Here is a 72,089-nt window from a genome sequence, read left to right as displayed (position 1 = left end):
ACAAATATTTTTCTATTAGCACTTACAAGTGTATTCTTCTTCTGATGAGTTTGCCGAATTCTGTTAGTTGTTTCCAAATCCTTATCTATCTAAAATATTTTCTTGAATTTATTTTTCTATAAATAGTCTTTTGGTTTGCTTCCGGTAGACTTGCCCATAGGTCATTGGGTTTAACTTCCTTTCATTCAAGGCAAATACCATTGGCTCATCTCTCCCATCCACTTACTTTCTTTTGATAAAATGTTTAAGAGAGGTATAGGACAAATGGACTAACATTCATTAAGAGGTTTCTTTGAATTTAGCATTTTCCCCCAGAGGGTACTACATATTTGTCCCAATAGCAGTAAGAATGTGTTTATCAAAGCTTGGTTTCTAAACAAGAAGTATTAGCAATTACCTGGGACCTTTCTAGAAATCTAAAGCATTGATCACTGCCACAGACCTACTGAATCAGAAATTATGTAGCTAATTCAGCCCGGTACTCTTTTGTTTTCTTTTGTAGGCCATCCATATTAATTCTAGTCAGCCTCAGAATTCGCTAATTATTACTTTATAAAGAACAGAAGAGAAATAAGTAGCTTGCTTGAGGTCTAAACCATTATAAAGTAATATGTATCCTTCCTTTTTATGGGAACAAAAATCTGAACTGTATGCAAAGCAGGGTCAGGTTGTGCTGATACAGGAAAATAATCTTGAAAAGTGTGTAATATAAGACTCTGGAGAAAAACTATAGCAAAATATCCATGCTTTACAAGCTTGGAAAACAGACCACCCAGATAGGCTACAGACATAGTCAATATATAAATTGGGCCTAAAATTGGCCCTGATTGTACTATTCTTTTCAGGTATATAAAGATGTCAGCAATCTAGAGAATAGACCAAGTGCAGATGTGGGTCTGTTATTCATAAGTACAGAATGATAATATCAGAAAACCCGTGACCAGAGATGGGAGAAGACAAATGCATTTCATCTATAAATAATTTTAGCTCATCTTAGTCAGGGATGACAATTAGTCACTGAAATGTTTTGCTTTTTGCTGTTTATTTCTCAGAAAAGAGAAAATAATTACATGTTTTGTGGTTTAGAATAAAGGTTGGATGTCAGGAATAGACAGGAAGCAAAGGGCAAAAGGTCTTCATCTTGGCACAGGAAAGACTTCGGCATGAGTCATTATTAGTTACAAGAAAATTAATGCTGTGAGATGCAGCTCTTTCTAGATCATTTTGTGTGCTCATACATCGATCTACATAGAGAAAAATTTGACCACTGGGAATAAAATTGAAGAATGCAACCTTAGAAATAGGGGCCACCATGTGTGCCCTTAAAATGGAGAGGTTTTTATGTGTGGACATATGTTTAAAAAAAAAAAAACACAATTTTATGACATTGACATTTTATGAGGGGCCTGAATGGAAGGGGAATTCCTGAGGACAGCTCCAGAAAAAGGGTGTATTTCCTGTTAAGCCATATAACAGGCAAGAAGAAATGTCATAGGTTTAAGTGCAAGTTCTGTGTGTGACGCAGTGTGTTATCATCAAACCTCAGTATGCATCAGAATCTCCTGGGAGGTTTGCTGAGCACAGTCTAGGGAACCACATCCAAGAGTTTCCAGTTCAGATCTGGTGGGCATACCCTGAGACATGGCTTTTTTAACTTGTTCTCTGGTCATGCTTTTGGATCCAGAATACAAAGAAAAGTTAAGAATTGGGAAGCAGAAAACCTATGCTCTTGCATAGCAGTTCTGTGGGGGGCGGGGTATGCATGTATCCATGTGTGCATGTATGCATGCACATATGTATGTACTTCTATGTTTGTGGGTGTTAATGCATACTAGTATTCATGTTCATATGTACATATAAACAAGGAAGCTAGAGAGCAACATCAGAGTATCTTTCTAAACTACTCTCCAAGTTATTTTATTTTTATTTTGAGGTACTATGTCACCCTAGCTAGTCTGGAACAATACCAGGATGACCTAAAATTCAGAGATCATCCTGGCTCTGCCTCATAAGTAATGGGATTAAAGGAAGGTAGGTACTACTATGCCCAACTGTCTCCTTATTTTTAGGATAAGGCTTCTCATTGAACCTGGAGCTCCCTGACTGGTTAGGTTGACTTGCCAGGAACCCTAGAAATTCACCTGTGTCTGCCTCATCAGCACTGTAATGACAGGTGCCCAATGGCATGTCTGCTTTTGTCACGGGTGCTAGAATCAGAACTCAGGGGGCAGGTCAGTCCTAGCTAGTCATGTGAGAACTCAGATCTCCACATTTACATAGAAAGTTTCTGTTTCAGCTGAGTCATCCCGAAAGACTCCCTGGCCAAATCTTAGCAGCCGGCTGCTGGGTGTCCTTGCAAGAATCATTCAACCTTCCTGATTTCTGAGGGGGTTTTGTTTGTTTTGTTTTTATTTGTTTTGCTTTGTTTTGGATTTTTATTCTGTACATGTATGGTCACACACCAGCTGAAGCACTCATGTAGAATTATTGGAGGATCAAATGAACTGATGCAGGAGAATGTTTCTAAATGTTACATAATAACATTTTTTCCTTTTTCTACATTTAAAAAGTACATAAAATATATTTATTTACAATTTATCCCCAAATGATTATACCTTCCTTTCTTAGGGTTAATGTATAGATAAACAGTCTATCATGATAAGAGACTGGAAATTCTGGAAGAAAATATCTGTGGTATACTTTGTAGCAACTTCTTTATCTTTCTAATAGAACATTAATTTTACCTAATAATATAGTTTCTTTTTTTGCTCAAGGAAAAATTAGTTCTTCCTATTAGTCATGTGTCTAAAGCATGATTGGTCCAAGACCATTATTATAATCTTAGCTTTTTCTCATATGAATAAGGTTAAGAGAGTCAAAACTCATGTAGTAAACTAAACTAATATTAATGGTTAGTCTTGCTTAAAACTTAATTTTCTCTCTCATATTGACCTGTGGGTATGTTTCTGGGGCAATTTTCTGTTTCCTAATTTATGACCAATGACCCAACCCACTGTAGGCTATAGCGTATATGAGCGGGTGGGGTTCGTGGATTTCAAAGGTTTCTTTCTGTGAGCCTGAAAGCAAGCCAGCAAGCAAAATTCTTCTGTGGTTTCTGCTTTAAGACTCTGCCTTTGCTTCCCTTGATGGTTGACCTGAAATAAGTCCTTACCTCTCCACAGTTTTGGGTGATATTTATCACAGCAATAAAAAATGGAGCCAGGACAACTACTAAGTTGCTACAAGGACATAAGGATGAAGAAGAATTACCGAGTCTTCAACTAGTGATGCAAGTGGATTATGAAAGAGTGGATTTTGAAAATCTCAGTGCAGGGTTTGGTGTGAATAAACTGATTCTGAGATGCTGACATATTGTCCTGTGGAGAAGAGTATGAAAGACAAGATATTTTTGTTGCTTATATTGAGTGTAGATAGAGTTCTCCAGAGCAGATCAGAACAGGGCATGAAATTAGGAATTACTCAAAGATGATCAGGAAAGCCACTGAGTCACTGACTTCAAGAGGAAGTTGACAGTGTGAAAGGTAACTGCTGAAGAGAAAATGTTCCCAAAGAAAGGAATGATGAACAGTGGGAATGAAAGACTTACCAGTAACCACCAAATCTGATCATCACATACTGCATACTTGTATAAAATGTTATATCCTAGTTCACAAACATGAAAAATTATCCTTTTCTCCCAAACTTCATTTGACCATGGTCTTTATCACATCCATAGAAACCCCAAGACAGTTGATAAATATAAAAAGTGTAAATTTTAAGAGATTAAACATGTAGTTCTTCATTACTATTCAGTGTCCTTGTTAGATTCTTCTTCATTTTATTACTTCTTTAATATTGATTATAGAATCTAGGGTCCCCTACATGCTAGAAAAGTGGACTTTGCTGAATAATATCCAGCTCTTTCCTTTTAATTATATTTACATTTTATTTAGAACATAGTCTCACTAATTTGCCCGAATTGAATTAGAACCCTCTCTGTATTCCTGGAAGATCTCAGACTGAGGATCCTTTTTCCTCAGCCTCTGAGCAGCTGGAGATACATGGTGGTGCCCCAGCCATGGTTAAAATTTTTATAATGTGAAGGTCTTATTGGGCTTTCTAAAGATGTTATTTCTAAGTCAGGGGAATTCAAAGATAAGGATTAGAACATATTCTCAAACCTTTCTTTCAGAATCCAGTTGTCCATATTTGTAGTTCAATTAACCCATGTATAAGTGCGGTCTTTACATTTGTGAATGAATTGTAAGAACAAGTATTACTGTCCTGAATATATATATATATATATATATATATATATATATATATATATATATCAAAGTCAAGATAATGTTGCTTGAGCTTTCATTCCTTCCTATTTACACTAGGAAGAGAGACACCCTACAGGTATAATTCTGATATTTCCATAAACTGTGTAGTAGTATGTATTATTTTACATAGAAGGCAATATAGTCTAACCTGAGTATTTTTATTATTACATTTCAACCATTTAAGAGTGATCATTGGGTTATTTATTTATTTATTTTATTATTTTGTTTGAGACACTATCTCACTGGCTGTGCTGGAAATCACTATACAGGCCAGGTTGGCCTTGAACTCCCAGAAATAGATCTGCTTCTGCTACCTGAGTGCTGAAATTAAAGTCATGCAAACTTCCTAAAATATATAACTATATAAAGGTGATCTAAATAAAAACACCAAATAACAAAGAAGCTAGAGCCCAAACTAAACCTCTCTTATCAACAAATAAAGCCTCCAATATGAGGAATAGTTTACATCTAATTGATTTGTTAGTCAAATGGGTGTCATAAGCCAAAGGCTATTATTGCCAAGTCTGTATTGCTGAAGACATCACCTACATAACTTACTGATCACCAAGAAGTAAAGCTGGTGGGTACCAAGAGCCTTCACCACTACAAGCTAGTAATCTTGACACTACCATAGGAGAAACATAAACACCAACCCAGTCACAAACCCTTCAGTCTACAATAATATCCTGTCTGCAAAATATGGTAGTTCAAAGGTGACACAAAGCTTGTCAAAGTAAACAAAGTATGATTTGACTTAAGGGCCACTCCTCAAAATGGAGCTCATACCAACTACTGCTTGGGTGACCAAGAACCTGAGACTATATAGCTCAGGGTTCCAGGGAAAACAAAAAATAAATATCATTCCACTAAAGGAACATAGCAATAAAATGATTGCTAGTGACATTCTGCTACTCACAGATCTGTGCTTGGCTTAGCCATTAGCAAAGAACCTCTCTCCTGTAGCAGTTGCAGATAAATAAAAAGACTGAAAGCCTAATAAGATACAGAAATGTCAGGAGCCAAAAAGTAGAAGCTAAAAACTAGCAAGTGATCTTCCTGAGATGAGTCTGTCTTAGATTAAAATCTATAATAGATTTGCTCCAGTAGGCAAGGCTCATGAGAAATTCATTTTAGGAAAGATTCCTACTATTAATATGCTTTCCCTGTTATCATTAAGCATATACAATAATCAATAGGTATTATCCCAGTCTTTTGAAACCTCTGCAGAACTATGACAATGTACTATTTTGTGTGCTATATAGACAAACAGATAATAATTCTATAGAGTTCCTGATTTGGTTCAAATAATTTTAGAAAGAAAGTTTTTAGAGATGGTCTTAGTTGCTATAAAAATGAAATAAAGCTAAAATAAATAATAGAATGTGTCAGCTCCCCAGAATAGTAAGTAAAGGCTGTATAATAAGACATACAGTGAGCTTTCATAATCACACTAAAAAGAGAAATAGACCTGGGGCAATTTTGTGTTCAAGTAAAAACATTTAGGTTCAAGAATAAAATTACAAGTGTGTACTATGTTAAGGGATGGTCATGGAAAAACTATTACTTTGAACTTTTAATGATTATATTATAAGGAAACACTGCTTTGAACTTAATATCAACATCTTTCTGTAACCCCTATTTTATATAACATTTTATCTCTGAGGTAATTTCTGAAGAATTTTTGTCTAAAAAGGTATAAAAAGACCAGAAAAAAAGAAATGAGGTTGTTGGTTGAATAGTGTGGCTTAGGGACCTTTGACCCATCCAACCACCCACTTACCCAAATTTATATGTCTGTTTTCTATATTTTTGTGTGTAGGTATATGTGTATGTATGTAAGCATGTATGAAAACATGTGAAGTTGATTGTAACAGTTGGGCCCAGACAGAGTGTGAGTGTATAAATGTTTGAATGTATATGTCTGAGCATATTTACCTAAAAAACATCTTAATTATTTTCATTTTCTTCTCTGGCTCACAAAAGTGCTATCCAGCTTAACCGGAGAAGCTTCTGGCTGACTCACCACAGAAAGGAGAACTAGCAATACATCTTTTTATTTAATTCCTTGATGTTTTCTGATGAGGTGCTAAACAGTTTCTTTCTCGGAAGAACTCACAGAAGCACAGTGACTTAGACCTAAGATAGGCAAATGTTTTATTATTATACAGCAACCCTAATAACTTGTAAGACCAAGTCTTAAGCCACTGAAATTATTCTCCCTCTGCTACCTCAAAGGAACTAAACAAGAAAGGAGAACCCCCGAGACTGGCCACCAGCACAGAAAGACCTTAGAACACTCATCCCTCAACAGAATGTCTCTATCAGATGTTTTCCCTCAGGCCTCAGAGAAACTCAGAAAAGGGAGCAGAAATACTGTAAGAGCCAGAAGCAAGTAAGGACCAGAAGGGAACATGGCATTGTAAGTACAGTAGGATCAACACACACAGAAACTCAGAGAGGCTGAGACAATATATACATAGGGCCTACATGGGTCCGCACCAGATGGGATGCCAGAGCTGAATGAAATGGATGCATGCTCCCATCCCTAACCCAAAAGCTAACTCTAGTTGAGAACCACTTACAATTTAAAATGCAGTTTTCTCAAAAGTAGTCTTACCGGGGAGACAAAGTACTCTTAAGAGTAGGACACATGCCTGTAGGAGGTGGCCAACAGAAACCAATGAGTACACATGGAGGGACCCATGGCTCCAGCCACATATGTTGCAAAGGATAGCATTGAATGGTATCAATGAGAAAGAGGCCCCTGGTTTGTTTCCCCAGTGTGGCGGAATGCCATGTTGTTGAGGTAGGAGGTGGTGCATCCTCATAGAAGGAGGGAAGAGAGGGGAACCTAGGAAGGAGGTAACACTTAAAATGTAAATACATAAAATATCCAATATAAAAATAATTTAAAAAGAAAATGAACTCAACAGCAACTTTGGAGGTTCCTAGTCTCATAATTTCATATCTCTGTCTCTCTGTCTCTCTCTCCATCCCTCTTTATACATCTCTGTCTCTTTTTCTGTGTTTAATTTTTGTTTATTTTATATTTTACCCTAGAGGTCCTTTGCATATATGTCATTACTTCCAATTCTATGTGCCAACAAGTTTGTCTCCGCATGTATTTTCTGTGCCTATTCTTGGGCTGTCTGCCTTCTGTTTGTTTGTTCTATTCTATTCTGCTGTGTTTATTTTGTTTTATCTTATTATTTTTATTTTATTGTTAGCCCTTGGATGCCAGTTTATTTTCTAACAAGGGACAGAGTGAGGGTGGATCTGGAGGGAAGACAAGGTGAGAAGGAGCTGGAGAGAGTAGAGGAAGGGGAAAACATATAAATATATTGTATGAAGAAAAATCTCTTTTATAAGACAGGGTGTCTCTGTATACTGGCTATCTGAAACTCACGCTGTAGAGCAGGCTGACCTAGAACTCCTAGAGACCTACCTGCCTTGACTCCTGACAGGAGGCAGCCATTTGTGGACTTCTTCAACCTTATTCTTAGGCTAATCGTATATAAATATATATATATATATCCTCCTCAGTCCTGGGTCTGTTTTAGGGAATCCTGACTAGCACATGAGTCTTGTAATATTCTGAGTTATCTTTCTGAGTTTTATGAGCTTGTGTCCTTCCTCTCAGAGGTAATGTTGCAATTCAAAGAAAGCAACTACATAAAAGTATGTTTTAGTCATTTAATAAATTCCCTTGAAACATCTGACTAATTAGTTTTATGATTGATAATAAAAACCAAATTAGATTCCTGACATCATAGACTGAAATACACAGAATAAATTCCACGTGGGTTGAATATCAAATGGAAAGTGAAGCTGAAATGCCAAAGGAAATATGATAACTCTAAGCACAGAGACGCAGAAACACAGAAATTCAGATGAATTTAACTTCGAAATCAAATTGAACTCTCAGTTGAAAGGGGAACCGCTTCTGGAAGAAAAATGCTCACCACACATGATAAGGTGCTGATATAAATAACTATTGGGAAGCCTAAGCAAACTCTAAGCATGAATAAATGAGAAAGTTCCTCGAGTGAACCATCAAATAAGAGTTAATTTGCATGGACCTTTGGGTGCCTGGAGGGGTATTAGCATAGATGTACCTGTTATGCAACAAGGAAAGAGTTCCAAATCAGAGGATGCATTTCCCTTCTGGCTTTGAGATCCTCCCTTGTTCTACATTCTTGTCCTGTTGTTCTTTTTTCATTATCCTGATTTTTTTTACCATCCACACAGGTTTTTATAGTTACTCTGTGTATATTTCTTTTCTGTGTCTTTCTGGGTTGCTGTAACAAAATAACATGTCAAATAGCTATACATTCCTCATAGCTCTAATGGTCAGAGGTCCAAGGTCTGCGGTGAGGTCCTGGTGTGGGTTCCCTTCTAGGCTATATACTGCCATCTGCTCACTTGCATGTCCACAGTATATAGCATATCAGGATTTCCCTGAGCACCTATTAGATAATGTGCTACATTATACCCCAAAATTTATACCTTCAGTCTCCTCACATTTGGGATCTCAGTACACAAATTTGGGATGGACAAAGTATCTTATTTTGTATACTTTAAGTGTCTTTAAAAACTTCATAACACTATACTTTTTTTTTACTAAATAATGTCTTTGAGGGTTTTTTTTAAACATTAATAGTTACAGCTTTAGGTTGTTATCTTTTAATGTGTGAGTTTATGAAGGTGTGATTAAGTATCCATCAATTCCTGTCTTGATAGACATTTAGCTCATATTTTATGCGATAAACACATATTACTTTACACACTCTCAAGTTGTTGAGATTATTGTGTGTTGAGAACATTTCAGGGATGAGATTTCCTAAAACATATGGCTCTAATGTCTTATAAGGATTATTAGTAAAGCTACTCAAATGCAAATGAATATGAAGCCTTATACTGTGATGACTACATACCCTATATAAAGGCCTGTTTGTTTTCAACATGTATGCAATTCACCATTAACTGACTCACAGCTACTTCTTTCTCTCTGAACCTGAACATGACAGTACTGCTCATTCCTCTGTGTTGGAGGCCGAACACATAGCGAATGGCCAACAAGCATTCCCTGAATAAAATGATGTGTTGATCTTTGACTTTGCAGGAACATGTTCATGTCAAACTAAGGACATTTCAGACAGAACCTGGAGTGTTATAATGAGGATTTTGGAGAGAATGCAGATGTTAAATTGCCATTGTTCTAGAAAATCTGAGATGCTGTAACAGTAGATTTACAATGGACTTGTGCCTGCCTTGTTGGGGTCCTTTTACCCAATGCCTAGATTTCAGATAAACATTGAGGCTTGTAATGAAGTGTCAATAGTAATACATAATTGTCTAAATCATAGCCTCTGCTTAAGGAATGTGTATGTTTGTATACATGTGGTGTGTGTGTGTGTGTGTGTGTGTGTGTGTGTGTGTGTGTTTTACAATTAGATGCTATGTAATTGTATTATTGTTTTAAAATGTGATATTCTTAAGATATTGGCTTATAATTTTGGTCCATTATTTATTTTTAAGTTAGGATACAAAGTAATTTATCTCATTATTGCATTTAGTACAAAATTAGTTTTTACTTGTCCTGTGTAATGTTTTGTTTTCACTGTCAACTTGAGCCAATGTCTAATGACCTACAAAGAGAGTGTCGATGGAGTACCCAGAGCAGTTCGTTCTATAGGCATGTCTGGAAGGAAGTCTTGATTCCTTGACTATTGTGAGACCAAATACTATTTCTTCTTCCCTCTCATGTTCTCCACTTCATTGGTTATTTTTCTTGATTTTGCTTTTACTTAGCTACATTTTTGAGTCACAATCTCTTTGTAGGTAATGTATGCTTTCCTGACTCATAAGTATCTGAACTATTGTTTTCAGTTGAGAAAATTAAGACAAAAAGTAATCTATGGTTTGCTTAAGTGTCTTCCAAAAGGTCATGTGTTAAAGATTTGACACCCAGTCTGTAGTACTGTTATGAGATAGTGAAATCTTTGGGAGGTAAGATCTGGTGAAAATATATTCCATGCTAACATTGCATGGCATGGTAGGAGTATAAATCATTACTCTCATACTTCCTCACTTTCATGAAACCATTTCTCCTCCTTCCCAGTCTCCCATCATGATGCACCAATCTCAACACAGGCTACAAATTCAAACAGGAAAACACACACACACACACACACACACACACACACAAGATGGTGAACTCAAATAATTCTCTCTTCCATTAAAGTTGTTTATCTGAGCTATGCCATTACAGTGATGGGAACTGACCATCACAGTACTTCTGAGAAGAACTGGAGCGATACTCCGTGAAGAGTTGTGGCAGATCTGTTTGTGAGATACCATTACGGTTTGCCACTCTGTTTTCACTGCTGCATTTGTCCAGAAATATTTTAGAGTGTGGATAATGTGAACGATGAAATGTGCTGAAACTGCTGACTGTGCTTGGTAGTTCCAAGCTCTGGAGTCCAGGTGGCGAGTGTTTCTAAAGTGATGAGTAATTATGGTTCTGATAAGGGGCAACCAAGGTTTGAGATTTAGTTCTATGACTCATAGCATGTTATGCAACTGCTCTGGAATTCCGTTTCCTTGTTAGCTGGTGATTTTCAAAGAACCTGGTATGGGAAAGATGATGATACAGTGACCATCCAGAGAAAATGCACAGTCAGCACCAACATGATAACAAACCTGATAATGATGGTTTGATTGGTGAAAGTATCTTGCAGTATCTTTTCTGTAAATTAAAGTGGGATCTTTTGAAAGACATGTTCATTACTACTTGATTAAAAACCTGTAGTAGGACACTTTATTACCTGTACTGCTTTACAGTAAATTAAGCATCCTGGAGATTTCCTTCGGAGGGTCGAGGGTGGAGAGTCAACCTGGGGTTTCTCTGTGTAGACATAGCTGCCCTGGAATTGGTTTGCAGAATAGGCTGGCCTCAAACTCAGAGATTCACTTGCTTCTGCCTTCAGAGTGCAGAGATTGAAGGTATGCACCAGTTAGTTCCAGGACATCTTTAAGGACTTGTCAAGAGTGAAAATGCCAACATACAGCAGTTCTTGTCCACTGAATGCACAAACCTCCTATAGACTGTTTTCCTCTCTAATTTTTTTTATTTTTGCTATAGTTCTTGGAGTTAGACGTTAATTTCATCTGTCACATTTGCTTGTTTGATCTGATGATTGAGGTTTTGGGGTTTATCTATTATACTTCAATTTTGAACTTTTTAAATAACTGAGTTCTCATAATAAAGCTTTCACTCAGCCTGACTCCTGGGGGAAATATGTACAAAATCATTGCTAAATCATTACTGACTCCTTTCTCGCCTGCCATACTAAAAATCTAAATCTTCCATAACACTTCATGTTTTCAAAATAGTTTAGCACTGTTTTAATTTCTGTTATGCTTGTGAAATGTGAAAGCCACAAATAGCTCAAAAGTAGGTTTAGAATGGATCAGTAAACATTTTGAGTCTTCAAAAAAAACCATAAAGATCAATGTTGAAAATTAGAAGCAGCAGGTGAAATCGAATGCAAGTAAATATACTACTAATGTGATTGAAGGTGTATGTCGCTCAGTTTGTGAACAAAGCCCTGGCTTTGATGCCCAGCAGAAGATATGCCAGGCATGGTGGCATATGTCTGTTATTTCAGCATTTGGGAAGTGAAGCAGGAAAATCAGAAGTTCATGGGTATCTGTGGCTATTTAGTGAGTTAAAACCCAGCCTATATTATATGATACACAACCTTAGGAAAAGAAAAAAGAGAAGAGAAAAGAAAACCCAGTTGGCAAAAAGAAAGCTTTTCTTGCATCAGAAAAGAAGGAAAGCTACATACAAATGTCACTGGTTAATATATTTTTAATTTATTCTTTCTATTCTTAAAAATTTCTTCTCATTTTCTGAGTATGCATATGCCTTCATATACGAATGCATATCACATACATTCCTAGTGCCCTCAGAGGCCAGAAAGGACATTCAGTTCCCCTGGAACTGGAGTTATAGACCGCTTTGAGCCATCATTTGGGTGCTGAATATCTAATTCTAGTCTTTTGCAAAAAGAGGAATTAGTCTCGGCTGCTAAACCATCTCTCTAGCTGCTAGATTAAAGTTGTATTCGACAAAACGCATTGTGCTGCATATAACACGCACAGAACTGCAGCTTGCACAGCTCCATTGATTTTGACAAATCCTCACACCTTGCATAATATGCAAATTGCCTACACAGATGTGTGTCTCTCCCCCCCACTGTTCTCCACTGTCGTGAACTCAGGGTGGCAGCTGAGTTTGGTTCACATACATGTTTGTGTCCCCAAAACTCTGATGGGGAGTTACTCAACACATGGCTAATGGAATAAAAAATAAGCAATCCTTCACTAAATGTATTGAGTGATTACCCCGCTATACAGCTTGCTGGGGAAAGAGGATAAGGTTATCATCTTTGCATCCTCAGCTCCAGTCAGGTTTACTAGCTGTCAGTCAGTCAAGCAGGTTTACTGCTGCCGTTCCAAGCTCTTCAGGCAGTTGTGATCAGGTGAAAGATGTGAATCCTGGCGCAGGCACACACAGAACATCAAAAGCTGGTTCAATTCTCAGAAGCAGAGGGGTAGCAAGAATGTAATCAATACCTGTCAAGGGACCCACTAGCCAGTGTGTGGGCCTTGTGATGCTGGAGACTTGTCCTGCATTATTCAACAGGTTTTAGTATGAGCAGCCTCACACAGGCAAGGCATTAATTTAAAATAACTGTGTCTTTCTGACTAGAGGCCACACTGCTGTCACGAGTGAGTATATTACATAGTTTATTGTTTTGGTAAAATACCAAGGAAAAGAAAACAATGAGAACAAAATGGAAAGGTGTAATTTTTTATGAGAATAAGTTAGCCATATGAATGTTCCGTAGTGCCCTGATGAATGTAAGAATGAGCTGGTGTACATTCATCTATTTAATTATTCAAGTTTCATTTTTGGACATTTCTGGTCCTAAGCCTATACTGGACATTTGTCCTTAAAATGCAAACTCAGTCTCTTTTCCCACTGGAACCATTCTGGCTGACACAATCAGAGTATCTCTTCAGATACACGACATCCAGCATGCAGTGGAGAGTAGAGCAAGGGCCAGAGGGTAGGAAAGAGATGTGTTCAAATCAATTCACATTGGCCAGGACATGGCTACCCAATTGCACTCAACTAACAGTCGTGCTAGAACACATTAAAGGCCGCCTTTGTTTATGTTGTTGCATTTACTGTTCTTGTAATTTTTTTTCCATGCCGTAGATTTTTATAGGCCCAAGTGAGGGTGACTGGACACCACATCCTAGCACCTCCCTCACAGAGCTTGTCAAAGGTTTGCTGACCTGACAGCATGCACAGGATGATATTTCTCTTCAGATGGAGGAGTGTGAGCATTGTCTGTCCCTGGCCAGTGCAGTACTCTAGAGCAGATTACATGTCTGTCTGTAGTATCTCCTCTTGAAGGGCTCCTAATTACGATGCACTGGGTGTCGCCATCAAAATTGGGGGATCATCTGAACTGAGTCCAGCAGGGTAATTCTAAACACATATATTTTTAAACTATAAAAAACGAACTGTGTAAACTTGGTGGGATTTCCGTGCTGTAACTTTAAATGTCTTTTCTGTGAGAGATTGGAACAACCTTCTCTTCCTTGTCTTCATAATTATCATCAAGAAGTTTATGATTTATAACCACACTTCTCTCAGGCTGGGGCACATATGGTCTTCCGCAGGCGAGCCCTTGTTCTTTCTAGTTACAAAGGATCTGAATGTGTCTCCCACAGAGAACATCAAGTCCACTGGATGAACAGTGGGGGTTGCTTCATCTTTCTTGTGCACTAAGGTGTGCTTTTCATTTTTTCATAGCTATGGCTCAACGGATAGACATTTTTATAACTGGATATATACAGGAGTAAACAGGTATAGCATCCAATATAATTATGCAGTGACCTGGGCAATGCTTTGAAGAACATCTTTTTAGAATTGTTTTCTACCTTAAAGTAAATAGTCTTTCATGTTTCTTCTATTTTGGCAGTGCCATACATATCAAGAATGGTTAACTGAGCTCCCCGAGATTAAACCACTATCCACAGAGTACACATGAATGGACCCATGGCTCCAGCTGCACATGTAGCAGAGAATGGCCTTGTTGGGCACCAATAGGAGAAGCCCTTGGTCCTCCCAATGCTTGATGCTGCAGTATAGGGGAATGTCAGGGCAGGGAGGTTGGAAGGAGTAGGTGGGTGGGTGAACACCCTCATAAAAGCAGGGGAAGGGGGTGGGATAGGGGATTTGGAGGGGAATCTGGGAAAAGGGATAACATCCAAAGTGTAAATAAAATGTATCCAATTAAAAACAATCAAACAAAAAATAGTTGGTCTTTTTTAAATTTTTATTTAATCCTTTTTTTTACACTCCACATTTTATCCCCCACTCCCTCATCTACCCTCTGACTGTTCCCATCTCATACCTCCTACACATCCTTCTGTCTCCATGAGGATGTCCCCACGTCCTCACCAACACTCCACCAGACCTCTTCACTACCTGGGGCCTCCAGTAGTAAGGGTTAGGTGCATTTTCTCTGTCTAAATTCAGACCCGAGAGTTCTCTGCTGTATGTGTGTTGGTGGCATCATATCAGCTGGTGTATGCTACCTGGTTGGTGGCCCAGTGTCTGAGAGATCTCAAGGATTCAGGTTAATTGACACAGTTGGTCCTCCTACAGGGTCTCCCTCCTCCTTAGCTTCTTCCAGCTTTTCCCTAATTCAGCCACAGGGGTCAGCAGCTTCTGTCCATTGTTTGGGTGTGAATATCTGCACCTGACTCTTTCAGCTGCTTGTTAGGTCTTTCAGAGGGCAGTCGTGGTAGGTACTTTTTGTGAGCACTCCATAGTCTCAATAATGGAGTGAGGTCTTGGGGCCTCCTCTTGAGCTGGATTCTACTTTGGGCCTGTTGCTGGACCTCCTTTTCCTCAGGTTCTTCTCCATTTTTGTCTCTACTGTTCTTTCAGACAGGAACAATTATGATTCAGAGTTTGACAGTAGGAAGGATACCCCCATCTCTCACTCGATACCCTAACTTTCTGCTGGAGGTGGGTTCTACAAATTCCCTCTCCCCGCTGTAGGGCATTTCATCTAAGGTCCTTACCTTTGAGTCCTGAGAGTCTCTCACCTCTCAGGTTTCTGTTACATTCTGGAGGGTCCCACCCCATCCTACCTCCGGAGGTTGCCTGTTTCTATTCTTTCTGCTGGCCCTCAGAGCTTTAGTCCCCCACACACACCCACCCAATACCAGATCACGTTTCCCTCTTCCCTTCCACTTCCTCTTTCCCACCCAGGTCCCTCCCTCCCTTCCCCCTTGTGGTTGCTTTCTTCTCCCTCCCAGATAAGATTGAAGCATTCACACTTGGGCCCTTGGCCTTGTTGATTTTTTTTTTTTTTTTTTTTTTTTTTTGAGTTCTGTGGACCGTATCCTGACTACACTGTACTTTTGTTTTGGCTAATATCCACTTATTAGTGAGTACATACCATGCATGCCCTGTTGTGTCTGAGTTACTTCACTCAGGATGATATTTTCTCTTCCATATGTGTGCAAAAATCAGGATTGTTGGTCTTATCAAAATAAATTGATCAAACTGTAAGGGAAACAGACCATGCATCTGGGCAGGATTTCTGTGAGTACCAAGGAAACAAATGAGCAATAAACAAACTCAAGTATTTCCTAGCATTTATACACCCTGGGGCCTCCATCACCTGATATGTGAGAACAATGTCAACTGCATCTGAGACAAGCTTTCCTCTCAGCATTAATGTTAATATCCTCAACTAGATTCCACCAACACATGTAGTTCTAGATCTCATTTATTGACGTGCCGTTGGTGCATGGCACATTCATAATTATTAAGTGAGTAAGTTGGAAACTTTCCAGGAAGAGAAGTGAAGACTCGAAATGGACAGCAAAAGACATATGGCAGCGAAACTGACTTTCTCCTAGAAATATTCTAAGTTTTTCCTGTTTAAAATAAGAATGAAGGACATATTTTTCTCGAAAATAGATTCTTCTCTCATACAATAAATCTCAACCACAGTTTCCTGTCCCCCTCTCCTTCTAGCTCTCCCACATTTCTACTGTTTCATAGATCCACTCTTACTCCATTTCTTATCAGAAAACAGCAGGCTACCAAGACAAGACAGTAAAACAGGACTAAACTAGGTATAATAAGACCTCATATCAAGGATAAACACAGTAACCCAATAGGGGAAAAAGAGTCTTAAGAGCACGCAAAAACAGTCAAAGAAACAATCTCTCTCACTGGTAGGGATCCCACAGAAACACCAAGCTATACAACCATAACGTGTACTCAGAGGACCTAGTGCAGTCCCAGGCATGCCCAGTGTTTGCCATTTCAGGTGCTCTAAGCCCTTAGAGTCCCTGCTTAGTTGATTTGCAAGTCGTTTTCTTGCTGGGAAAGACCATTTTTTCCCTTTTGATTGGCTATTTTATTTATTTATATTGCAAATGCTAACCCCCTTCCCAGTTTCCCCTCCACAAGTGCCCTATCTCCTCCTCCCTCCCTTGCTTCTATGAGGGTGGTTCCCCAAATGCCTATCCACTCCTGCCTCCTATCCTATTCCCCTCCCTCTCCTGTTCCCCTATCCTGGGTCATCAAACCCCCACAGGACCAAGAGCTCCCTTCCCAGTGATGCCAGATAAGGCCATCCTCTGCTACATATCCAGATGGAGCCATGGGTCCCTCCTCCATAGGTGTACTCTTTTAGAGCTTTCGAAGCTTCTTAGGAAGAACAACAGTATTGAACAGCCAGATCCCCCCAAAGCTCCCAGGGACTAAACCACCACAGACCATTTATTTCTTAAAACGTTGCCTCCCATTGGATGTATAGCAACCATCAGTCCCTAATAACTAAAACACAAACCATTAAACAAAACTTTATTTTATATATTAAAGGAAAGAGAACATCCTATAATCAAATGTTTTCTCTTTTAGCAATGGTCAGGGCAACCTCAGAAGAACCAACTAAATTTACTTTTTCCTCAGGAGGTTTGTTTGTTTTTGTTTGTTTGTTTGTTTGTTTGTTTTTTATAAGCCAAGCTGTGTTTTTCTTACAATTTTATGAACATCAGAATTAACATAGAAAGAGCCAATTCTTCAAATCTGAATTTTCTTTCCAAGAGTCAAAAGTATTATTCCACTTCAAATTTGAAACAGAAATAAGATACCATGAAACATATTGACTATTTTACTTGAAAAGAGTGAAAGATTCTTATTTTTATTTTGTTCTCTGAAATTTAGTATTGAAATCAATAATCTTATTTTAGTGGACACTTTTATAGTTTTGTGTCAGTCTGAAACTACAGACTAACATTGCTAAGTGCTTTGGTCCCTCTTGCGTTGGATATGTTTTTACCCATCTATTTAAAAAGTTTTTTTAAAAGCATTTACTACTTGTAACAGTGCATCAGGATTGTAACGACACATTGTGGCATTAATAAATTTGTATCAGGGGGCAAAAATCTCAACTTTAATCTTTTACATTGTTGTTGTTCAGGTGTGTGCATGTGTGTGTGTTTGTGTGTGCATGTATGTGCACATGTGTGAATATACACATGTGTACCATATGTGTGCAGGTGCTCTAGGAGGCCAGAAGGGTGGACAGATCCCTGAAACAGGAGTTGCAGTCAGTTGTCAGTTGCCTGCACTGGAAAACAAGGTGGGTAGTGAGTTCCCTTAATCACTGAGTCATCTCTTTGGCCCCTCATCCTTAATTTTGTTAATAACAGTTAATCAAAAAATTTTAGAAATTACTAATTGGAGTAGAACGTAAATGACCAAACATTCCACCTAATTTATGAATAGTTTAAATGAGGAAAATGTTACCTTTCAGAAATACTAAGTGATCTGTGTCTTCACTGATTTTTTTCTATCAGTATCGTTGTGACATAAGACGATTTCTAGGAAATTGGCTGTGATTTGAGCCACACAAAAACAATGACATACAAATTTCAAAATCTCTTCCTAAGGAAGAATTAGCAAGATCATAATGTCTGGGACTTGTTAAATCTACCTAATTAAAATAATTTTTATCAAAAGCAGAGGAACTTCTTGAGGCAAAATTAAAGCTCTTCTCTTTATATATGACGTTTATCAACAAACTCAAAGGCTGCCACTAATTAGCACATACAGTATGTCAGCTAAGAATTCGATTAACTACCACTGAAAGATACTTCCTACAGAGGGTGTGGAACTAAACTCAGCACAGCTAGCCTTCCTTTCCCCATCATACAAACACATGTTCCAGAACTTCATGTGCATTCCTAAGCCATGGGTGAGCAATGGCCATGTTTATTCTACTACACATATGAGACAGTCATCTGTAGAAAACATCCCCAGGTTCCCTCAGCCTCCAGCTATTTGTCTATCTCTTCTTTCTTTCTTCTCTCTCTTGCTTGTGCTCCTCTTGGTTTTTCTAAATAGCCTTTCCGATTAGCCAATGGTCGTAATACTTTTAGGAAATTACAGTTGACAACCTTTATCCTTGCTGTGTGCTTTTAATAAGTAAGGCCCTTATCTGTGAGGGATATCTCATTTCGGTGGACTCCGGATATCTATTATCAGAGTTTTTAACGTAAGAAAAACTAAAAACGACTGAGATAGACTGACATCAACTATGTTCATATAAAATTCATTTAAAATTTACTAAAGCCATTTATACAAATTCAAAAATAATTTTATTATATTTTACACATACTTATACTTAAAATAAAAATGCAAACAGTCTCAAAGATTGAAGAGCAGAGTCCCGTCTGTTCATCTCCAACTCCTTTCTATGAAGTGACTGTTGCATATTTTCCCACACCATTGATAAGGGCACCAGTGATTCATTGCTGGTCAAAGAGTCCTGAAGTTTTTGTCCCCAAGACTTTCTTCTAAGCTATTGACATCTATTCTTAACGTCTTGAAACTGGTACTTTATTTTACAGAAAAATCAATGAAAAGTTTTTTAGACAATAACTAAGATTTATGATGCTTTCACAAATGATGATTAGAATTCTTTCTCGGCTGTTTCTTTGACTGAGTTCCCGAGGGATACCAGTTATATGACAAGATTACAGCATCTGCAGAAAGTGGCAAATGACTGTTGCCCCTCCACGAATGAACCCCAAACACCTTTGATCCCTCTACTGTCATAGGTATGACATGTGAAAAGAGGGGATTTCAGGAGGATGCAGAGGGGAAGATAAGTGCTGGGAAGTCATCTTTCTTGATAGAAGTAGCAAGTTCCCAGACCTCCTTCACACGATACCAGTTAATATTTACTTTAATATTAGAAAGGTATACTGTTTTAATATAAAGGTATAGTAATTAAATAAATTGCTTCAAAGACAAACATCTAGTTAAGGGCTGGCTAGGGCTTCAGCTCTATTCTCAAAGTCTAATTTTATCCCATGGGTGTGTGTTTATAAACATTTAAGCAGTGTGTGTGTGTGTGTGTGTGTGTGTGTGTGTGTGTGTGTGTGTGTGTATGTACTGGGAAAGGAGGCCACTTGATTACACTTTCTTTGTTGGCAGTTTTCCTTGAATGTCAAACAGACATTTTATGAACAAATGTCAGATTTAAATACCCATGAATTATAGCCATAGAACAGGAGGAAAAAAAAAAAAAAAACAACATCTATTTGAGGAGGAACAAAGCTGCATCAGCTTGTTTGACTGTGAAGGCTTCTAAAGACATGTTTTCTGAATCATGCCACATGTTACAGAAAACCATTTTATTTTTTCATTATAAATTCTGAAAAAGTAAAAAAGAAATACACATACACCTGTTCTAATAATAAAGACATAACTTGAACAGACATATTTTATCACTTCAATTTTAGCAAAATTAGTATAGTATCCTGTCCATACACTTTTGTCTCATCAAAATAAAAACTCAGCATTATCAGTATCCTCTTTAGAGTTTTGGCTTATTAATGTTGATTATCTCCTAGTCTTCCAACCAAAGTAGTTATCAAAATGTAAGCTGATTTATCTGTGGAAGTCTCTTTCTTTTTAGAAGATCCATATTTTTACAACATGTTCTTATGTGCTTTTCAAGACATCAATGTTCTCTCAGGAATAATTTGGCACAAATGAAATTAATACAACTCAGCTGTTAAAAATGATGACTTCATCAATTTTGTAGGCAAATAGATGGGACTAGAAAATATCCTGAGTGAGGTAACACAGACCCCCTCCCAGGAAAAAAAACACACATGGTAGGTATTCACTGATAGATAAGTGGATATTAGCCCAAAACTTATAATACCCATGATACAACTCACAGACCATATAAAGCTTTACTAGATGGAAGGCCAAAGTGCACATGCTTCATTAAATAACACTTAGAAGTAGGAACAAAATAATCACAGGAGGCAGAGAGAGGGACCTAGAAGGGAGTGAGGAGGCAGAGGGGAAGGAGGGCCAGGATCAGGTATGGGAAGATACAGGAGAAAGGTCCAGAGCATCAGGAGAATGAATAGAAATATGTAGCAATGGGGGTGGGGAATGGAGGGACTCAATACAAAGTTCCTGTGCCAGGGAAGTGAGAGGTTCCCAGGACTCACCAAGGAAAACATCAGCCGAAATTCCCAACAGAGGGAAGATAGACACCGAAGAGGCCACCTCTAGGAGATAGGCACCACAAGTTGAGGGATGGGGCACCCATCCATCTCAAAAATCTTTAACCCAGAATTGTTCCTGTCTAAAGGAAATACAAGGACAAAAAATGGAGCAGAGATAAAAGGAAAGGCCAGAGACCACCTCACCATGGGATTCATCCCATCCACAGACACCAACCCTTGACACGATTGCTGATGCCAAGAAGCGCTCCTAGACAGGAGTCTGGTATTGCTGTCCTCTGAGAGGCTCTGTCAGCATCTAAGACAGATGCAGGTACTCACAACCAACTCTTAGACTGAGCCCAGGGACCACAATGGAGGAGTTAGAGGAAGAACAGAAGGAGCTGAAGGGGTTTGCAACCCCATAGGAAGAACAATATCAACCAACCAGACTTCCCCAGAGCTTCCAGGGACTAAACCACCAACCAAAGAGTACACATGGATGGGTCCCTTGCTCCAGGTACATATATAGCAGAAGACTGCCTTATATGGCACTAATGGGAGGAGAGGCCCTTGGTCCTGTGGAGGCTTGTTGTTTCAGCATAGGGGGATGCAAGAGGAGTGAGGCAGGAGTGGGTGGGTTAGTGGGGGAGCACCCTCTTAGAGGCAAAGAGAGATGGGGGAGGGAATGGGATGGGGATAGGAGAGTGGGAAGGGTGACAACAGTAAATATAAATAAATAAAATAACCAATTGAGCGTTTGCAAAGGAGGGGAAGTGCTATTGGACATCCACCTGAAGGCCACTGGGTGTTCTTGGGTATAAAAATCCAAAGAAAAGAGGAGCGCCATGTTCAGGGAGAGACACTGACTCAAAAGGAATCGCAATTTATAAAGACAGGGGATATTTGTTGGTAGAGGACACTTGGCATTCCACCCTGGCTACTGCGCATGCCCCAAGCACATGTATCAGCACACATGCACTCACAGATATATTACCACACATATAAAGACGTAATTAAGTAGATCATTTAAAACTCAAACAAAGAGTTGAGTTACAGGCTGTCAGCTCATTCCTGAATGTCTTCTAAGAGACGCCCCATTCTCATATAGCTAATATAGCCCCGTTTCTCTACCCCAGGGTGGTCTCCATCGCATTTTGTATTTTTTATTTTAGCCCCTGGGTTCTATGATGTACCTATAGAAGTACAGAGTTGCAGCTTGTGAAAGATAGACATGCATGTTCCGAGAGCTGAAAGGGACAATTATTTACAGATAATTGTTGCGAATCAATCTGCTGTGGTTCTTAGAGCATTTCTATGTATCTGCTGAGCCAAGGCAGCTGCCCTGTCTTGCAGACTGAATGTTAAGTGCATTGTGGATGACTTTGGAGGTTTGAATAAAACTGGCCTTCATAGGCTCATTGGGAGTGGCACAGTTAGGTGTGGCCTTGCAGGAAGAAGTGTGTTACTACTGGGAGTGGGCTTTAGGTTTCAAATACTCAAGCCCGGCCAGGTGTGACCCACTTCCTGCTACCTGCCAACCCAAATGTAGAACTCTCAGCTACCTCTCCTGCATCGTGTCTGCCTGTACACTGCCATGCTTCCTGCCCTGCTAACAATGGACTAAACCTTTGAAACGTTAAGCCAGCCCAATTAAAATGTTTTCCCTTTTACCTGTTGTCCTGGTCATGGTATCTCTTCACAATGATGAAACCCTAAGACAATGGCCCTCAAAGAAGTAATTACTTTTCTCACGAGGAAGGTCCGTATTCACTAGCCAGTCCAATGTAGATAGTATTTCTGGACTGAGTAAAGAACAGGTAGCTTTTCCAACCCTGTCCCCCTCTCTATCTCCTTCCCTCTCTCTGTCCCTCTGTCTCTCACCCCACCACCCCCTCTCTCAGACTTATTTAGTGTTGGGGGGGGCCTTTGGCTGCACATCTATGTACCATGTGTGTCAGTGGAGCCCTGAAGGTGTTACATTCCAGAGAACTGGAGTCCTCGATATTTCTTAGCCATTGTATGTTCGATTTAGAAATGGGACCTGGGTTTCCTACGAGAGCACCTCTTAGGTGCTGAGCTGAGCCATCTCTTTACTCCCAAGTGTTCGGCTTATAATGCATCCAGTCGCATGTAATGTGCTTTGTGCCTCTCCATTTTCATCTCTCTGCAGTCAGGGTTCTCAGCATTCCTGATGCACATGACCCTCTCACACAATCTCTCATGTTGTGGTGATCCCAACCATAAAATTATTATTACTACTTCCTAAGTGTAATTTTACTACTGATAATCATAATGTAAATGTGTGTCATGGTGGTCTTAGGTGGCTCCTGTGACAGGGTCATTTGACACCCAAAGGAGTTGCAACCCACAGGTTGAGAACCACTTCTCTGGGTCCTCAAGGGCCAGTCAGTTCCTTGGGTGCTGCAGGTGCTGTCAATAGAGACATTTCTTTTCACCCGGACTCAGGATTCTCCTGCTTTCTACAGCATCCAAAAAAAAAGTGTAGCAATTTTCACATTGCAAGGCCCTTCACATTTTGACAGTACCTGTGTTGCTCCTGAGTGGTGAGGCATTGGCAGGGAGGGTGCCTTCGAATTTTCAACTTCCCCTCTTTAGCCATTCCTGCCCCCAATGTCCTCTCCTATAAATGCTTTTCTAGGCCAGCTGCTTCATCTGTGCCTTCCATCCTTGTTTCTGAGGGAGATTTAGTAGACAGCTATTGGCAATGAAGGACTCTGATCACAAGATTTGAAAGAAAAGCCACCAAGTCTGCCCTAGTGACATGGCATCAAGATCTCAGATATACAGAAAACTGGTACAGGAAGTTTATACAGTCAAGGATGGCTCCAAGGGTAAAAAGCACTTGCTGCTTTTGTAGAAGTTCTGAGTCTGGTTCGCAACACCAATGTGATGCCTCACAAGGATCTTAATTCTAATTTCAGGGGGTCCGATGCCTCTCTTCTGACCTCTGTGGGCCTCAGGCATGCACTTAGGCGCATGCACAGAAAAAATAATTTAAAAATAGGATGTAAATGTAGCTTATTTATGGTTATTAATATAGTAATGCAGTAAATTGATGGTACAGTATGTGTCTAGCTCATGCAAGACTCTGGTTAATCTCTAGTACCATACAGGAAAAAGTGCCAAAAAGATAAAACAAAGCAACAAATAGGTACCATGAATTTATATCCCAAATAACAATTTTAAAAGTTAATTCTAATGAAAAGAAAGTACAGTTAACATAAAAAAAGAACCATGCACAAACAAACTTAGTTTCAGTGTAGCATTATTTTAAACTGTAGCAATTCAAAATATCTTAGAGATCAAAATGTTATAAACAGCTTAGGAGTATTATTTATTCTTGTTAAAAAATAGAAATGTTATCACATGGTAAAAAGAAGTCCCAGAGTCACAGATACTAGCATCAGACTCTAGCATTTTTTTTTCTGAACACGTTTGCCTGTTTCAGGGATTCTTTACTCTGCTTTTATGTGGTGATGATGAGGCCATCTCTGTTAGTATCACTGAGCTTAGGCGAGTGATCGAGTGATCGTTTCGGGTGCTTTAATTAGCATGAGGTCCTCTGGGGCTTCTTCTGTGACTCTTCTCAATTGTGGTCCCACAAAGCCAGGAGCTACTGACAGAAATCTGAGCTAGTCTGGCTTAGAAGAGAAGTCACGCTCAAAATAATTTTTCACTGGCAATGATACCATCACTTTCACACATTCACGTATGAACCTGTCACCTGTTTGGTAGGTAGGGCAATACAGTTAGACTGTCACTTTATCTTTTTCAGCTCTGTAGCTGCCCACTGCATATGCAACTAATTGCTCCAAACCTTGCTTTACGCGTTTCTAAAACTGGCAATATTTCTTGCTCCATTTAATAATATTAAAAATTTGAATGAGAAAGCACCTTCAGAGTACAATCTACATGTAGATGAGTTTCATGCCATAAAAACAATCTTTTCTCTAATGGAGATTCCTCAAGCTTTGGAGTAAGTACCATCAGTGCCCTGATGGGAAAGTATGAATGGACTCCCATTTACAGACTTGCTGAGGAGACAAGTCTCCAGTGCAGATGAGTAAGCTCTCAAAACAAACATGAACAGGAACAGAAAAAAAATCAAGACACACACAAAACAAACCACACGTGCACACACACATCTATACCTCCCCACGTTTACATTCACTGACACACATACATATATACACTGAGATACAAAGTAAGACACACAGGGATACAGATGCACACACTGACACACACATGCACACACTGACACACATATGCACACACTGACACACATATGCACACACTGACACACACATGCACACAGAGATATACATGCACACAATGACACACACATACACACAGAGATACACATACACACAGACACACACATGCACACAGAGATACACATGCACACACTGACACACACATGCACACAGAGATACTCATGCACACACTGACACACATGCACACAGAGATACATATACACACACTGATACACACATGCACACAGAGATACACATGCACACACTGACACACATATGCACACAATGACACACACATGCACACAGAGATACCCATGCACACACTGACACACCTGCACACAGAGATACTCATGCACACACTGACACACATGCATACAGAGATACACATGCACATACTGACACACATATGCACACACTGACACACAGAGACACAGAGAGATTCATCCTCACACTGAGAAACCTACACTGAGACACACATGAAATACATAGACACACATCAAGGGACACATGCACAAGACAGTGATAAACATAAATCTACATGCATGTAAAGACAAACATAAAGACAATGGAATGGAATGATTTAGCAGTTTATTTTGAAAGCAGAAAAAATATTAAATTCTGTGAATAATATGTAAGTGGGCCACTTATTAAACAATAAAATCCTGTGGCTGCTTACCTGAAATTTGCCATTTGCTCCTTTTTATGCCTTTCTATATTGGAACCACACGCTTAATGATTCAATAACTGTTCAGAGATAAGGAACTGAGCCTGACTACTTAGACACATGTTCACCCAAGCCTGAAAGTTCTTTTTAATTGTGTGCTTTAGGCAACTGGAGATTTGTTTTAAGTTTATTACAACAATTATTTGAGATTATAATATAATTACTACATTTCTCTTTTTCTCCTTCCACACTCTCCTGTATCTTCCTTGATATCTCAAAATTTTGGCCTCTTTTATCAATTAATTCTTATTGAATAAATATATGCATTTTACACACACACATAATATATATACATTTCCAAGCACAACATGCTCATTCTGTATAATATTACTTCTATGTATATTTTATCAGCAGCTTTTTACTGTGCACCAGAACATTATCAGGTTATTTAGCCTTCCTGGAAGCTACTAGAAGAGTTGGGACCTTGGTAGGATGTTTCATTAACTCTCTATATTAGGAAAGTCTGCATCATTTGACTAAAGAACTGTGCATTATGTCTGCTTTAGAAGATGAACTATGAGGATGGCATCATGAGGCTCTGAGCTTAAGGCAAAGTTGCAGAGTTTTCACTAATATTTTTCCTATTCTTTCTTTTTTGGGGGCAAGGATTGTATTTTATCTTTGCTCAAGATTGCAGCAAAAATCTTTACTTCACAAAAACAACTGGTTTAGTTTGCCTGCAGCTATTAAAGGAAATGCTGATATCACTCATTTTAGACAAAAACCAAGACAGATTTTCAGATAAGAAAAGTGACTATCATTATTAATTCAATAGCTGATTATGTATCAAAATCAGTAAATTGTGTTCTATATAAGATGCATACATAATGCATTTCTTTTTATTTTCATTGTTCTTATAAAATAAATGTCTTGTGTATTTTACTAAACTCATATATAATATTTTAGCATTTGTTTGGACTTGATGGTGATATTAAAGTAGGTAGGATTATACTGACTACAATTACCCATTCCAGTTTGTTGCACACATACAAATAACTAAATTCAGTTACTATCAAAACCTTCAGAATGATTTTTTTGATTTCCTCCCAAGTGTAAGTTCATAGAAAAAACGTCCATTCTATGCATGATGTGTGTGTGTGTATGTGTGTGCATGTGCACATGTGTGTGTACTTATATAATTACCCATTGTAAAGAGAATGGAACAATTAGGAAATATGCAATGCTAATTTTTCAAGAGAAAGAAAACTATTGAAATTCAAGGCAAAGTCCAAAGAGAAATCTGAGGGCCAATGAGATGGCCTCATGGGTACAAGTCTTTGATGTACAATCCTTGATAACTCAAGTGTGATTCTGGGATCCCAAGGTGGAAAGACACAATCAATTTCCTACATTTGTCCTCTGCTTTCACATACATCCTGTGGCAAATGAATGTGTGTGCTATGATACACACACACACACACACACACACACACACACATACACACACACAGAGCAATACTAAGTTAATACAAAGAAAAGCCTGGTTAATTATTTCTAATCTTTCTGTCAGTGTGAGAACATCAATTTTCAACTAAATAACACGTAACTTATACATGCTGAAATATTTTAAGTGAAAAACTCCAAGTAGTAGAATTTAATCTTATATCTGTTCATAAACATAGCATTTGGGACTTCACAGCATCACATGATTGCATAATGATGTTTATTCTTCCTTACAGGCAATACATTGAACTGAGGAACATACAGGTTTATCCATATTGTTCATATTAACAAGAAGGATACAGAAATAAAACTGGTCTCAGCACAGAATGTAAACACTGAAATTACACCAGGCATCCAAGCTCCATAAATTATAAATGCAAACAAGAGCTCTACTCTATAGTAACATGAAGATTTATGAATAACTATAAGTCCTCTGAAAATATAAGCTGTAAAAGATTCAGTGTTAAGTACTGTGTCCTTGGATATTCATAAATTCTTTCATGGATATTGCCTATAAATGTCTCCATATTTTTAACAACTGTATTTCAAGTGTTGTAATATACAGAAGAATCTTACATTTATCTATAGGATGTGCTAGAAATACTTTGGAATCACACCGATGCTTGACAAGGGCATTGTATTATTAGTACAGATCACCTCTCGCCTTCACCCTGACTCTCTATAATCTCAGTCTGTGAAAATGTGATGCCGACTTCCAGTAACAATTTGCAACCCAAGTGACAAGCACCACAGCCCTTGGCCAAACACCTGTGACATCATTTGGATGTCTGAAATGTTAGAAAGTTGTGGTCCCTACTTTACCTTAGACAACCTGGATAAGAACCTGACACTATTTATCATAGGTGACCAGGTGTAAGTTTAAGAATCATTGATTCCATATGATGCACTTACCAGTGATTTTTTTAATAAAGTAATCACATCTATTTTGTTGGTACCTCGATGTACCTCTTGAAGCCTTTCTTGGGTATAGTCTAGAGAATGTGCCACTACGTGATTTCATTTTTGTGTGAACATCAAAAACTTCTCTAAAACTTAAATGGTACAAGGGAATCCCTCCGTGGGGCTCTTGATGCCATCCAGAATAGCTAATAAGATATCTGAGCTTGTTGTTAGAGTCATGTGGCATACTGACTCACGGCAAACTTTTAAAAATAAAAGATGCATACTTTAATAATTTAAAAGTATAATACTATAGTATACACAAAGTCAGTAAAGTCTGTTGGCCTTACGTATCCCATTCTTCTTCTTTCTTGGTTGTGGAGCCCTACAGTAAATGACAATCTCAACTTCTGTGGCTCAGTTGCCTCCCCTTCCCAGTATTGCTTACTACGTACATGTATATTGCTCACTTTGGTGTTGACTCTGCCTGATTATGAAGAAACTCAAAAACAACAAGGATTATTGATGCTTGTAGGATTATTTTACTACAGTTCCTAAAGAAATAGCACAATTTTCAAATCTCAGATACAGTGCTATATAGACAACTATCTCTACAGTTTAAAAAGTTGTTTACACTTCCAACACGTACTTTTATTTTACACAACAGCACAACAGACACAATGCAACATTGGGACCATAATCTTTATACTGATAACAGTTTTTGGACAGGCTAACATATATGTCACATGGACTACTACTATTCAAAACTATTTTAAATATTTCCTTAATACTTTAAAACAAAAATCCTAAATGTATATCACTTGCAAACACAATGTGCTTTGTTTCCGCTGTCTTTGGACTCAAACGACATCATTTAAAGTTCCTCAAAGTCATGGCCACTTGAGTTCATTGTTTCGGGGTGCATGACTCGACCCATGAATAAGATTGTACCTGCATTGGTTTGAAAATGAACAGAAAAAAAAAGAGTGAAAAATAACCATGAGACATATATTTCCTTTAATCAATGTTTGCAAAAGTAAAAATATGCATTATTTTACTTTTTTAAAAGCATAAGAACATTGTAAACAATCATATATATATATATATATATAATTTAAAAATAGCATCTTTCAGGCTTGTGAAATAATGTTGTATTCACATAAAACACTCACCAGTTTTCCTGTTCTTGATAAGAAATAAAAATGGATGGTCGACAATAACCTGAGGGTACAGCACAGCCATCCTGCTAATTGCAATCATTCCTACGGTGTAGAGAGAAAGTAATTACAGATCTATGGATGTGCAGAGACTCATGAGAACTTTCCAAAAAAAAAAAGAAGTACGCCTATCCCTTTCATAAAAAGGCAACAATCTACAGAAAGCAGGTGTTTTAAGACAGAAGTGTTTGAAGGCATTAACAATTTTTCCATTCATTTATGTATTCACTTTACGTCCTATTGAAGACACCTTCTTTCCAATCCTCACTCACATGGTCTCACCCTCCAACACCCTCTTCTTCACTTTTGAGAATGGGGCGGTCCCCTTGGGTACCAACCCACCCTAGCAGGTCAAGTTACTGCAGAACTAAGGCTCATCCTCTCTGACTGAGGCCAGGTAAGGCAGCCCAGTTAGGAACATGTATCCTCAGCCAGGTAACAGAGACAAGGAGAGCCCCACTCCCATTGTTGGGGAATCCACATGAAGACGAATCTCCATATCATCTGTGTGTGGGGCTGGTACCTAGGCCCAGTACAAGCATCCAAGGGTTCAGGTTAGTTGACTGTTTGAGTCTTGCTGTGGAGTCCCTACCCAACCCTTTTCCAAATTCTTCAACACGGCATTAGCATTTATACTTGACATACTAAAGAAAACAAAACAGCCATATACAAGTAATTTCTTCCATCTACACCAACCAAAATGATGATGTGATTTACATTTCCTGTTGTAAAAATTTCATCCTTAGTTCTGGACAAATATTTGTATTTTAATCAGACTGCCTTCTCTACTAGGGGGAAGAAAGACAAAATTGTCAAATTTAAGGAAGTCTTTCATAGTTTCAAGATATTTCTGTTGTCTGTAGGAAGTGTTATACATAGCAGTTCTACGGGATAATAAAGGAAAACTCAGCAGTAAGAGAAGTGAGTTATTCAGGTTCCTACTTATTAGCTATGAGTCTGCTTAGTTTTCTGATGATTCTAATCATTTTTATATAAACAAAAGGCTACTTCCTTATCCTCTTGCAAGTATTGTTATCACTGATGAGGGTATAAATAATATATCACCATGTAACAGAGCGCTTTCCTATATTTGATTTTATCTGTTTAACACTTAATAGGAGTGATCCTAAATTAGTAAGAGGAAGCAGGAAATGCAATGGTGAATCATTCTTAGTTATCTTGGGAAATCTCAACCATCACAATGATCAAGGGTGGAGCTGGGAAGAAGGCTCAATCAGTGAAGTTTCTGTCCCACAACCACGAAGACCTGAGCAGGGGATCCTTAGCATCCATGTAAAAAGCTAGGCATGGTCAGATGGGGTGCATTTCAATTCAGTGCTGGGGAAGTAGAAAAACTCTTTGAGGCAGGTTGGCCTGCTTGTTTAACTAAATTAGTAAGGCTCCAGGGTCAGTAATAAAAATTGTCTGAAGAATAAGATGGAGAGTTATTGAGAATGATATTTGATGCCCCACCTCTGCCTTACAAATACCCTCTGACATGCATGACTCTCAATGTGTGTGCACACACGTATCCATCACACACAAAAATGAAGACGGATAACTAACTGCTATAATCTGGAAATGAAGTAGAGTTCCATTTAAAACTTGATAATTTGAAATTATTTCCTTAGCCAGGCAGTGGAGGTGTATGCCTTTAATCCCAGCACTCTAGGCTAGAGGCCAGCTGATTTCTGAGTTCCAGGTCAGCCTGCTCTACAGATTGAGTTTCTGGGAAGCTTGGGTAACACAGAAATCCTGTCTCAAAAAAACCCAACCAAAACAAAACAAAGAAACAAATCAAAATGTTATGAGCATTACTATTATTATTTAAACATGCTTAAAATATTTTATATCTAGCAATTCTTACTTGTATGCCTAATTTTTCAACACCAACTTTCTACAGATAAAAATTAATAATAATAAGGATTAAAATTAATAATAATAAGGAAGGAGAATAATGTCTGAGTATACATTAAGAGGATATTAAAAATGTTTATGCAAACATCCCTGCAGGAGGTTCTTTTCTTAGAGCTGCCACTCTGAGATGCCTCCTTGGGAGACTAGGTATGGATCCATTTCACATTCTATTGAGAACGCTCTGGCTGCTTTAACATCTTTTTGACTTCTGACTTGGAATAGAGTGTCCTCTTTGGTATGGTTTCTGAAAGGGATCTCCATTTCCACCCAAGACTGTTTAAAACTGTAAGTTTGGAAGAAGTAAGAAGCTTTCAGAAAACTTCTCATTATCTACCGGAGGCTGCGGCTGCTTCTGACCCTTCTTCATTAACCTCGATGAAGGACTTGTGAACAGCTTTGGAGAGGAACAGCTCTTTTTTATCTGAGAAGAAGAAATTTAGATCATTAGTGACAGATACAAGGAAATATTTGACACTCAGGATAAGTGAGTTTGAGAGCTCTGAGACACTAAGATACTGACATAAGGAATCAAGATGATGGCAGACCTTACTTATGGGACAGCAGCACTAGCAATGGGTATGGTTTAAAATTTGCTCTAACTTTGTAAGTAATTATTAATTTCCCAGTGTTTATTCCTCTTTTCCTTAATTTCTGGGGATTGGGGAGCAAAACTCTGCTGTCAATAGTGAACTCAAATGATTTTATAATTCAAAGTAAAAATACATTATCTATTGCTAAGTTGAAATAGGAAGTATAGAATGAAAACTGGCGAAGACCCAGAAATAAAAAAGAATATTCTTTTCTTAAACTTAATAATTTTATAATAATATAGAGGCAATTAACAAAAAAATAAAATTACATCTGGTTGATAAAAACGTGAAAAGGGAAAAATATAAGATGGCATTCAAGTTTGGTTTATTGTCCTCTCTGAACATGTGAAAATGCATTACCCAAGGATCATATTAAAAACACACTTTTTTTAAAAAATAAAAGAAAGAACATTTTCTGAGTTGAATTGCCTGTCTGCTCACTTTGGAATTAATGCCATTTGGGTTTTATTTATGATCCTTAAGAATTCATATTCTCAGAGCTCATAGGAATGAGTACATAACTGTATTGAAAACATGGTCTTAAAATGAAGTCATTATTGAGCATTCTGATTAAGTATGACACTTCTCATGAAGAGGACTTTGAGCTAAGATAGTTTCAGAGAAAAGTAGAGATGGAATGTTTAGTTTCATGGGTCAATTTGCCCAAGCTTTAGTACTTAGATACTTAAACAAACATTCTGGATGATTCTGGGAGCATATTTTTGCATGTGATTTAACATTTAAATTGGTGAATTTTTAATAAAGCAAATTGCTTTCCCATTGTGAGTGGGCCTCATCCAACCATCTGAAGAAGTCCTATTAGAACACACACATCTTTTATAAGCAAGGAAGAATTCAGGCAGTAGATTGCTTTAACCTCAACTATAACTCATAATACGTGGGTAAATTGCTAAAAACAAACCTAATATCTATTTACCATCTATTGATCTATCTATTGTCCATTACCTACCTATCTGTCTGTCTGTCTATCTATCTATCTATCTATCTATCTATCTATCTATCTATCTATCTATCTATCATCTCTATTGATTTAGCCATCTAATTATCTATGCCCTATAAAATGTAAAATTATCTATCTATAAACACATACCTAAAACATATTGTTTAGGTACATTTATACACACATATATGTACACACATCTTATATTTCTGAAGAAATATAACTAATGTGTGTGTGAAGATAAATAAAGAAGCTGTTATCTAAAAACAAAGGAAGGAGACTCAAAACATGTCAATCCCCCACTCCTTTTCTGAAGGTAAACAGAGGACAAAGGATGTAGGGGAGTGTAGAAGAAACAAGAGGAAAGGAGAAAGAGAAAACTGTGGTCTGGATGTAAGATAAATGAGAATTATATATATATATATATATATATATATTATACAAGAGAGTGTTTTATATATATAAATATGTATATACACATGGTGTATGTATAATATGCAAGACAATAATATTTATGTATTATATGTAAAATTATGTGTGTGTATATATATATATATATACATTCATACATATAAATGGCTCCCACCTTCCTCCCAAATGAGAAAATTCTAATGCTTTCAAAATTTTTAGTGTGATCTTTTATCTGTAGAACTAGTGGCAACACAAACTTCACACTTTTTGATAAATTATTTTATTCAAATTAAAATACAATTACATAATTTTCCCTTTCATTTCCCTCATTCAATCCTCCCATATACCTCCCTAGGTCTTTAAATTTCATGATATTTTAAAACTTTTGCTATACATATAACACACACACATACATATATATTTGTATTTAGGGATATATATTTCTAATATATATGTATATTCCTAAATACATAAATACCATCTACTCAGACAGTATTATGTTACTTCTAAAATGTGAGTTCAAGGCTGACCAACTCAGAAAGACTGAGTTGCACAGTCTGTGATATTTTGTTGTGAAGAACCTAGAAAACTCTAAAACTTATTCCAGCTTTGAGTTCTTAACTATTCTCCAAGATGAAAGCAAAGCAGGGAGTAAAAAAAAAAGATGAAGCCTAACATGCATGCCAAGTACTTGTGAAGAACAGAGATCAGGACAAAGGGATTCTCAAGTGTGCTCTGCTCCATTACTTCTCCCCTCTTCTTCAGTTCTAGGAGGTCTAAGTTAAAGTGCACATAAATAACTGGCTTGTTATTATCCAGCACCACTTGCAGAAGGTGCACATATACAAATGGTAGGGTAGATGGTTAGGTTGGTAAATTGCCTGCCACAAAAACTTGACCTGAATTCAGATCTTCCTAAGCACCCACTTGTCAAGGCAAGTGTGGTGGGCACACAGAACAGAAGGAGCGCTGGGCCTTCCTGGTCAGCCAGCCTGGCCCAGCTAATGAGGTCCTGTCTCAACAGTAATAATAGTGATAATAATAATAATAATAATAATAATAATAATAATAATAATAATAACAATAATAATAATAATAAACGTGGAGTATTGAGGAATAAACCTCTTGTTGAGCTCTGGCCTCTACATACACTTGTACAGATGTGTACCTGAACATGCATGTACACCTGAATACACACACACACACACACACACACACACACACACACACAGACAAAGGCATATAGAAAGAAGAAAACCCATGGTTGATTTACCATTAGACTGCTGAATAACTTATAATTAACTCCAACCTGTTTTTCATTTTCCTTCAAGCTTTCAAAACCACATAATTATCTTCTATATGGAAAACAATGCTCACGAACTCTTTTGGTATGTCTGGTAAACAGCACCTGATTATTCTGAATAGTCATCAAGGTCTCTACAATGGCTTCTATGAAAATACACCTAATAGGAATCCATTTTCTTAGATTATAGTTAGTAATAATTATCACATTATTAAACAGCCTGTTTCACATGCTTTCTTACAAAATACATTTGATAACTAAAAGAAAAAAAACGCAACCAAAATTTATGTGAAACATCAAGAATAATTAGCTCTCTTAAATCCTTTTTGTTTTTAACCTAACAAAAGGGGAAATATAAACCATTTTATCAATCAAATATTTTAGATGGTTGAAAACAAACACATGAATCCAAAGGGCATGAAATGGATACACAATCCAGCAGGTAGCTGATAACTATGTTCAGATTCTGATTCTTTTTTCATTTGGTCAGTTAATGGAAGGTCATGAATCAAGACAGTTATGTCCCTGAATGCAAGAGCAATAGAACCCAGCCCTCAGGGTAATGGATGCCTACCTGAACAGCTGAGCCCCACTCAAATACAAGTTTACAATGACACAGAATGATAGTTCAGCCATGTCACCTTGCAGAGCAGAAACTGCCTGCAGTAGCTCTTAGATCTACCCTAACATATGCACTGGGCACCTGGAAATAAGGAAAACACGGCCCCTTTGATGTGGCCTGCATCCAGATGTTGGAAGGATAGGAAAAGGCTGACTGACGGACAGTAAGTAACTAACAGTGAAATAAGAGTCATGCTTGTTACTGTAGGTGATAACAGGCTGTACATTTTCCAAAAGACTACACTAAAGAATTCCCAAATGTTTGTAGTAGTAGTAGTCATTGTTTTGGTTTGTTTTTACCAAACACTGAATCTGAATTAGTGTTTAAGGAGATAGATGTGTTTAGCCAGACTTCATCATTAGTCATGAGCCACTCAAGTCTCGAAGATGAGCCTGATGACTTGCGTGTGTTCGCATAAAGGCTCCGCAAAGCTGTTCACTGCCATGCCCTGTACACCATACACTAGCACATATATGCACACAAATAATAATAAGTGACGAATTCTTAAAAGATTTTAGAGTTGGCAAAACTGCACAGTGGATAAAGGCACTTGCTCCCTAAGTCTAATGACCGGAGTTCAATCCCCAGGACTCACATGACAGAAGGAGAAACCTGACTCCCCGGTTGTCCTGTTTTTCTCCTGTGCACGCTGTGACATGTGCTGTCCCTCCCCAAATAAGTAAAGGAATGTAATTTAGAATTTAAAAATTTTAAACCACTAAACACACACACACACACACACACACACATATGTGTGTGTATATATATATATATATATATATATATATATATATATATATATATATATATATATTCAAAATTTTACATGGTACATGATTCAAATGCAATTTCTCTATTATTTATGTCAGCTAGAAAAATCAAAACTTTTAATTAAATGTAGTAGAGGGAGACATATAAATCTCTGTTCCCTATTTGGCAGCGGCTGTCACAATATATCAGAGCAAGGGGCTGGGAAGGTGGCACAGCTTGCACTATTCAGAGGAAACCTTTCTGCATGGCACCATCCCATGCAAATGCAACCGGATTTGTAGCAGGACTCTTCCCATTTGCCATCGCCCGCCCTCTGCCTGCCGCCTGCTCCTCAGGGTTATCTCCTATGTGCACATCTCCCAGCTCCTCCACAGGCAGCCGCTCTGTGTTCATAGCCACTGCAGATTCTGTCCTGCGCTCTGTGCTTTATACCAGCTGAGTTTACAAACGCTCCCTCTTCGCTCCTGCTCTGCTTTCCCACATGTTCCTTGACCTTTGTCCTCCCTAAGGATCAGAATTTACCCCCGGAGACTTTTCTCCCTTTCCTTTGATTCCTGATCTTTAGATTAGACCTGACCAATCCTTTCCAATGGATGCAGAACCTGATTCTATGAAGCTTTTCTAATATATGATACCTTCATTAATGCATAATGGCTGCCTCCTCCTGGACTGCCACCTTCCTTAAGGCGATGGCTATGCTATTCATTGAAGCGCTCCTAACATCTGGCATGTGGATGGGTCTGAAAAGTGAACTCCTGGATAGGGAAAGGATTTTTGCTGATGTGTTATTTTCTAGTTTTAACCCAGCACACTATGCTAGATGGGATTCAGGCAGCGTTTAATGAAAAGTTCTTTCATAATGTGAGACTTTGGGTGTGCTAGCGTTTTTGACAAACCATGGACAGCATGACCACAGTTCCACTCACAATTATGCCTATAAGATTTATTTTATTATAAAATGCATCATGTTAAAACAAACGGAAAGCTCCAAGAGAAGAACAATAAGAAAGGGGAAAAAGCAGGAAAGTCACATGCTTTAAAAGACCTAAATATTGGATCAAGTTTAGAAATAATGAAAATATGCAACTTTGGGGATAGAAGGTGGGGCTCCCTCTAGAAAGTACCAGAGACCTGAGAAGTGAGAGACTCCTGGGACCTTAGATGAAATGCCCTATATCAGGGAGAGGGAACCTGTGGAGTCCATTTTAGTAGAAAGAAAGACAGGGCATCAAGTGGAAGGGTAGGGTTGATATCCCACAGCCAAAAGCTCTGACCCAGAATTGTTCCTGTCTGAAAGAACCGCAGAAACAAATATAGAGAAGAGACTGAGGGAAAGGAGGTGCAGCGACAGGCCCAACTTGGGATCCATCTCAAGGGGAGGCTCCAAGGCCTGACACTTTCACTGATGCTAAGGTATGCCTAGCATGGCTGCCCACTGAGAGGCCCAACAAGCAGCTGACTGAGACAAAAGCAGATACTTACACCCAACCAATAGACTGATGATAGGGAACCCTGTGGCTAAATTAGGCAAAGGCTAGAAGAAGCCGGGAAGAGTAGCAGTCTTAACTAACCTGGACACGTGAGATCTCTCAGTCACTGAGCCACCAACCAGGCAGCATACACTAGCTGATACAAGGCCCCTGACGCATACACAGCAGAGGACCTCACTGAGAGAAGATGTGCCTAAGGAGAGACTTTAGGACCCAGGGAATGGGGAGACATAGAAGAGGGTGGGGGTAGAGTGAATTTATGTCTTCCAGGAAACAGGAGGAGGAGAAATGGGATGAGGAACTGTGGGATGGTAGACTGTGTAGGAGTAACGACTCATACTTCATCCTGTGACATTGTATGGCAACAGGAGCCCTCTGTTCTGCCAAGACATATGACCCTCAAGGGGCTGCATCTCTCCTGTTCGATTCATCTCATCTCCACTTCACACACTGCCCCACACCAATCAGGCACTTAGATATTTAATGCACTTAGAATAACAGGGGCAGTGAAGAAATGTTTACTGTGATTTTTTTTTCTCAGCAATTAAAGCAAAGCAAATGGATACTATTTTGTGGGGGGGGATGTAATATGAGAATATGTATGCATTTGTGTGAGTATGAGTGTTTGTACGGATGCACATGTATGCACACAGACACTGGGGCTCAACCCTGGGTGTTGACCCCTGAGAGCTGTGTACCTTGTTTTGTGAGACAAGGTCTCTCAGCAGCTGGGAGCTCACTATTAATCTAGTCGGGCTAGCCAGAGAGCCCTAGAGATCTGCCTCTACCTCTACCCCCTTAGCACTGCCAGCCTAGCTTTTGAATGTACATTCTAGGAATTGAACTTAGGTTCCCATGCAGTTGTGTCAAGAACTGTATCTCCCAAGCCTACAGATAATCGTTTCTTTTCTTTCTTTTAAAACTTGTTTCTCTTTCCTTTTTCTGATTGGATATTCTCTTTATTTACATTTCAAATGTTATTCTCTTTCACCCCAATTCCATCCCCCCCCCCTTCCCCTACCCCTCCTCTTGCCTCCATGAAGCTGCTCCATCTCCTAAACACCCTCTCCCACCTCAGCTATTTACCTACACTGGGAAAATATGCCTTCACTGGACCAAAGGCCTCTCTTCCCATTGATGCCAGACCATGCCATCCTCTGCTACATATGCAACTTGAGCCATGAGTCTCTCCATGTGTGCTCATTAGTTGGTATTTTAGTCCCTGGGAGCTGTGGAGGGTTTGATTGGTTGATAATGCTGTTCTTCCCATGGGGTTGCAGACACTGTCAGATCCTTCAGTCTTTTTTCTAGCTCCTTTACTGGGGTACCCTTGTTCAGTTCTGTCAGCACATGGGCTCCTAACAGCCTTCCATCCTGGGCACTGCAGGTACTGCTGTTCAGCGGTTGGTTCTACTTCCCTTCAGGCTGCCAGAACCCAGACATTTTGCAATGGATAAGCAGAGAAAAGCCAGCAAACCTTAGACTATGCAGAGAGGAGCTGGGCAGAAAACCAAATCCCTGTAAAGAAAGCAGGACAAAGTACCAAGACATCCACTCCATAGCTGAGCTAATGTATACTGAGCCAGCACTTCATTTGTGTTATTGTGTAGGGCACCAAGACTCTGAGGATCTGAGGAACATATCCTGCTGGCAGGGTGGCCATCAGTCAAGTGTTGGCCTCTACTTCCTTTGTGGCACTTTTCTGAATACAGCCAATTTAAATAGACTTCTGTGTCACCAAGGGCAGGCTTAAAATAACAAATGAAGGGAGTATCATAGCAGAAGTCTAGAAAAACAGTGCCTCTAGGCACTCCTATTTTTAGTTTCAGCCCTACCCATAAACTTTAGAAACATTTCCCTGAGTCTGACTTCTTTAGATTAGAACACTGTTTGCATTCATTCAGATTTTGTTCCAGAAGCATAAAGTATTCACTGTTCGTTCAGGTACTGAGTAGCTACTATAAACACTAGCATACCGTAGACACTCAGCAGCCTCTTCCTTTATAAAGGCAGGTGGGCATAAATAAAAGAACACTAATAAAGCAAATCCACAAATGACCATGGTTTCCAGAGGTGGTTCATATACTTGGGCGAACAATGTTACGAAAATATGTTGGTAGGTAACAGGGGCAGTGGAGGCATCTACTTGGAAGAGTGTTAGGTAAGGAAAGATGGGAGAGTCAATAGGAACTGAAACCAAGAGAATATAAAGAAACCAGTCAGGTGAAGACCAGAAGGTGCAGGAGAAACCAGTGCAGAGACATATCCAAACTGAGCATGTTCAGGCTTGACTATGGGAAGCAGAGTGGAAAGCAGGGAGAAGAAGCCTCACAGAAACCCAGGCAGCTTCCATTGGGAGGCTCCCTACACTTCGTCACCTAGCTTCCATGCTGTGGCAGCACCATGCTGATCTCTGAAGAAAGAGTGACCTTTCTTACACAGACACAAGCTTTGGAACAGCTTGTAGCTCTGGGGCAAGTGAATAATCAACAAGACAATCCAAGTGAAAGGTGAAATGTGGTGACAGTTTTATGTGTGAAGCCCTACCAGGTTACACTTGAAGAGAAGGAAACTGACTAGGAAGAGAGGGGAATGGCAGGCAAGGGTGACAGCTGGGATGGTTCTGGAAGAATAAGCAGAGGAGTCAAAGAGAAGGAGGCAAGGTCGTTCGGCACAGCATTGCAATTACAAAGTGAGAGAAATAGCAGGGAAGACTTAAAGGTCTCCATGGAGTGTGGACTAGGAAGAACTGGGTGAGCAGCAGACAAATGGTCTCATGCTATGAGTCTTGCTCATGATGTCAGAGAGCCAAGACTTTATCCAGAAATAACAGCTTATGTTTGCTTTAAGTTTAGAAGATACTATTGAAGAGATCATTAAAATGAGCAAATACATTGGGGCAGGAAGATCACATTCATTTTACAGTAATTAGAGAAAATTTAGGAATAGAAGTTGAGTTGTGGCAATGAAAAAGGAACAAGCCCTCTGGCTTACAATGGAAAGAGAAAGAGGAACAAGGGAAAGAATACAGGAGCTAGGCTAGCATCAATCTCAAGTGCTTGCATTTGACCTGAATATGCCTTTCACTGTGTCTTTTTAAGTCCTTTATTTTATTGGCTTCTTTATTAAAGCATTGTACTTTATGCTGAAGGATTTAGTAGTCTCATTTTCTGGCCCCTTATACTATCCAGGAAGATTACCTATTAATCCAAATGTCATTCATTTCTATTATAAAAATAGCCCTCCTCTATACAAGGATCCTTGCTGCAACTATCTGAGCATTTTAAATAGAACCCAAGAAGAAAATGATTCTCAGTACTGAGCATTTTATGTTCATTGTATGAGTCTTTACTGTGTTTTATGTTAATGGATTTTAGCATCAGAAGCAATGGATATCAAATTCAGATGAAGAAGTCAACATAATGAATATTGAACAGCCTACCACATTCATATCTGCATCTACTGAATACTGAGTAAGTTAAATTGATGGACACTGAGGAAACATGTGTCCCAACCAATGTTTGGGACATTTATATTCTGCCTGGGATAGCTGGGTATATTAGATGCATAAATAACATACATATGAAATAATATGTGTGATTTATAGCAAAGAGGAACATAAAATACCAAGGACTTAATGAGTGACTTCTTCTAGTTGATGTGACCTCAGTGGCTTGACTAGGCTATCTGGAGGTGAGGTGCAATTCAAATGAAAGAGATTTCCCAGATGTGAGAACCTGGGGAGACAGGAGGTACAGGGGAAGTTCAGAGTCACCAGAACATAGGCTAAGTAGAGCTTGGGAGGGAGGCATGAGAATCGTTTGTAGAACGGGTAAATGTCTCCACAAAGCAAAGGTTTTGAATTGGTGCCACAATGACCTGAGAGTGAGTTCTAAGGAGATTAATCTTGGCAATGGAAGATTACAGAGAGATTGGAATCTCTTTAGCAGGGTACTGAAGTAGCCTAAGGCGACAGTAATAAGTACCCAAACAAGAGTGGATTCAAAGGGCTAAAAATGATGGAGACTACCAGGAGCTTAGCAAAAAGATTTCAAGTCCCTTAGCATTGCAGTTTATAACAATGTTGGACCATTCTTGAATTCCTTCAGATTTACAGGTTGACTATGCTATTAACTTGTTGTTTAAATAGTTTTCTAAAATATGAAATACAACTTTGTGGACAAAGTAATACATGTACAAGTTTATATTACAAACAGTACTAAGATCTGTAAGAGATAAAAATTTTGGGCAAGTGAGATGGTTCTATGGGTCAAGTGCATGCCGAAGAATCATGGGAACTGAGTTCTGATCCCTAGTTCCCATGTGAAAAATACAATACGTCATCATCCCAGCCCTAAGAAGAGTCAGATGGATCCCAGAGGCTCCCTGGGCAGCCAGTGTAGCTCAAATGACAATGGCTAGAATCATCAAGAGATCATTCATAAAAGAAGGTGGAGAGAAAAAGGGGAAGACACCCAGGGTTCCTTTACTATCCACATATTTACATGGGAATGCTTTCCTACACACACACACACACACACACACACACACACACACACACACACACACAAAAATGATAATGAAATAAATACTCCTTTCACTTGGGAACATATATCCCCATTCAAGAGGCAAGAGTTGTTGTTACTTTCTAATTGCTCAGAAATATTATCAGCATTCAAATACTTCTTTCTATTCAGACTCAAAAGTGTCTATACTTAACTCTTCTCAGTCTTTTGCAAGGGGTCTTAAAAGACTTTTGATTTATTTTCTTTTTTTTTTTCCATTATGGTTTCTCTAATCTATGATTTCCCATACTCTGGTAACTGATAACATTTAGGATTGGGTAGTTAGTCAAGTGGGAGTCCGTGCTGTGTTGTTCAGAGGAATCACTGGCCTCTACTCAGAGACTGGGATTGTTTCCTATTGTGATGGACAAGAAGATCTTGAGCTACTGCTGACTCTTCTCTGGGTTTAATGTGGAAAGCATACTTGACTTTTTGAGAGCCTGTGTTTTGACAGAACATTTCTCTCAATCTTCCTTGTATTACTTTAGGCTGCTATGTCTCATCCCCCCTCCATAAGCCTTCTAAACTTTGGACCTAGAGACAATGATCAGTGGCTCGAAGAACCAGCTACTTTCTAAAGTACCCAGATTTGATTCCTAGCACCAACATGGCAGCTAACAACTTTCTATAACTCTAGCTTCAGAAGATCTTCAACTTTCTTATGGCCTTAGAGTGCAATGCACCCATGTGATACAGAAATAGACTTTCGTGCTATATACCCTTACAAATAAAAACAAACAAATAAAAGCTTTAGAAGTCTTTCATGCTTCTTTCTCTGGATCAGGTAAGGTTTCCTTAAATTTTTAATATGGTAATTTTCTCATATGTTTGCCTCACTAGCAGCTGTTTTATGAAAATAAGAGATACAGCATGAAATTTCATCCATGTTATATATCATTAACAACCCCACAAATCTTAGGAGAGTAGAAAGTATTAGCTAACCACATGCAAATATTCTTATTGAGTCCTTGTGGAGGTCAGTTAGAATTACATAATTATTGCATGCTGATACTAGATTTTTGATCAAGATGCCAAACCATTCAAAAAAAAAAAATTCTTCAACAAAAGGTGCTGGTGTAAGTGGATGACTACATACAAAAGAATGCAATAAGATCCATATTTTATCAATCTGCACATAACTCAAGTTTAAGTAGATCAAAGACCCCAACATAAAACTGGATACACTAAATCTAACAGAAAACAAAGTCAGAATAGTCTTGAATTCATTAGTTCTGCCTCTAAGATCAACAACTGACAAATGGGACCCCATGAAACTGAAAAGCTTCTGTAAAAGCAAAGACACTGTCAATTCAGTAAAATCCCACCCTATAGATTGGGAAAAGATCTTTACCAACCATATGTCTTAAAGAAAGCTAGTTTTCAAAATACATAAAGAACTTAAGAATTTAGACATCAACAAACCAAATATCCTAATTTAAGATGAGGTACAGAGGTAAAAAGAGATTTTTTTTTTCAACAGAGGAATCACAAATGGCTGAGAAGCACTTACAGAATTGTTGAACATACTTAGTCATCAGGGAAATGCAAATCAAAATGACAATGTGGTCCCATCTTGCACCAGAACAATGGCCACGGTCAAAATTCAAGTTATATCACATGCTGTAGAGGATGTGAAGCAAAGGAAACACTCTTTCATTGCTGCTGAAAAATTGTACAACCACTGAGAAATCAATCTGGTGTTTTTTTTTTTTTTTCCAGAAAATTGGAAATAGTTCTATCTGAAGACCCAGCCATATCATTCCTTGATATATACCCAAAAGATGATGCACCATACCACAAGGACACATGCTCCAATATGTTCATTGCAGGTCTTATTCACAATTGACAGAATCTGGAAACAAACCAGATGTCCTTCAACTGGAGAATGGATACAGAAAAGGTGGTTCATTTACAAAATAAAATACTACTCAGCTATTAAAAACAACGACATTATGAGTTTTGCAGGCAAATGGATAGACTCTGAGTATGTAACCCTGAGTGAAGTAGCACAGGCCCCTAAGGCCTGGTATGTACTTCTTATAAATAGATGTTAGCAATAAGGAATATGATATCCATGCTGAAATCCATAGACCCAAAGAAGCTAAACAAGAAGGAAAGCCCATGCAAGGAGGCTTGAATTTCACTCAGAAGGAATAAAATAGTCATAGAAGGCAGATGGAGGGATGGATCAGAATGGGTAAAATTATGGGGAGGGCATTGGTGGGGGGTGTTCAGTATCAGATATGGGAAAGGACAGGAGTTAAGGCCAGAGGGCCAGGAGAATAAATACAATTCTGTGGCTGGTAGGAGTTGGGGAGTTAGGGGGCTTCTCTAGGACTTGCCAGAGATGTGAGATAGAGGGATAGGCTCCCACAACTCTATGGGGGTGAATTTACCGGAGACTCCCTAGCAGTGGGAATACAGAATGTGAGGTACCCACTTTCTGTTGCCAAGTTAAGGGATAAGGACATCAACCTACCCACAAAACATTGGCCCAAAATTTGTTTTGTCTACAAGAAATACCGGAATAAAGATGTAGCAGAGACTGTCCAAGCAATAGCCACACTAACTTGAGATCCATATTCCATGGACAAGCGTCAATCCCTGACATTGTTAATGGTACTCTGCTATGCTTGCAGACAAGAGTCTAACATAACTGTCTTCTGAGAGGCTCCACCCAGCAGCTTTCTGAAACAGATGCAAAGACCCACAGCCAAACATTGGGCAGACCTCAGGAAATCTTATGTAAGAGTTGGGGGAACAGTTGCGGGCCACAGAATAGATAGGAACTCCACAGAAAGGCCAACAGAGCCCACAACCTGAACCCTTGGGGGCTCTCAGAGACTCACATGTGATGGAACACAGACTGGCACATATGTAGCAGATATGCAGTTCTGTCTTCATGTGGGTCTCCCAAAAACTAGAGCAGGGCAGAGGAGAGCTACCTTAAATCTGTTGTTTGCCCGAGGTCCCCATTCCCCTAACTGGGCTGCCTTGTCTGGCCTCAGTGGGACAGAATACCCTGGCCTTTAAGAGAAGGAGGCCTCCTACCTCTCAGAGAAGAAGAGTATGTGGTTGGTAAGAATATGTGAGGAGCATGCTGGGAGGTGAGGGTCAGCAATTGGAATGTAAAACAAATAAATTGATTAATTTATAGAAACATATCTCTTATATTTCATGTAGGTTACAACCTTAAATCTAAAGATAATTAAGAGTAAGTAGTAGTAGTAGTAGTAGTAGTAGTAGTAGTAGTAGTAGTAGTAGTAGTAATAGTAGTAGCATCAGTAGTAGTAGAGAATCCCTACCCATCAAGGTTTTCCTGTTATTTGGAGAAATGAAAAATTAGTCACCAAAAAAGGATTTGAACTATGTAGAACAGAGCATGTGGTACCCAAATAAACAAGGCTAAGAAACTCCACTGAAATTAGAAGAGGCAGAGGCAATCAAAAGAATGGTTTGTCGAGAGGAGTAACAGGAAAAAGAGAGGGAGAAAGGAGGAGTAATTGAGGTGGCTGGAACGCTACTGTTTTACCAAACTACGCATTCAACAATCAAAGAATTCTCACGGCAAATTGTGAGGGGTTTACTTTAGAGGCATTCAAACAACCCAAAGCCTCAACAGGGTGGTATTCAAGATGACTAGTGTCAATATGGTTGGTAACTGACTTCCCAAGAACTGTAGTATATAAGATGCACCCTAACACTCTGGATCCCTCAACCTGTTTCAGTCTCAGCAGACACTTACTGGGTTCCAATTCTTTCTAATAGGTCTGATCAAATGAGTAGACACTTTGCTTATGGACAAATAAAACCTCTCTGTAAGGTTTTAATTTCATTCTAAATCCACAAGCTATCATAACAAATATTAATGGTTTATGTCTCTGTCATAGTAAAAGCAATAAAATATTACCTTATAAACCTAAATATGTCTAAAATTATGTCACACTGACCACAGTGGTTGACTTGCCTTAGCAGAGCTAACCTCTCAGTGGTAGCAGGTGTTATATTTGGGTAAAATATCTGCCTGGATGCTTGGGAGACAGTAAGGAATCACTGTAAAGAAAGCAGAATGTAATTATCGAGTAGGAACTCTACCAGCATAGTAAGATAAATGCTCTAAATTTACAAAAAAGACAGCGTGAAGATTTTATGCTGTGCTTTAGATATGAATATATTTCTGACTTAGGTACAAAGATACTATAGGATTGTTCAAGTCTCTACCAGTCTGGCCCTCCTAACTATGCCAAAGAGATGCTTACAGCTCTAGGAATTGGGACATGAACTCTGATGACATTTGCTAAAGGAAAATTTATCTGTCTTCTGTATACATGTATATATACTGTATAGATAGTATAGTCATGTATACAGTAGGCACTTAGAGAATGTCTTGGTGCTCAGCGTGTCAAGCTCCCTGAAAGAGAAGTAGAAATTTCATTGCCACATATAACAGGAATATATGAGCTCACTGGTAGAGCTCAAAGAAAAGTTTTAAAAAAATTCTTGGAGGGTAAGTATTAGAATGTTTTAAGCCTGTGATTTATCTTCTCTCTCTGTCTCTCTATCTCTTTCTGTCTCTCTTTGTCTCTCACTATCTTTCTTGCACTCTTCCTTCTTCCTTCCTTTCCTCTCTCATTCCCCAAAGAGTACCTGTACATGAAACTATGCATCACACATGTACTTGTGTAAGCAATTTCTGAAATGGAGAATATATTTCCAGAATTCAGCAGAGGCATAGAAGCTGTGATCCTGTGCAGATGGATTATTCAGGAGAGTAAACTTCCTTCCTCAGCAAGGAATGGGTGAGGAGGATCCCACAATCTTGCACTCTAGTTAAAGTACTGAGTTTTAAGAGGCCTTACAAGTTTATTTTCTTTCATCTTAATACGTACTTGTCTTCTCTTATCAAGAAACTAGATTTTACATTTCTATTGTAACAACAAATTAAAAATTTTTAATTATATAAACTTAACTTATTCAGACATAAGCTTATCATTGCGTTTATCAAGAGAAACTTTGTTAATCACTTAAACTATATCCAAAGTTTTTGCATGATCATAAATGCTTTAATGTCAGCCACATTTTTGCTTTGTTCTCCAATAGTTTAACAATGTATTTTTTATCTTCTAGTGTACTTTACAATTACTTTTTAATAACATTATTTTTTTTTTACTGAAGACTTAGGAAAATTTTTACATCTCACTGGGTAGTTTTTCTTCTGTTTAAAAGAATCTTTGGTCTGTTTTTCACAAATGGTATTAATCTTTCATATATAACTTATTCTAGGGATATGTATTTATTCAACTAGCATATTCATTAATTATCTATTCTATAAGATTTTGAATCAGATAAGATGGAGAAGATGAAGTTGTATAGACAAAGTTCTCTGGAAAGCAATCTACTTAAATGGCTCCCTCCAGGATATATGGAATTCTACAGCTATATCTACAGCTTATATAAATAAATATGCCCTTTTCTTCATTTATAAGTAATAATTACATATAATAATTTGTGAGAAGTTATCAACAGACCATCATTATTTTGAAGCTTTTTTTGTGAATAACATTTGATATTTATTATTTACCTGACATGGCTGTCAAATTTGCATCTTTGTTGAAAATTTCAGTGACTCCAAGGGCTTTCAAGATGTCTTTTAAATCAATTTCCTGTTCCACAGTGAACCTGAGAGAAGATATGGCAAGGAAATATTTAGTTAGAACAGCATCTTAGCTGGAATAAAGAGAAATGCTTAGCATGTTGATGATAATAGTGTATTTTATAGTACATAAAGTATGCTAAAACTGACTTTTTGCTGAAAGAAGTATGTGATTGTGCTTATAAAACCAGCGAGTCACAACTGGAAAAAACAAGTTCTTCTTTTGCAGGTGGGTGCCAGTGACAGAGATAACTAGTTGGTTAGGAGTGGAAACCTGTGTATACTCACTCTCTCAACTGTGGAACTCCATCTGGATTAAAAATATATGCATGTCATGGTCAACACTAAAGACACCTGAATTCAATGGTATTTTTGTAGAATTTTTGTCTCTTTTTTATTGTTTTTTTTTTTTATTGGATAGTCTCTGTATTTACATTTCAAATGTTATGCCCTCCTCCCCCATCCCCCTGCCCCCTCAACTGGTCTCCATGAAGGTGCTCCCTCTCCTAATCACCCTTTTCAGATCAACACCTTGGTCTTAGCATACAATGGGAAAATGAGCCTTTGCTGGACCAAAGGCCTTTCCTCCCATTGATGTCAGACAACCCCAGCCTCTGCTGCATATGCAACTGGAGCCATGGGTCTCTCCATGTGTGCTCACTGGTTGGTGTTTTAGTCCCTGGGATCTCTGGAGGTTTGGTTGGTTGATAATGTTGTTCTTCTCATGGGGTCACAAACCATTCCAGCTCCTTCAGTCCTTTCTCTAGCTCCTTAATTGGGGTTCCCATGTTCAGACTGATGGTTAGCTGCAAGCATCCTTAACTGCATTTGTATGATTCTGCCAGTGCTTCTGCAGGGGCATCCATCTCTGCCTCCTGCCAGTAAGTACTTCTTGGCATCAGCAATAGTGCTTGGTGACAGCATATGTGGTGGATCCCCAAGTGAGGCAGCCTCTGGATAATCTTTTCTTCAATACCTGCTCCTCTATTTGTTCCTGTATTTGCTCCTGTCCCATGAGTGTTTTGTTCTCCCTTCTAAGAAGGACTGAGACATCCACATTCTGGCCTTCCTTCTTTTTGAGTTTCATAAGGTTTGTGAATTATTTGGGTATTCCGAGCCGTTTGGACTAGTATGGGCTTATCAATGAGTGCATAACCATGAGATTCCACTGCACACCAGTCACAATGGCTAAGATAAAAAACTCAGATGACAGCAGATGCTGACAAGTATGTGGAGAAAGAGGAACATTCCTCCACTGCTAGTGAGGTTGTAAGCTGGTACAATCACTCTGGAAATCAGTCTGGCAGTTCCTCAGAAAATTGGACATAATACTACCTAAGGACCCAGCTCTACCACTCCTGGGGATATACCCAAAAGATGCTCCAATATATAACAAGGACACATGTTCAACTATGTTCGTAGCAGCATTATTTATAATAGCTAGAAGTTGTAAAGAACCCAGATGTCCTTCAACAGAGGAATGGATACAGAAATTGAGGTACACTGACACATTTAATTAAATTTACACTTTTTAATTTAATAAGTGAAAACTGTTTAATATTTTAAAAACAACACACAAGAATATGTCAGAAAGAAATGTTTTTCTTTTTCTGATGCTGCCTTTTGCTTTCTATACATGCCACATATAAATTTTTGGGCACCAGTCTGTGTCTTTAATGAGACAAGTAAAATTGCCCATGATTTTAGCATCATTTCTGAAATTGTAAGATAGAGAAGAAAATAACTATTGAATTAATGCTCAACTGTGAAGAAGAATTTCTGGGGAACAATAAGTTTGGCAGGTTTATGTTTCCAAAAAAGGCTAAGAAACAAGTCTGTATATGTCAAACATAGTAATTCAAATATGGAAATTTACTACAGTTTTACTTTAAATTAGACTTGTATTTGTTGTTTATACCCTAATATGAACACTTGTAAAAAAAGAAGCGTTCACATTTAATGTACTTTAATGTTTGAAATAGCCCAAATACAAAAGCCCACATCAATGCAAAAGTATCTAATATGTAGCTTTTTCTATGGTTTTTGTTCAATGTTAATGAAAAACTGTCAATAATCAAACAACAATAACTTCAGTTTTCCGTTCCTGTCTTTTATTCCCCTACAAGCAACTGAAAATAGTGTTCGAACATTACCTCTCTCCTCTTAGTCCACACTGTTAGAATGTCTATTACTATCACTCCCTCAGATATCTTATATATCATGTCCTGTTTTTTATTATGATGTTGTACAATCCTAGAGTAAAGGATTATTTTCTATAAGCTACAAAAAATATCAAAGTATAAAACAAACAAACAACAACAACAAAAAAAAAAAAAAAAAAAAAAAACCTAAGTCACTTGCTCTAAACTAATGGTGGAAAATGAGCATGTTAACTGAGGTCTCTTTGTCTACAGCTTTCTAAATTCCCTATAGATCTCTGGCCTCAAACTTAATAGGTAGTGGAAAATGACTTTGAACTTCTAATCCCCCGTTACCACCTCTGGAATTCTGGGTTGAAAAGTGTGTGCTACCATGCCAGCTTATGCAATGCTAGGAATAGATCCCAGAATTTCAGAAATGCTAAGCAAGCACTCTGGCAACTAAGTCACAGCCTCAGCATTCTCTACAGTCTTCAAAGATGGTTGGCATTTCATACTGTCCATATAAACTCTGGTATGAATGAAATTAAAAGAACCTGTCAGGTAGGACAAAACACAGTTATAAAAATGAAGTTTATGCTTTTAGAATAATATCTCCACATAAAAACAAAGAACATTAAGACTGATCCTTGAGTAAGCCTAGAATCTAGCTGTTAGAAGCATTTTTACCTTTGCTCACATAGGGGTTCAGAAGCCACCACCTTCAACAAATGCTCAATGGCTGCTAATTCTACTAAATGTGGAGGAACTTTGTCATTGATTACTAGAACATACCCGTTTTGATGCAGTCACTCTGTTACAAAAGCAAACCAAAGTTATCTTATTGATCTAGTTACGCTTCTAATTGGAACATCTTCCATAGAGAGGGAGAGTTTTTAAAACTCCTGATGAAATGGATGTATGGTAATTAGCTGAGCCTAATTTGGTAACATGCATTAGAAAGAGCAAGTGAGCTAAACTGTTTTATAATTAAAGAATAACTCCTAGAAAATGAAATTTTAATTTTATTCTGCCACCATATTCTATTTCTCAGTGGATATAACCTGGAGGACCCATTTTTCTACTGAATGTGAATGAGTCAGAATATATAATATTTCTTGAGCATTCATTTAGAATTCTGCTAAAATACCCCTAAGTAACTTTATATCTTCATAGAGCTTATGGAAACACTACACTTAGCTTATGGAATTTAATAATGAAAGCATTAACAGTATATTGAATTTCTTGTATTATTTATGAATTTCCTATGGGAAAAACATTTAAATTCATGATAAAAAAATCACTCGATAGGTTTTAACATGAGCTAGATTATTTACAACTTTATGCCTTAGACAATATTTTAAATTCAATTAATATTTATAATTAAATCTTACAGTTTAAAATATCCTACTTCATAAAAAAAGTCTATAAAATCAATTTTTATGTTTTAACAAATTTCTCTCATTTTTAGATATTAACTGACTACTTCTTGACAATAGACTAGTAGGACCTTTTCATGTAAATGACTCATCATGGAAAGTACTACATGCTAAGTACCTTGGGTGCCTGAACTAGTTGTGATTAGTTTTTATGAGAAGATTAAGCAAGATGTATATATGTATGTATGTATGTATATGTCACAGAAGTAAAGCAGTGCATATATCTAACCCTTTTGCCACGGGGATGATTTTGAGTAGCTTTGTTCTTGGATATACATAAGTATATGTCAGTAGCTACTCGAGTGGTGTATTTGCAAGTGCTTCCCATAATGGCAGGGGTTTTCTTCCTAGTGATAATCTACTTCACAGCATTTAGTGCTGAATGAATGAGAGAGTAGACGGACATCTCTGGGTAGGGCAATGTCTGTATTAATGAATGTGAAGGAGGAGGTGAAGGAGGAGGAGGAGCAAAGGCTAAAGAAGTTAGAGGAGATGGGGGAAGAAGAAGAGATGGAGGAGGAAGATGTGGTGAAATGGAAGGATGAAGAAGGGGAAATGGGAGGAGGAGAAATGAACAGTTAAAATTTAAAAGCATCTGCGAGAGATTTTCTGGGCCTCAGCAGCGTGCTGTGTTGAGGGCCACACAGGTCCTCTCACCTGGGTAAGTACACTTCCACCTTCTGTTTCTTCACAGAGTTTGCCCATTCTTCGATCAGCTGTGCTTTGAGCAGAGGCTCCAGTGTGGCCAGAGGGACTTCCTGTCTGGACAGGACCAGCATCATACTGAGCTCATCTCCCTCATAAGGTATCTCAAGGACTTGGTAGATGCCACCAGCCTCATTAGATCCATCACTAAATTCCCCTAGACACACAAAATAAAAGAATATCAAAATAATCAGAAAATGATTTCAGTTGTTAAAGTCTTCATTTAAAAAGAACGTTGGGTTCTGGAGAAACACTCATTGGATAAGACTCTTACTGAGGACCTGGTTTCAGTTCCCAACACCCATACAGTAGCTCACATCCATGTGTAACTTCATGTCCAGGATATACAGGGCTCTACTTTGACTACCTCCATGACCAGCAAAAGTGTGATACATATAAACAAACACAAAAAGCAATATTGAGTCTAATTAATTCTTTTTAAAAGAAAGGGAAATAATATTTAGAAAATAAGATATTTAGACACCCAAAGCAAAATGATTTATTTGAAAATAGGCCTTAAAAGTAAATTAATCCTCACCTCCAAAAAAAAAAAAAAAAAGTATTCAATTTGAATTCCCAGAAGTATCTCAGGTTTTTTTCTGTTCTCTAGGCTGGTTTTTATTTTTAAATAAGATAGTTCAATTTAGCACAGTGAAGACTCTGGTACTAAAATAAATCCTTTGGTTCATGGTGGGGATACCCAACATGGGATTTTACCCATATTCTCTTGATTTTTCAGAAGACAATACGTAATGAAGCACTTCACTATCACAATGGCAAGATTCAAAGCTGACATTGCCATCTAAAACAAAATCTAAGCATTACACACTGCACACTATTTATATTCGTGATAAAACAACTCTCAAAGTCAGCAGTTAGGTAAGGACGGTGATTTGGTTTGCATCCCATAAATTTAGCAGAATTTTTCATGCATGTGTGCATTTACACACACACAGGATTTAGAACACAACATTCTCAATCATCCAAACTAAGAATCCTTTTCCTGCAATGAATGTGCTCTTAAGTATCTTCGACAAGTACAATCTTGGTTTTCATATAAATAGATATTTTCTTTCCTATTTTGACTATTAGTTAGAACTGTTAGTTCTAATACATATTTAGTTACAAGTAGAGGAAATAATACCTTGAACTTCTGAAGAGTCCAAAGACATTCAATGAAAAAAATGTCAAAGACAATGACTTGTGTCATGAAGTACAGTTCAAACAACAATAAAAATCTAAAAAACAGCAAACAAACCCCACAAATCTAAGAGATTTTAAGAACTTTAAGATTTATTTTAAAATGTTTATGTTTATGTTTATGTATATGGGCCTTATAGTATGTAAGTGAAAATCAGAAGGAGGCAAATGATCCCTGGAACTGGAGTCACAGGCAGTTGTGAGTTGCCAAATGAGGATTGAACCCTAGTCCTCTTCAACAGCAGCAAGTGATTTTTCATTGTTTAACACTCTCTAACTCTCCCTCCCTCCCTCCCTCCCTCCTTTCCTCTCTCTCTCTCTCTCTCTCTCTCTCTCTCTCCCCTCTCTCCCACCCCCCTTCTCCTCTCTCTCTCCTCTCTCTCTCTCTCCTCTCTCTCTCTCTCTCTCTCTCTCTCTCTCTCTCTCTCTCTCTCTCTCTCTCTCTCTCTGTTTCTCTGGGCTCAAATATTCCAGATATTTAAATTTTAAAGAAAAAAATTTGCAACAGCCTGGGAAGATAATGAAGTGGGTAAAGGCAGATAGATGGTCTTGGTGCTAAGTCAAATGACCTTGTTCTGGTCCTCAGGATACATTTGGTGGAAGAGGAAAACCAATTTGCTTCAATTGTCCCTTCTCCTCCACATATGTGTCATGATACTGAAGCTCACAAACAAACAAGCACATTTTTAAAAAGAAAAATATGTAACAGGAATGTTTAAAGGTGAGTGAACCAGATGGCCAAAGCTCATCATAAAGCCTGTGTGTGTGTGTGTGTGTGTGTGTGTGTGTGTGTGTGTGTGTGTTTGTGTGGGGGGGTACAGACAAGTCTTGCTGCATGAAGAGATACTTATCTTCTTCATTTGATACAAGGTCTTGAATTGTTTTACTATTCTATATGGCAGACTACCTCTGCCATGTGTTTCCAGGGAGCCTCCTGTATCTTTCCCCTTTATCAAAGCACGCAGAGGATTGTAGATACACAATATAAGGTATAGGCTTATTTGGGTTCTGAGGATCCAAATGCAGGTCCTCAGGTTTGAATTTCAAATGCTTCACCCATGCCACATTTTGCCAGCCCAGTATCAGATAATTTTAGATGAGTAAAGCCACTTGGAAGGTGTAATGAAATTTATAAAATAAAGAAGCCTGTTGGAAAAAAGCCAATACCCATAATATTCAGTCATGATCTAATGGCAAGCCTTTGGAAATGCAGCCAAGCAAACTGAACTATAGCCCAAATTATATTCACAGGGAGTTGGAGCAAGAAAGGTTTCACATTTCTAAAAGATTTGTTGTTATACAACAAGAATTAAAGAAACAGCAAATGTCTTACCGTAATAAAATTCTCCTTGTTGATACATCATTGGAATCTGTACTTCACTTTCATCATCTTTTGTGAAGGAGAACGTTCTGGTATTTTCAGGTCTAAACTGAGACTTCCAGTTCCCTTTGAAATACACAGCATTGATAAGGGCCAGGTGGGTGACAGCATCAAAGTCCCCCGGAGATACCAGATCTTTCAACAGACCTTTTGAGGTGAAGCAGATGAAAATTCACATTAAATTGAAAAGTGGAAAGGCTAACAAAGGAATTATCAATACCACCTTCTCATAGAGTGGTCCCTAAGGATGTAAGATGAATATATAATATAAACAGAAGCATATTACTCCTAAGTGAAAAGTGCTAGACATATACACACATAATTAATCAGTAGCAATAAAGAAATCTAAAACATGAGTATGCCTAGTAGTATCCAGACACCAAAATTACCACCGACCCACATCTAAAAACATCTTAGCCTTCACAAATTCCTTGGTGAATTGAGTTATTTATATAAAACTATGAATACAGGCAAAGGAAAATGGTGTCTCAAAGTTTGTGTTTTAAAGATTAGCTTATTTTTATTTTATGTGTATGGGTGTTTTTTGGATGCATGCCTGTGTATCACATGTGAGACTGGTACCCCAAGGAGTCAGAATTGGGTAACACCATATCCCCTGGAACTGGAATTATAGATGGATGTGAGACAGCACAGGCTGCTGTAAACTGGGGTCTCCTGGAAGAGCATCCTGTGCTTTTAACTGCTAAGCCAATTCTCCAGCCCTCAATTTTTATTTCTAAACGAGGAACCTAAGTGTCATTCAGTTCAAACTTCACCCCTTTGAACACTGATGATCTTCCTCCTGTTCTGATGAGGTGCCAACAGATGATTGAAGGAAAACTTAACTCATGATAAAATGTCTTCTACCATTTGAAATCTTCAAGTCTAATTTCAAAATAATTGTTTGCTGCTATTTGCTAAGAGTGCCCCGAAGAATTGGAGAGTTAGCTGTTTTAATGATGCCATTATTAAAATTAAAGTTATTCTTTTTGAATGCTTAAAAATGTTGAAATGCCTCCTCACATGACAAATTAGTCTCATAGTTGAAACTAATGTAAGCTCAAATTTATTTAATGTTTTCTTATTTATCAACCATATCAGTTCTTAAGCAATATCTCAATGTTGTGTAAGGTGTAGGATTTTAGGATGTCTGATAGGGTTTCTTTGTTCTAACATAAGATTTTAGAATAAAACTATTTGGGGAATTTTGGTATTAGAATTTTATGTAATAAAGAGCTATACTAATCTACCTAAAGTATTAATTAATTTTACCTCATGCTTTAAGGTTTTCATCTGTCATATATACTGTTTATTGTACAAATTACCCACACATTCCCATACATTTTCTCCCATCTTCTCTTCCATTAAACTATTTTAAATTTGTCTCACTTTTTAGATTATTATTTTAATTATTTTCCTGGCTAATTGGAAAATAAATTATAAAATGTTAACCACCTAGAAGTCTTAAAAACATGTCAAATTTGAATTAGAGGTGCTGAAGGGATATCTTAGCAGTTAAGAGCATTTACTGTTCTTACACAGGGTCCAAGATTGGTTTCCAGCACCCACAGATTCACACTCCAGTTCCAGGGCATCTGCAGCCCTCTTTTCTCCTCCATGAGTATGCATACTTACACTGTAGCCTCCAAAATACACATGAATTAAAAATAAATCATAAAGGAATACCATAAATTAGAAGTATAATAAAAATTATGAGCACCCAGTTTCTAATTCCCCTCTCATCTCTACTAGTTTGGGCTACAGTGGAACACTCTATAGAGAGAATACTACTCACTTCTTAAAATTACCTGTTCCCTTTTGTGGCAGTAAAACCAAGACACATCTTCAAGCTTTAAGTTTTATTTCTTTCTGGTTGAGGAGTTCCCTCGGCCAGAGAACTCAGATGGCAGATCACCAGAGCTAATATTCTACTCGTGGCCACAGACTTAACCTATTTCATAAAAGTGAGCGCACACATACATCCCCAATTAAAAGGTGGTTACAGCTGAGCTAAACAAAGAAAGAAAGAACATACTGTTGGTATAATTCTCCACCCACTTATTGATGTAGTTGGCCACGGCCACGTTTTCACTGAAGTCCACATGGTTGACTTCTGCATTAAAGTACATTTTCATCATTTGCAAGAATTCCTCATTGACATGAAATCCATCCTGCACAAAGAGCGAATTGGCAATTTTCATCACATATTGGCCTTCTTCAGCAGAGACCATTCTAGAAAAATCCCTCAGGAAAGAAAATTCTTCACCTGGAAGACGACAAAGGACAAGTTAATCAGCGGAACAGACATGGTGAGAGATCACTTCCACACAGTGAGGTACATCAGGGGAACAGTGACCAGCAGGCTTGCTCCTCAGGGAGACATGTCAGGCATCCTCCCATGCTATTTTGAGATGCTCAGATTAACTCCACCCATTTTCCTAAGGGGTCCCCTCTTCTCTGTTCCATTAGTTTTGCATAGTCAGAAATCAAGCCTGGCACCTCACATGCTAGGGAGGCTGAACCACGATCTCAGATACTACTTGGCCTCTCACTGTCACTTTGATGAAGTCTACAAAGTAGAAACAAACTTAAGATCCCTTTGTCCAAGTACTTGGCCTAATTGCAATCAATTGATCTTTTTCTTTATGTGCAGGGTTGGGGGGAGAGGGTGTTACCTAGTAATTTTACACAAAATTACTTAGAAAATATTCCTTTGTATGTTACTCCCTTGTATTTTATCATCGGATTATTTAATATCTCAAGGAGAAAATGAATTATTTTTCTTCTTACCTTTCTAATACTATAGAGAAGTACTAAAGCAGAAATCATGCTCCATTTCAGAATTGTTTCCCCAAAATATAATTTATTATAAAATATTTCAAAAACCATCAATATTACTTAAGCCATGAGAATAGCATGGATTGTAAACAGAATGTAATATTCTACAAGCATCACAGTTACCTTTTCATTAATTTGTATGATAGTTTACATGGGAAATTACAGTTACCTTTCCTTTTCTTTAGCATGCATTTACTTAAATAATGTGTTGTATTTAAATAATGTTGTTTATTTAAATAATGCTTTTGAGAAGATAAATTTTCCTTAGATTTACTCAGGTATGGCTGGAGACAATAATGAACTCTTTTATTCTAACCTTTGTAATCATATTGTTGCAAAAAGTTAATTTCTACCTCTAGTTAATATCATTTTCTCTGACATAAGGCAATTATGAATGAATTCACAGTTCAACTCAAATAATCTTAAGAAATTAAAACCAAGAACTCACCATTTTTCAGGCCCTCATATCCCATGGAATGGCGGATTTCTTTTAGAGTAGATCCTTGAGCTCCAAGCTCCATCACTCCCATGGCCAGGGCAATGCTTAGTGGAGAGAAGAGAATGTTTTCATCTTCCCCCGTGGCTCGAAGATGGTTATACATATTCACTGACCACTCAGCTATGGTTTCATCTGGGAAGGCTGCCTCTGTCACTACACTTTGCATGACCAGCAAGGAAAGCAGTCCAAAGTAAGCCATGATGGAATGGTCTCAAGTCTGGAAGACAATAATTTATGTAATAGCAATTTATTGATATTTATATTAATTTATATTATATATTTATATTAACATTTATGTATTAAGTACCTCTGATACATACGTTAAAAGAAGAAATAAGTCCTACTTTGTAGAGTTATAGGATGAATTGTTTAAGAATAAGCTAAACTTTTAAAAACAATTCAATTTTTAATTTATTTGTTTTGACAAAAAAGGCCTATTAAGGATTTAAGGATATGTTTCCACCCCCTCTTCTGTGTGTGTGTATTTGTGTGTATGTCTGGGTATGTGTATGAATGTGTAGGGTGCACATGTGTGTCTGCATGTGTGTGTGTATGTGCATGTGGGTATGTTTGTAATTGAAGGCAAACATTCTAAACACTCTAAATCCAAGTTAAACCCCTGTCCTAGTTTGCTTTATGTTGTTATGATAAAATACTGACCAAAAAATGTGGAGAAAATTTCCCTTTCATATACTTCTATGATGATGAGGAGGAGGAGGATGTTATCTCCTTTTCTGGTTTCCCCTCAGCAAACCCTGTGTCCTATCCTCCCTGTGTTTCTATGAGGGTACTCCTGACCCACCCAGTCCCACCTCACCACCGAGGCATTCCCCTACACTGGGGCATCAAGTCTTCACAGGACTAAGGGCCTCTCTTCCCACTGATGCCAGATAAGGTCATCTCTGCTACATATGCAGCTGGAACCATGGGTCTATGTGTGCTCTTTGGTTGGTGGTTTAGTTTCTGGGAGCTCTGGGGCCTCTGGTTGGTTGATATTGTTGTTATTTCTATGGGGTTGCAAATTCTTGAGCTCCTTCAGTCCTTTCTCTAACTCCTCCACTGGGATCCCCATGCTCAGTACAACAGTTGGCTGTGAGCATCCACATCTTATATGCCTCAGCCCCATCTGCCAAGTGAAGGTACTGCATTGAGCACAGTAAAGTTGTCTTCCTGAAGCCATTAGAAATCAAAAACATGGAAGATAGACATCTCACAGGTAAGTTCAACAGAGGAAATTTTCAACTGAGCCTTCTTGGCACATGTCTATACAGATAGATATCTATATATCTATAGACATACATATGCATATATTCCATGGATTCTTCCTTTAGAGAACCCTGACTGAAAATAAAACCTAGCATTATCCAGATAATATTTCTGCCTATCATGTGCCAGTTTTCTCAAATTCTCCTACAATCTGACTTGTAAACTTGTACAGTGATGAAAATATCTGGCATGTCCTCTCCTGCTCCCCAATCCTTCCCTCCCTTACCCCCCCCCCAATTGCCCCCCACTAAGTCACTTTAGGCAGCTGGAAGGCAAAGTGGTTTATTCAAACAATTAAGTAACTTATTTGGTCTTGATCATTTTTTAAATCTACCATGAAAACACTGCATAAGGGGATATTGAACAAACACATTTGGAAAATTGTATTTTAATTAGAGTTGATAGTCTCAATTAATCAAGCCACAGTGAGCACAGGGATTTGACTGAGGAAGTGCGCGCTTCCCACAGGCTTTCATCCAGAAGACTCGCTGCTCTGCATTGTCATCATGGTGTTACAGGACTCTTTGCTCACTTCCTGTAAGTCCTTCACACTTGAAAACTGGACACGTTTACTTTTTTTCTGAAGAGTCCCAAGGTCCTCTGCATAACCCCATCTCCAGGCTTTTGTAATTTGGTTTAAGAAATTCTGGCTCCTGTAGGAAGGTAGACTCAACAGGTCTCTCACAAGCTATGTTTTAATCAAATGGTTAGCTACTGGGAGGTAAGCAGCGGCACCAGGACATACTCTGATTCAGGGAGCACTAAGGCACATCCAGCTGTCATGAGTCCAGCACCGAGGAGCTACAGCTGTTGGTCTTTCTTGCTTTCTTCGATCCCCATCCCCCAGAGAACAGCTGGAGAGTCCTCTTTCTAAATTTGAAAAGAAAACTAAGTCTTCTAAAAAGAACTGAAGATTTTTTTTCTATTGTTTATTTCATTCATTGGGTGTAATAATCCTTAGTGGATCTTAAATCCAAGTCAGATTCAAGAGTCCATGTTTTTACTTTTTAACATGTATTTATTTACTTACTTACCTTGTGTGTTTGTGTGTAGTAGGGGGCATGTGTGTGTGCTATCGAGAACAACTTGAGATTGTTTCTCTCTTTCTACTATGAGAGTTCTAGGCATGGAACTGAGGTCATCACTCTTCAATGTAACTACCTTAATCTGAGGAATTATCTCAAACCCCCAAAGTTCATCTTTGTAGACAGTATACTCAACCCTCTGGTATGCCATTTAAATTTCTTCCCTGTCAGGACTAACCCTGGGTCCCATGACTTTCATTTAATATTAAGTATTATTGTAAGAAGGAACCAAACTTAAGTCATTTTGAGAGAAACTTCCACACTGAAAAGAGATCAAATGATGTGTAAGTTCCCATGACCTCACTAGGTATCTGAAAACCTGCTTAGTGGAAAGAGGTGTATCTGGGTATTTGACATTCTGGTTAGTAAGGTGGGACATTAATGCTAGGCAAGTTGCCTTACCACAGTTGAATAAACCAACCAATGAGAACAGGATAAGTGTATCATAATTCCCCTATTCCTAAATCCTGACTGGTGAAAAAAAAAATGTAACTGTAACCTGGCACAGATGTTTGTAATTGTCAAGCTTATAGGATCTGTGACGTTCTGGTTCTGGGTCACAGCTCAGCTCCCGAGTCTGTCCCAGGGCCCCGAATGATCAGTAGGAACTTAATTACAATAATCTTTTATCATTTGCATTAACCTGGTGTCTGAATTGTGTTGGATCTAAGCAGACACCAAAACACTATGGGAGTTGGGAGATGGCTCAGTGGTTAAGAGCTTGCTGCTCTTTCCTCGGACCCAACTTCATATCAAGCAGCTCATGATTGCTCAATAACTCTAGTTCCAGGAGATTTGACACCCCACTCTGGCTTCTGCAAGCACTGGAACACATGCTGATCACCTTTATACATGTGCATAAAATAAAAATGAAGTTAAATCTTAAAACAAAAAATGGTGTAGGGAGAAAGTTCGGTGGGTAAAGACGCAGACCACCAAATCGGAAGTCCTGATCTCTGTTCCAAGGACCTACATGGTAGAGAGAGAACTGACTCATGAAAGTTGTTCTCTAACCCCCAGAATCCAATTAACAACATCCAGAAATAAACCAATGTAATCATTTAAAAGTTTCCCAAATCTACATAGTATGAAAATAAGATGGTTTTTATTTGTGAGTAAATAATACAGTTCTTTAGTATAAAACGAAAAAAAAAAAAAAAACTATTCTTAGCACAAGTATCAAATTTGAAGGTAACACAATTTATTCATATGAAACAAATCTCTATTATCAACACAGCCCCCAAACTAATAATACAAGCATTAAAATATATTCAGAATATCTTAATTTACAAGTATCTCACAAGATAATTACACCTTGCTTAAATTTTGTGTCTTCCTTATAAGTAGTGCTCCCATTTTATAAATGAAAATACTGTAATCTAAGTGGTTATGAACGTTCCCACCATAGAGGAGTTCTGAACCCAGAACTAGGGGGTAAATCATCCTTTCATGGCTTGGACTATTAATGTAAGATGCTTCCTGGTTTTGAATAGAGGAAGAATTTTCCTGTCTTGGAAAACAGGAATTACTGTATACTGAATGGCTCTAACAAGTAAGAGGCATTTTATCAGCCTCAGTGTCCACACTTGCAAATGAAAACGCTAACCCGGTGTACAAAATGATGAAAGAGGTAAGTGAGAAAAATGTTGCGTGAAGTACCAATATTTTAACATACCAGTTACAATAACAAGGTCATTACCATGAGAAAAGAAGTTTCTGTGTTTCCATCTCTTAAACAAGAGGCTATAAAAATGAGAATTTATCATTCCTCCTGGCCTAATATCATATTTTTCTACATTCATTTACCCAGGAGTGTAGAGGTTTATGAAGATATAAACTACATGTGTGTGTGTTCCCTATGTCTTGTCCTTCGGGGCTTCAAATATCATGGCGTGAGAATAAACACTTGAATACATGGTCTTACCATTTAGGGAAAATCAATCTTCTTAAAGTCTGAACAAAATCAACTGACCCAGAAAAAGGTGTCACCTTGATGAGAGCAAATGATACTCTTTGTGCAGGATCATCGGCCACCTAAGAGGGCAATGCCCTGGACAACAGCAGATACTTCAGGTAAAGAATCTGCATTTGGCAACCCTGAATTTTGCAAATCTCCCTGACTTTAGAAAGCCATTGTCAAAACGATTAATTCTATCTTCCAGTAACTAGAGAAGTCTGGTAATACTCAGTAGGGATGCTTGTGGGAGAGGTTTCTGGTAAGGCTATGAGCAGCCAGCTATGGACAGCAAATTATCCAAGAAAATTGGGGGCCTGTGGCTTGGATAATGGTAGCAGGCAAGACCATAAAACACTTTTCAAAAATATAGAAAGACTTAAATTTTAGAAGCTTAGATATCCTGCATCAGAAAGAGAGCTTCCAGTTAACAAGCCAAAATTCACTTGCTCTCCTAGTTACGAATTTCCGGTGCTAGCTACCATCTTCTTAGGTTATTTAACTTTTGGCTGGGGCAGAATCTCATTTCCATAATGTGCCTTTTAAGTGTGTGTGTGTGTTCCCCATGTGTCATTGGGCCTTGCTTTTTTTCTTTGACACGCTTCTAGCATCCTACAAGACACTTGTGCCTCCCGATTAATCATAATAACTAATATATTCTCAGAGATGTCGAAGCATACTGCTCCAATGTGCTAAGTGCTTCTGTGGGCTTTAAAACTTTTTGTCTTGCATGAACACTTTGAAAGCCATCTGGCTCAAATAGGGCCTCTCACTCTCTCAGTGGCTTTTCTCTTACAATATCAATATTGGATTCCAGTTTAACTCTTTCCCCTCATGCTCAGTGGGTTTTCAACATTTCCCTATTGTACCCCATGAATCTCTTGCTGTATTTCCTCCTCGGCCACAAATGAAGCTACTGTCTTTTGATCCAAGCTCAGAACTAAAGCAATGACTACATTATTCTCCATTTACTACCCTCTTCAATCTTGCAGGCTGGTTGTCTCCAGACAGCTACCCTGTCAAATCATTTTCTTCTTTCTACAAAATCTCAGAAGCCTGTAAAAAATACTCCATGTAGTCTAGTATGCAATCCGTTGCACTGTGACCTTGTATAAATTTGTACAATAATCTCCTTCGTGTGCCTTGCAACTTTTACTGGAATCTCCTTGCAAAGCCAAATCCCACAAGTAACTCTTTTTACTGGCTTGGGCAGCTCTTTCTGGAACTACCTTAGTAGAGTTCCTTCAGCTCCAAATTCTAACTGTGACTTGGCCTGTGACCTGAAGCTACACCCTCAAGCAAAGCTTCTTGGGTTTTCAGTTATAGTTTTAACAATGTCCTTCTCTGCTTCCATCTTTTAAAAAATGCATAATTACATATATGCAGCATCTTGTTTAGGGTTTTGAGGACACCAATGAAAAGCATTCTTCTCTGTGTGCAGTAGCCTAAAAATAGGCATTAAATGCATTGCACAGAGGAAGTGACAAATCAGTGCTTATTGAATGAGTGAGGTATAATACGTGAAGGCATGCGGTGCTAGATCAGGAGAAACAGCCATAGAAGCTGCAGTTTCTAAACACCAATTCAACCTGAGCCCAAGGATAGTAGCTCATTTCCATTTCTTATTCTTTTTGATAAAGTGCTCCTTCATTGACTATGAGGCCACCTTTCCAGCCTGATAAAGTGGTACTGTCACCAACACTGGCATAATGTGACAACTGGCCACTGGAAGCAGTCAGAACAAGTGTACCTCCTTGAGCAATTGCACAGGGGCCACCCAAGTGCTATTGTGATAACATTACTCTACAAAATGTCAGGGCCACTAGTATTAACAGACAGAATTAAATGATCTAATGTAAAAACTACAAGGGGCTGCAGTACCAGGAGGTAGATGTAGTGGTTTGTACTAAAGCTTTGAATAGGCTATTGTTAATTTTGCATTTCTCCTCCTCATTACTAGTGGCAGGGTAGGCTGTATATTTGTGTGTGTGTGTGTGTGTGTATGTGTGTGTGTGTGTGTGAATATGTGCACACTATATTAAAAACCCAGCATAAAGCACATTAGGGAGCAACAGTCTTATCACTGATACATGAAAATTATACAGTGAAATGCTACAACTATTAAACAGCCAGTTTTTAAACGTCATCTGAAGTACCTGAAAAGATGGCTAACAAGCTAAGAGCCCTTGTTATACTTGCAGGAGACACGAGTTCCATTCCCAGAACGCCTCTGCCATCGTTTTAATTTTTTTGTGAAATGGGAATAAATGTACTGGTTCAAGGAAACAAGCCAGTCTCCAGACAAAGAGGCATGTTTTGACATGGCTGTTCTTTCTGGCTATGTTGAGACTTGAAAACAATACCCACAAAGGCAGCTCCTTGTATGCTGATTATTTTAAAGATCTTTAGAGATTAGCACCTGCTAGAAGCAGTTTTGGTCAGAAAACTCTTAACTACCTCAAGCTCAGTCTGCCCAAGGACATGGCATTCCTTCCACCACTCCCTGCAATTTCCTGACTACTCCAGTAGAAAAGAGGGAAGAATTTTTGGATGGACTTTATCACAAGGTATTGGTTTTCACGTTCATTCAGCTTTTAGGGGCAAAGCTAATTCCTGGTCATTTATTGCTGCTCCAAATTACCTATATTTCTTGTCCTTGCCCTGGCTGTGAAGGGAGTTTGAGCTTCCACCATCTCGTCCTTCCTTGACGTCTCATTCTGTGAGGCTTTCAATGTATGCACATCAAATTAGCTATGAACTTTTCTCCTTTAAAATTCCCTACTGTTTGTTTCAGTAAACTGAATTGTTAAATCTGCAAAGAGAAAGTCTAAACTTTCCCACAATGCAACAATTTGGTCCGCTCCTCTTTTTTATTTATTTTTATTTTTTTTAATCCAAATCAAGCAACTCAGTACCTCTTTCCGTGTGCTCTTAACTTGCAGTTTTCAGCATTATAAATGCTTGTGTTCCCCTCTCCCCCTGGGATTAAATCAAGCAAAAAGTAAAGTTCTTTCAGGCTTATCTCAAAAAAGTTGAGCTTGGGAAAATGCCCGTTAAATCAAAAGGGCAGAACTGAGGACTGAGTAAGCTTTAAAGATTCAATTTATCAGAATAAACAACTGTGAAAGAAATAGGCCAAGATGCTGACAAAGTATCTTGAATGAGGAACTATATATTTGTCTAAAACATATATTTATATTTTCAGTTCACATAACTCTTTGGGGAACTTTGTTCTGAACAACTTTATCACTTTTTAAAATTTGCAAGACTGACACTGATGTAAATATTCTCATCCATAAAAATGCACATCACATTTGGCAGCTGATGTGGACAAGACCACACTGCATGTTAAATAATGATATTTTAATTGACTTCCTATTGGTGCTGAGGAACTCGTACAATATACCATACATATTACTATACATAGTATATTATTAATGTAATTAGTATTCCTTATGGACATATTATCCTACTTTATGAATTCTCCACTGAGTTATTCATCCCTTACTAGCTCTCTCATAATGATATGAACAAATTATCTAACATATCTTTAGCTAATATTTCTTTGTGGTAAGATTATAACCTTTAAAAATAATTATCTTTTAACTGATGCGAAAAATTGTAAAGCTAGAAATTATTCTGACAAGAACATTTTCTCCATGGTGCAATCCAAGAATCTGAGTGTGGAAGAAGTGGAATAAATATCTTTTAAATTTTTCTAAACATCCTTTAGTTACTGACTGCATGAGGACTATATCCATGAAGCCTCAAAATGATTGGGTAGCACTCTGCACCTAGAAAACTTTGATCATGTAGCAACTAGCAGTAGTTAAACTTATTGGCCATTTTGCTTGCATCCAGGAGAAATGTGGGTCCTGAGGCCCTTCCACTGAGGGTCTGCCAAGTCTAGTCCTATAAACATTGAAAGTTACAGACGAGTTTATATCATGCCATAACTCCCCAGACATTATGTGACATATGCTTAAGATCTTTTCTGACTTGCTCTGAATTAACACTAAGCTAAATGGAATGGGGGTGAACTTTGACTTAGAAGACTGCCTTTTTTGGCAGTTCCCGTAGCTTCCAAAAGGCTTTAGTTTCCCAGGGGTTTTACTGGGTGATGGCATGACCTGTCCTGCTGGAAACAGTCTCTGACCCTCCAAGACTATTTAGTAACTACAATAACTTTGGGGGAAATTATTTTTATCTCAGGCAATTGTTGAATTGCTGAAACGTTAATTCCTTTCTCTATAAAATGTCTCAAAAGTTAAAAGCTAAAATACCTAACTTTTTTTAAAATACAGAGTAATCCTATCCTAATAGGTTTGACACATGTTAACGATTAGAAAGATTTTATTATTAAAGAAAATATACTGTGTTGGGTAATTTGAAATACTGGAGATTGGCAAAGGTTATATACAGAAGAATAAATGGATATATACTAACAATGTGTGTGCATGTGTGGGGTGTGTAAGTATATGTATGTGTGCATGAGTGTGTGTATGTGTATATATGTATATCATGTGTTTTTTTGTGTGTGTGTGTGTGTGTGTCTCTGTGTGTGAGTGTACGTAATGAAAGCAGATGAGTAGAAATAGGTAATTTGCCCAAACTGACTGACATGACAAGATTTTCATGAAACACAAACCAGGATGATAAAGTATTAAAGACAGCAAGTGAGAAATTTGGTCAGATACCAAGTGAAGTGGATAATTGTGAAGCTGACCCAGCAGAATTCCTCCTAAGACTACAGCTTTAATCAGATCTAGGAGAGAATCCAATACCTACTTGAGAAAATAGTTCTGAGAAACTTGACTGAGATTGGGCAATAGAGAGGTCTTTGCTAATATAATTTCATTAAATTTATGAGAATTTCATGCATGCATGCAGTGTCTTTTAATCACAATCATCCCCATTATCCTGTAAACACACACATTTTTTATCCTCTTCCCAAATTCACATCATTAAAATCAAAAACTTAAAAAACCCACTGAGTTTAATTGTTGCCATTCATCCACTCATGGGTGTGGAGCTATCCACCCACAAGACTCACACCGGCGTCTCTCTCCTGCAAAAGCAATAAATAGTTCCTCATCTAGAAACTGGAGGCTCATAAGCTCCTCCCAACTCTGTGCTGAATATTGGCCGGCTTGGCCATAGGCAGGCACTGAAGCTGTGAGCTCTCGTGTTCAGTACCTTTGCCATGGTCAGAAGAAACATTTTCTCTCTTTCTTCCCAACCTCTGGGTCTTACCATCTTTCTGCCCATTTTCCCGTATGTTCTTTGGATCCTGGGGCGAGGGTACGTATAGCTACCCTATTTATAAGTGAACATTCTACTGTCTTTCTAGCAAAGAGATTCTTTTATTCAATACTGTTAGTATTTTCTCCACCACCAGATTTAGTATCTACATATACTTGTCCAATTATGTAGTCACTAGGAACTTGTAGGTTTTGTGCAACGTGGTTAGTGTAGCTTAAAATTATATTTTAATTTTGCTTAAATTTAAGGAACTTAAATAGCCTATGTTTTTAGTGGCTATCCCGTGAAACTAGCAGTATGAAAACTTTTTATAAAATTGGAAATATAATTGGGTTTTCTACATAATGGTAACATATCATTCAGAGTGAAGCAACCCAATCAAAAAATTACACCCATGGTATACACTTAGCGACAAGTGAATGTTAGCCCCAAAGCTTGGAATACCCAAGATACAATCCACAGACTACATGAAGCTCAAGAAGAAGGACCACCAAAGTGAGAATGCTTCAGTCCTTCTTAGAAGGGGGAACAAAAATATTCTTAGGAGGAAATATGGAGAGAAAGCTTGAAGCAGAAACTGAAGGAAAGGCCATTCAGAGACTGCCCCACCTGGGGATCCAGCCCATATTCAGCCACCAAACCTAAACAATATTGTTGATGCTAAGAAGTGCATGATAACAGGAGCCTGATATAGCTGTCTCCTGAGAGGCTCTGCCAGAGCCTGACAAATACAGAGACAGATGCTCACAGCCAACTATACGATTGAGAACAGGGTCCTTAATGGAGGAGTTAGAGATAGAATTGAAAAAGTTGAAAGGGTTTATAACCCCATAAGAACAACAATACCAACCAACCAGAGCTCCCAGGTATTAAACCACTATCCAAAGAGCACACATGGACAGACCCATGGCTCCATCTGCACATGAAGCAGAGGATGGCCGTGTTGGAAATCAATGGGATGAGAAGCCCTTGGTCCTGCCAAGACTTGATGCTGCAGTGTAGTGGATGTCAGGGTGGGGAGGTGGGAGGGATGGGTTGGTGAACATCCTCATAGAAGTAGGGGGAGGGAAGATGGGATAGGGATATGGAGGGGAATCTGGGAAAGGGGATAACATTCAAAATGTAAATAATATTTATCCAATAAAATCAGGGAAAAAAAGAATAATAGCACTGGCTGCCCTGAAAAAATAAAATAAAACAAAATTTCATCTTCAACTGAAGTAACGTTACCCATGTCTACCTCAGAGCTATGCCCTCATTAATGGTCTCAACTCCCCCCCCCCCCCATTAATGCTATATGAAATCTTGACAGTTTCTTCCTCAGACATTGGCTTTGGACTAAAACTATGAATGTTCATGCTAGAAATACCTTCTGATGCCACACCGTACTTAAGATTCAGTCTGTTATGCCAACCGGTATCTTGAGAATGAAAAGTATTTCATGAACTTAGAAACATTTATCTGTGGATATAATAGCTCAGATTTTAAAACCACATCTGTCCCCGCAGTCAGTACTTGCCCAGTTCATGTTGGGTCCTATTCAAGATCCTAGGGACATAAAACGACACAGGATGATGTAAGTGACCGGCTACATGGCACTTTCTTCAATATAATAGGTCTATGTTGCTGAAATCGATAAGTAGCTATCCAAATCAAGCTTTTACAAATTAGGTTTTCTGATTTTCTATTATGAAATTGTTGTCAGTCTGACAAAGTTTTAAAAGGTACTCCCTTTGTCTCTCTTAAACACACACTAAAAAAAAATCTAGTCCTTTTGCTGAGTAATGAATTATGGTCTGGCTCATTTTTCAGACACGTGTTAAAGTATGTTCTAATGGTCTGCGGACATGAAACAAAACTTCAGAGAACATATTTACTACATAAAGAGAAAGTCTTGCCGAGACTTTCATAACATTCAAGGTCAGTTTTAGATCTGTCTTGATAACTTAACTTCCGAGATTACAAATACGTTGTTATAAGATGATGTCCCAGCAGAGGAGAGCCATGGGTAGGACTAGACGCACACAGCAAAGAATCCAGATGAAATGCTATCAAACCCTGTCCCTCACTCCCTGTGATGTTACCCTCAGCCACTGTGTTCTGTTTGCTTCTTCAGCTATAGCCTGGGATATTTGTAGAGTTTACACGTGGTGATTTGAGGTTAAAATACACTTTCCCAAGGCGAAAATCCTAGGTTTACTTCACTCCACTCTATACTGACACCACACAAAGCTATCTTTTCTGCACGGCATTATCAAGGTCTTTCAACGAGGCAGTTTGGCTAATGAGATTCAGACACTCAATAAGGGAGAACTTTTAAATTAACTTCAAATTTACGGGGTCATAATTTTCATATGTCAAAAACATGAAGTATCAAGAACTGCAAATACTTTAACCTGCTACACACAAGACACTTCCTGTGTGTCAACATGAAGCCCAGAGAGTTAGTATGCTATTTTGATACCTTCTATTAGAGCAGAGTTGTGATGTTTTTAAAAAAAATAAAAAGCCTTCTAACTCATGAACCAGGACCTAGTTCTGCACTGCCAATGCCCCCAAGAACCCTGTTCTCTACCAGTTACACAGGAGTGAGTGACAGAAAGGACTCTGGCTGAGGCAGGAGGACAACCTCAGTTAAGTACTTCTCAGTTTTTGGTTCTCTTTATTTCTTTCTTCCTTTCTTCCTTTTTTCCCTTTATTGCTTCCCATTTCTTCTTTTTCAGATAAATTTTTAATTTAAAATAATTTATTTTATTTTTTGAGCTACTAATACAATTTCATTATTTCCCTCATGCTTTCTGCCTCCAAACCTTCTCTTACATACCATTTTCCCCTCCAAATCATGGTTTCTTTTTTCAATTGCTGTTGTACACACACACACACACACACACACACACACACACACACACACACACGTATGTTCCTAAAGTACTCATGGCTTTACAGTAGTTTTACCATGGGGAAATAAAGGTATAAGCATTATTTTTGAACATTCCTGTTTGGGACTAGAGAACATGAGAAGGGGGAATTAAGAATTCAGAAATAGTTTTATTTGTTTATTATGAATTTCCCTGCCATTCTCTAGGGTGAAACGAATGCTACCTGAACGCATCTACCTGTTAGCTGCTAGGAAGCCTTAGGTGCTTCATGCTGCTCATTGCTATGAGCAACTGGAAAGATCATTTATTGTTTGCAGTGTGGGCAACTGAGGAAAACCTAAGCTGATATTAAAAACTTCCATGAAAGGATTCTGGTTTCATTTCACTTTCATATGCAGAGCAGCATGTGTGATACAGAAACAGCTTTAAGTAAGTATATAGAAAGATGTGCTAGGGAAGTCAGCCAGTGTGAAAATTTGTTAGGGAAGGAAAAAAAACCTGGGATTTATTGTATTTCTTCACAAGTTCCTCAATATAGTATTTTCTTATTTTAAGATACCAGGAGAGAAATGGATTTAATTATTTCCTTCTGAATTGAATCCAAGTTTAATAGCCCCCACTGACTAGAAATTATCTCTTACTAAGCTCCTCTTATAATAGCTTACAGCTTTTTGCATCATTGGCATAAGAATAGGGGAAGGGGAACTGTTTATGGTGTGAGTACAAAGCATTTGCTTTCTCTTGTATACCTAAGGCACATCACTACTTTCTTTCTAAGTTAGCAATGGGAAGAGCTCAGTAAGGGCCATGGTAAAATGTAGGCAAGTGTGAGTGTGAGTGTGTGTGTGTGTGTGTGTGTGTGTGTGTGTGCATGTGCACATGTGTGTCAATGTGTGTGTTTCTGTGATATTCGGGTTTAAACTTGTGTGTGTCCACACACAAGCACGCACACACACACACACACACACACAGGTGTGTGTGTGGGGGGTGCAAACATTCATATGGAGACCATAAGGTAATATTTATGACTCTCTGTAGATTTATGTTAAGGCAATACATGATTGGAGAGTAGAGAGGTAGGCGGAAAAGAGGCTGGAGGAGTGGAAAAGGAGGCGGTAGGCAGGGATTCCAGAGGCAACATGCACAGCAATGTGTAAGTTTCTCTCAGCACATCTCTAGCATAATGAGGTTGTTACGATTATTTCTAAGGGCTTCTCTGGATCTAATTTATCTTTTCTGGATGGGCAGTTTACATCTTTGTCCACTGGCTGTAATCATATTATGTAGAGGGTTTGTGGATTGAGAATTTAACATATAAACATGTTTGATAAGTTAATGAATGTGGAGTCATGTTTGTACTGGGTGGTGGAGAAAAGTGAGTAAAAGCAACACACCAGGGTGGTTGTACCCATCTGGGACAGAAGCAGCAGGGGCAGTGGAGTGAATCACACCTGAGTTCTTAGAGGTGGCATGGAGCACCAAGTTAGAGATCTCCGAAGTGCCGCCGGCTGATGGCACTAGCATGGGATAAACGGTTTCTACTTTTTAAAAATTTACCGCAACAACCTTATCTTTTGAAACTAAGTCTTCTTCAGAACCTGGAGATTACAGATTAGGTAATATTGAC

At 38.3% G+C, this 72,089-nt stretch overlaps 1 protein-coding gene across 1 annotated transcript; it reads right to left on the bottom strand.

Moving 5' to 3' along the window:
• Positions 1-29,153: 29,153 nt before the first annotated feature.
• Positions 29,154-58,215, bottom strand: SERPINI1 (serpin family I member 1; the record flags this gene model as incomplete). Its single annotated transcript, XM_080916584.1, has 8 exons — positions 29,154-29,267; positions 29,489-29,578; positions 31,785-31,871; positions 47,745-47,842; positions 52,051-52,255; positions 54,632-54,826; positions 56,715-56,945; positions 57,966-58,215. The coding sequence occupies 8 exons, from the start codon at positions 58,213-58,215 to the stop codon at positions 29,191-29,193; spliced, it is 1,233 nt and encodes a 410-aa protein (XP_080772710.1). The 3' UTR covers positions 29,154-29,190.
• Positions 58,216-72,089: the final 13,874 nt, after the last annotated feature.

The sequence above is a fragment of the Micromys minutus genome, assembly GCF_963924665.1.
Source record: "Micromys minutus genome assembly, chromosome: 4".
In the NCBI taxonomy this organism is placed as follows: Eukaryota; Metazoa; Chordata; class Mammalia; order Rodentia; family Muridae; genus Micromys; species Micromys minutus.
The sequence above is the reverse complement of the archived record's forward strand: the minus strand, read 5'-3'. Positions and strand labels throughout refer to the sequence as shown.